This window comes from Castor canadensis, chromosome 8 (genome assembly GCF_047511655.1).
Source record: "Castor canadensis chromosome 8, mCasCan1.hap1v2, whole genome shotgun sequence".
NCBI lineage: Eukaryota > Metazoa > Chordata > Mammalia > Rodentia > Castoridae > Castor > Castor canadensis.
In genome coordinates, this window is record NC_133393.1 from 93,571,141 (window position 1) to 93,643,229 (window position 72,089).

Below are 72,089 nucleotides of genomic sequence, written 5' to 3' on the forward strand. Positions count from 1 at the left end.
TATATAGTGCTGCTCATATAAGACAGTGTGACTGAAAAACACCAATAAAATGTGTAGGACCTTAGCAAAATCAGGCAAAATATAAAAGTAGAGCAAAGATTTCTTTTTTGCTCTTTAAATTAGGCTACTGTATTAGGTCAATGACTTTAGTCAAGTCAGTGAACTTTTCTGAAAATCAAGTTACTCATTTATGAAAAAGACACAAGCATGTTAATTAAGCCATATGAATGATGATAACTCAATTGCATATGTCATTCCACATACCTACTCCAAAAGATGGCATGCAATAAATGCTCTTCACATGAGAGTGTTGTTTAGGAAATCCCTGTCAAATTTCTGGGTTAAATAAGAAAAATAGTGTCTACATATATTTATGTCTTTATTATTTTATTACTACAGAAAAGCAACAGGACATATAAAAACCAGATATAACAGTGATTTCAAAATAATCAGGAAGGAAAAAATATTATAAATTCCAAATTATTCACAAGTAGAAAAACAAATACCCAATGCCATTGGATAAATGGGAAGAATTGGACAATATATGGTAGATAAATCATGTTTGTTTCAAATATTTAATTCACTTTCAATGTCTTATAATTTGTAAAGTAGGACTCATTACAAAAGAGAAATTTAAAATTATATTTATTAAAACTATTTCCTGTTAGAAGCTATTAATACATACAATATGTTTAATATTAAGAATAACCAGTAAAATGATATATGTTTTACAGCCATTGGCTTTCTATACAGAGGTGTAAATCAAGTTGGGACCATGGGTTGTGATTCAGCTACTCTGGAAGTTGATGTGTGAGGATCAGGAGTTTCAAGTCACACTATGCTAAGCAGCTACAGCTTGTCTCAGGAAAAGAAAAAATAAATGAATTTTAAATCAATGGCTAACTGGAACCAACATATAGTTTTAAGGAAGACACAACATAGGTATTTTCAGTTTAAAAAGAAATCTGATCTGAAGTCAATGAGCTCAGCACCAGACAGCTCCGAGATGGATACAGAAGGATAGAGGGTAATTAAAATGTCATCTCTGTCTTTTTGGAACCTCACAGTTACATTCATTCATGTCAATACCTACTTTCATTTGCTTCTAAAAAACACTACTTTATGAGCCAGATCTTTGCAGGCTTGTTTTAGTTGCTGGTTCCTCAAGTTATAAATAAAAGAGCTCATCATGGGAGCAACTGAAGCGTTGAGAACAGCTACTCCTTTGGTCAATGATGATCTTTCTGTTGCCGAAGACTTGACATATATGAACATGCATCATCCATAAGAGATGGAGATAACAATCAAGTGAGAGGAACAGGTGGAGAAACCCTTTTTCCTCTGTGTGGCAGATAGAATTCTCAATATGGTGGTTATGATGCATATATAGGACAGAAACGCTAATGCCAGTGTGAACAACAGAGCAACAAAGGCAAAGTAAAAGCCAATCCTCTCCAACAGCCATGTGTCTGAAAATGAGAGCTGTAAATTGGGAAAGTAGTCACAAGAGAAGTGATCGATGATATTGGAAGCTCAGAAATCTAGCTTGAGGATAAGGATGAGTGGTGGGAAAATGGTCAGAAATCCTGCCAGCCAAGAAGTGAAGACAAGAAGGGTGCAAATTTTCCTATTCATGATGGTGGTGTAAGGCAGAGGCTTGCAGATGGCAACATAATGATCAAAGGACAGAGCAGTCAAAAGAAAGACTTCAGACATACCATGGAGATGAAGAAGAATAGTTCAGCTAAACAGTTGTTATAGGAAATGGTCTGGACTTTAGTAATTATTGACCACAAAAATCTGGGGTTGGAAACACTCGTGAATATAATTTCTAAGAAGGAGAAATTCTGGAGAAAGAAATACATAGGCGTGTTAAGACATGAGTCTAGCCATGTCAGCATGATGATGGTTGGGTTTCCAGTGACAACAGATAAGTCACAAATAAAAAGATAAAAGTTACAACCCAAAGTTCTGGGTTTTCTGATATGCCCGAGTATAAACTCTGTGATCACAGTGTGGTTTCTTCTACTGAATTTTTTCTTTCACCAAAATCTGTTGATTAAAAAATAAAACACACATTGAATTTAATATAAAAGAAGTGAACATTGGCAATGAAATGAAGCAATGAACATTTTCCCAGTTGCAATCCTGCTCAGTCCTTTAAAAAGAAAACATATACAGCCCATAGTAAAAAGTAAACTTGTATTCACAGATTAATACCTATAAGTCAGCATCAGTGATTTTACATAGCACCGGTGCACATAATTAAATTCTCCACATGCAGTACACCTTTGAATAACATATTTATACAGTATTTATTAGCTATATCTGTAGTTTCAGTATTTGTTTTCCAGTTTCAAGATTGTTTGCTTTTACATCTGAAGTCTCAATTTAACTTTGAATTCTGATGTCATTTACAAAAATAAAAACTTTCCTGGTGCAAATCCACAATTGCTGCCTTCTAGAGAAGTGCTGGACAAGAAAGAGGTCTGAGCTCTTCTCGGTTTGGTTATATATATTTTTTAGAAAAGTCTCTTGTTTTTCCTGGGCTGGTCTAGTTTGTGATCTTCCTCAGGCTTCCTATATAGTTAGGGTTACTAATGAGCACCACCACAGCTATTGTTTTCCTTGTTGTTGAGACTGAATCTAATTAAGATCCTTCTGGTTCCATCTTCAAGTAGCTGGGATTATAGGCATGGGGCAGTGCTTCTGACAGAATTACTGATCTTAATGAAAGTTATAATTTTTATTTGTAACATATATTCTTTTCAATGTGGGTGTAGAACTAAATGTGTTTACAATCACACAAATATATTAAATAGAGTAGCCTTGGTTGTAAAAGAAAATCAAGTCCTTACTTTATTGGAATGAAAACAGAGTTCAGAGAAATAAATTATTACTCAAAGAGAGCTGAATAACATCATTCTACAACATACTGTTACATTTATATCATTATCATACATATTACTTTATTTAACAACTAAGTTTTTGTGGTTATTCTCTTAGTGTTACTACTCTTAAATTTGCCCGAGGACAAAAAAATAACTCATATCAGAGTTTTTTGATGCCAAAACATACCATTGTGTCTCTTACCAAAGACTAATTAGAATAAATTAAACTTTTAATAGCATTAATATCATAGTAACCACAAGGCTTCAAACTGTAACTGATATGACTTCTATTTGTCATGTTCTCTCCTTATAAGTAGAAAGCAACATTTTGTTTGCAGTATGTTGTCAGTTCACTTGTTGTATGACTCTATTCACATACCATAAAAGAAAGCAGCTTGACAATACTGACCCTCAGTTGAGTTGGCCAGTAGAACAGTAGAGGATAACTATCAAAGCTAGTAGCAACAGGCATTTTTCTGTCTTTCTGTTTTAGGTTTCTGGTTATGAATATACTTTTCCTTCAGGAATATACATACTTCGTCATTCATCTAGCATTAAGAGTGGCAGATCAAAGGCAGAGACCATTAGTGTAGTTGGAGCAATGGTCAAAAGGTGAAAATCTATAGTTAATAATTATAAATATGTCAAAGTGATAATTTGAGGATACTTGCAATGTGTTCCAATAAAATAAACTTCTCAATGACAGGCAAAAATGCATTTTTTGACAAATATGAAGCATACAGTTTGATATGTCCAATGATATCAATTAGAAATATAACCTAAATTTGCCTTTATTTATTTAAATTGTGAAATATATTAATAGTTTAATTCAAACAACATCTATTACATAAAAGACTCTCACAGGTCGAATTAAGGATAAAATTTCTACCAGCATTTGATCAAAGTAAAAAAAAATCTCTTTTATACTTTTTATTTTTCTGTACAAACAAATATTGCTTGGTTCTAAACTTCAAAATGTACCATTATTCTGAGAATTTTTAAGGAAATTTCCAGGGTACACCAGTAACCTTATGATACTGGAAGACAAAACATATTAAAGTTCTCTGGATAAGATAAAGACTGAATCCCACACAAAGATAACATAATTTATGTTCTCTGGCCACTGTCTACACCACTGAGAAACTGGGTTGAAGAAAGCAAGGATGCCAGCAGGACATTCAATAAATGTGGTAATATCATGACACATCTTTCCAGAAAGCCAACCAATATAGGGTTCTATCAGATTTTTAAAAATATATTTACTTATAAACACTACCACACAAACTCAGAGATATTTTATCTTTGTATATTTTATGTAATTTTACAAACCATATAAAAGCAACAAATTTGTCAACAGTGTGTAAGAGATATCCTTGTGAATTTATCTAGAAAATGTTTATCATTTCATAAAAATTCCTTTGAGTAGGAGGGTAGAGTTTTATATATAAATTTTTAATTTCACTATTGATAAAGATTAGAGAATTATGCTATTACCAATTTCAATCATTAGTTACAAAACTTTATAATATTCATTTGTACAAGTATAATTGGTACAATTATAAAATCTAACTTTGTTACATATTTCAGCTTTCTCTTCCTAGAAAAAAAAATGAACCCTTTTCATTGCATCCTAATCACCATTGAGTATTACAAATTGCTTAAAAGTTTTATATGCAGTGTGACGAAGATGTTATCTAAATTTATTTAATGATAAAGATAGTATCATGAAGACCATTCACAATGCCTGGGTTTTGATGTTAACAAGATACGTTTTTTTGCCAGCACAGTAAATTTATTTGATCTACGTATCATTTTTCTTACCTAAAAAAATGAGAGGACTGATAGTTTTAACTCATAGGATGCTATAAAGTTTAAGTGAGACCTGTACAAAAGTGCTTAGGAATAGTTAGGGTACAGTGATTAATATATACATTTTATATATTTAAAATTTTTCATATTGCTTAAATAATAGATTGAGCATTTTTTGATGGTACTGGGATTTTGAACTCTTCTTTGGACTTGCTAGGCAAGCATTGTAGCACCTGTGCCATGCCTCTGACCCTTTATGCTTTAGTTATTTGTTGTATAGGTCTCAGATTTTTGCCTGGGTCAGCCTGGATCATGGTCCTCCTATTTATCTGCCCACATATTTGGGGTGTCAGACAAATGACACAACACTTAGTTTATTAGTTGAGATTGGAATCTCACAAGATTTTTGCATGGACTGTGGCTTTGAACACCAATCTTCCTGACTTCTGCCTCACATATAATTGGGATTGCAGATGTGAGCCACCAAGCCTGGCCTCGATCAAGCATTTTTTTTCAATATTTATAATACTTTTTGATGAATTGTCTAATAAGTATTCACTTTTCATTAGATTTATTGTTTTATTAAGAGACACTTATGCATATTAATGTGTGTTTTCTGTTGCAATATGTTTTGGAGCCTATTCTTATTTTCTTGGTGTCCTATATTTTTTGAGGACGTCCTTTTCAAATTATATAAATATTCATTTATATTTACTACTTCTATACTTGTGATTTTAGCAAACAGCTTTAAACCATCCAGAATTTTTCTGTTTTATTTTTTTAAGTGTATTTATTTATGGTTCTGGGGATTGAATCCAGAGCATTGAGAATTCTGGGCAAATACCTTACCACTGAGGTACATATCCAGTTCCAGAAATTATGCTCATATGCAATATGGGTTTATTTGTGCTGCTTTTCAATGAACAATCAACTGCCCTAACAAATTAAGTCTAGAAATAATATGAAAGTCTGGGCAGTGAGATACCAAGAGCACCCATATCATGTTATCTTCACAACACCTCTATGCCAGAACTTTCATAATGAAATCCATATGCAATCTGTGATCTAGGGATGAAACAGAATCTAATAAAATATAATCTTGTTCTGAGATCATTGTAGTTCTCACTTTTAAGTACAAAAACCCAACATTCCTTTTTGCAAGGGCCTTGATGTCCTTTTACTGCCTCAGACTCACTTCATACCATCACCATTCATCCCTTACTGCACCAGTGAGCTCAGCATTGCAGGCAGCTGTGAAATGGATACAGGAAGATAGAGGTTAATTAAAATGTCATTTCTGCTTTATTGAATTCTCACAATGGTATTCATTCATGTCAACCATATTTTCATTTGCTTCTAAAAAAACACTACTTTATGAATCAGATCTTTGAAGGCTTGTTTTAGTTGCTGGTTCCTCAAGGTATAAATAAAAAGGTTCAACTGGGAGCAACTGAAATGTTGAGAACAGCTAATCTTTTGGTCAATGATTATCTTTCTGTTGCTGAAGGCTTGACATACATAAATATACAACTTCCATAAGAGATGGAACAGGTGAAGAAAGACTTTTTCCTTGGGTGGCAGATGGAATTCTCAATATGGTGGTTATCATGCATATGTAGGACAGAATCACTATGCCAGTGTAACAACAGAGTAACAAAGGCAAAGTAAAATCCAATCTTCTCCAACAGCCATGTGTCTGAGCATGAGAGCTGTAAAAGGGGGATAGCCACAAAAGGAGTTATCAATGACACTGGAAGCACAGAAATCTAGCTTCAGGATAAGCATGAGTGGTGGGAAAATGGTCAGAAATCCTGCCAGCCAAGAAGTGAAGACAAGAAGGTGCAAATTTTCCTATTCATGATGGTGGCGTAATGCAGAGGCTTGCAGATGGCAACATAATGATCACAGGAGATAGCAGTCAGAAGAAAGAATTCAGACATACCCATGGAGATGAAAAAGAACAGTTGTTATAGGAAAAGACCTTGACTTTAGTAATTATTGACCACAAAAATCTGGGGATGGAAACACTCGTGAATATAATTTCTAAGAAGGAAAATTTCTGGAGAAAGAAATACATAGGTGTCTTTACATGTGAGTCTAGCAATGTCAGCATGATGATGGTTAGATTTCCAGTGACACTTAACAGATAAGTCAGAAATGAAAAGATAAAAGTTACAACCTGAAGTTCTGGGTTCTCTGATATGCCCAAGAATATAAACTCTGTGATCACAGTGTGGTTTCTCATACTGAATTTTTTCTTTCAACAAAATCTGTTGATGAAAAAGAAAGCAGAGTAAATTTTTATGTAAAAGTATTAAAAATTAAATACTGGCATTAAAATCTCCAATGAAATCAAGCGAAGGAACTTTTTACTATAAGAATTGTTGCACTATCCTCTAATCCTGATTAAAACCGAAAACATATACAGAGCCTGTTGAAAAGGTAACACATAAACACAGACTTTCCATAAAGTCCTCTCATGAGTGATTTTACATGAAACTCTACTTATGTCTTCCATATGTACAATACATCCTTGAATTACAGTTTTCTGTAATCTTTTTAACTGTATTTGGATTTTGAGTTTTTAGACATGGTTTTCCAGTTGCTACGATTGAATGCTTTTGGAATTAAAATAGCTGATTTTTAGTTTTGTCTCCAATGTCGTTTACAAAACATACAATTAACTTAATAGCTAAGTTTTAACTTGTTAGTTATGTTCTTTTAAGTTTGACCACAGGATTAAATGTGTTTGCAATAACAGAAAGAAAACTCTAGAATTGCATTGGTTGTAAACAAGTATTGTTCCTGTCTTTTAGGAAAGAAAACATAGGTCAGTGAAATTAATTTATACTGATGGAACTCTAGCTGAATAGTATAGTTTTAGAATCTACTGAAGCATTAATACTATTTTTATGCTTGTTGTTTTAATTAACATGGCTTTTTCCTCCACATTTACTTTGTTAAGAGAGGAACTCACAAAGAAGATGTTTTGATGCCATAATATAGTGTTGTCTCCATTACCTAGGATAAACTAATCAGAAGAAATAAAAATTTTCCTGAATTTATACCATAGAAACCTTGTAGCTTTAAAATGTAACTGATATGACTTCTTTCTGCCTTATTCCTTACATGTAGCAACCAGTATACTCTCTGTGAAATAAGTTCTGAATTATATATATTGTATTACTTTTTTATGTATCATGGAATGCATAACCCAGTAGGCAGTAAGGATTAAAATTAATATTGGATATATTTTCACATTTTCTATTTTATATCAGTAATTTTTTCCTTTACAAATATACATATTTTGTTAATCATCTGTCATTACAACTGGCAGATCAAAAGGAGAAACTATTATGGCTTGAACAATGTTTGAAACATATTAAAATCTGTAGTTAATAGTTATAAATGTGTTGAAGTGATAATCTGTGGATACTTGCAGTTTTTTCCAAAAAAAAAATCTTCTCAGTGACAGACAAAAATACATTTATTGACAAATATGAAACATACAATTTGGAAGTCTGATGATACCTATACTGTATTTGATTTCATTTACTAAAAATATGAAGTGCATTAATAGTATACTTCAGGAGACATTTTTCAAAATATAGTTCACCCTGGCATCTATTACAAAGAAGCATCTCACACAGAAAAAGCACAGGTTGAATTAAATGTGTGATTTATATGAACCTCAGTTTGAAATAAAAATAAATTTCCCTTTTATATCTTTTATTTTTCTATACAAACAGAAATATTGCTATGAACAGAACTCCCAAATTTACTATTGTTAACCTGAGAATTCTTAGGTAAATTCCGGGGTATACCACTTTATGATGCTGGAAGGCGAAATGTGTCAGAGTACTCTGGAAAAGATAAAGATTGAATCCCACACAAAATAACACAATTTACCTTGTCTGGCCATTGAACAAACCCCTGAGAAAGTGGGATGAAGAAAGCAAGGATGCCAGCAGAGTGGAGTTTAAGAGATGTGGCAATGTCATGGCACATCTTTCTGGAAAGCCAAGCAATATAGGGAGGTACAGCAAAGTGTACTGATCTGCTGACACAGTCAGCCTGGTTTCCCTTTGGCCAAACTTCATTTTCCTAATGTGCACATGAACTCAGTCTGCACTCAGGAGATAATGTATTCTCAATTCCTGTGGGATTGGTTTATTCTACAGTGGACCCTCCTTTGAATGTGTGACCCATATTTTATTCATTATGTATCTCTGCAAACACAGAGAATGAATGACAAGAAAAGTATTTTAAACTTATTTTTCACTTTGAAGTTAACATGTTTATTGTTATAATAATCAAGTTTCACAAGTATTCCTGTGGACATACATAACAGTCCTTATTCTTCCTATCGGGCTTCCATTTCCTTTAGATCTTTAATTTAATCAGCATAAAACATTTCAGTATGACTTACCAGACATTTTTCCTGTGTATTTACTCACAAGACAAGTCACAATTACACACCCAAGAGATAGTTTATCTTTGTATACTTTATGCAATTTTACAAACTTTACAAATGCAACAAATTATCCAATTTTACTACAAAAATATTCAGCCACTTTCCTGTTTTTCAGTTAACAAGGTGTAACTAATATCCTTGGCATGTTATCTAGAAAATGTTCATTATCCTGAAACAATTGCACAGAATAGCTGGCTAGATTTATATAAAATTTGTTAATTTCATCTTTGATAAAGATTAAGGAATTAGGGAATGCTAATTTCACATCTTTAGTTACTACACTGCATTCTTACATATTTATTTGCATATGCACAATTTATATATGTGCAAACCAACTTTTGTTATATACTTCAGCATTTCGCTCCTACAGACAAAAATGAACCCTTTTCATTTCATCCTAGCCTATATTCAATATTATAAATGATTTTATAACCAGACACAAAAATAATATCCCAATTCAGTCAATGTGTAAAGACTATATTATAAATACTAGCTCTCTGTGCCTGGGTTTTAAGTTAATAAGACACAATTTCTCTGAAAACTTGAAAAATTATTTGAAAGTTTTTAAAGGAATTTAAGTCTATTTATTGTCTCCATTAACTATTAATTACAATATAGTAAAGAGTTGGATAACATTCAATTAGTACAAAGTTTTCTTGGAGTCTAGAAACAGAAACCTAAATACTGAATATACAGCCTACGTATGAGCAGTGAGTTGGGGTAAAATAACAGCATGTGGATCAATAATGTAATTATGAAATTTTGTTTGCTCATTTAGGCCAGCAGGCACTAAATTTCCAACATCTCTAATGAGTCAATTACTTTGCCATGAGCCAAGTCTTAGATATTCCATGATTCATGACATAGATTTCAACTTTCTTACAGGAATGTCTCACTAGAGGAACCTTTAAATATCCTCTTAGTTTTGTTTAACTAATGAAAACTAAGCAGTATTTGTCGAGTTACTTTATCTGGGTAAGGAAATTGTTGGCAGTGATGAAAATTTTTCCTTTCAGGAATTTTGCAAATAAACTGTAACATTTATGTGTCTATTTAAATCCAAAACAAGTTGGGTGTTGTGGTGCACACCTGTAATGCCAGCACTTGTGTGATGAAGGTAGGATGATTGAAAGTTGGAGGTCAACCTGGGCTAAGGAGCAATTTCAAGGCCACCCTGAGTTCCACAGCAAGACCTTGTCTCAACAAAGCAAAGTCTAGAATGTAGCAAGGTCTAGAATGTATATATATATATATACATATATATATATATATATATATATATATATATGTATATATATATATATACAAACAAATAAAGAAAAATTCCAGAATGGTCCTCGATTCCTTCCAGAATGGTATGTTGATACCACTTAAAAATAAGTTCTGATTAAATAATGACTGCAATATTTCCCTAATATTTAGAAAAACCTGTTCTCAAATGCAGAGGAAATATGTCATGGTGTCAAATATTCTTTGATAAAAGAAGCAACTGCATAATTTTTTTGTTGAAAGTAACCAGTGCTATTGATGCAAAACTAAAAGCAACTCCCCAAAAAATCCCAACTCCCCAAATAGTACTTGAATGTCAATATATTTTCCAAGATTTGGGAAATTTTCTGGTATTATTTTATTGAAAATGTTTTCTATGCTTTCAGCCTATAGCTCTTCTCCTTACTCTATTGTGATTATGTGGATATTTGGTCTCCAGTGGTTTCCCAGATGTCTTGTACAGTTCCATTATTTTCATTTTTTTCTTTATTATATGATCTACTGTGCCTGCCTCATTTTTTTGAATTCTTTGTCTGGAACCTCATCCACTTCAATATCTTTGGAATTTGTTGGTACAAATTTATGAACTTTATGAAGTGATATCTTACCATGATTTCCATGTTTCTTGTGTTTCTTAGTTGAGATTTGCACATCTATGGGGGTAGATAATTGTACTGATTTATATGTGACTCTCAAAGTATTTGGTTTTCTTCTGCATTGGCAGAGAATTTGAAGTATCACTTTGTTATATAGTGTTGAGATTATATTCAAATGGCTTATGTAGTTTCTTTGGTTGTGCTTTGCACAGTTTAGGGTCAAAGTGGCCCGTTGACTCCTCAGTGACTCTATAAGTCTTGTGAGAGTTGGGAAACGCTGACACTTCAGGCTGATGTGATATAGGGAGTGAGGCATGTGGATTGTCCCCTCTGTGGTAACTCCTACTCCGGGAATGGTAGTCTCTATTAAGAATTGGGGATTTCTGTAGGTGATGTTGATAATATTTCTGATATTTGATGCTGGTTCTTTCAGGCATTTTGAAGGACTTGAAGCTCTTATCTTATGATAAGAGCTAGTGTAGGTCTAGGTACTTCATGGGAAGAGGGTGGGCCTGGAATTACACCACCTGCTCTCTGGGACACCCTTTCAGACTTGGTGTAGCAGCACTACTTGATCTGACCAGTTGCTGCTTTGATCAGTGTCAATGATTCACATAGATGATATGTCACCAACTATTGTGTTTCTTCTGTCTGCAGTTACTATGATGGTACCTATCAAAAACCTGGACCTTAGCATACCCCAATCTGTGTTATCCTGGGGCCAGGTCAATAGCTGGGTGGCTTGAGTAGAAGTGTCTTTAGTAGAAGGGAATGAGTGGAATTAGGTTGTATCTGAAACCGGGATTATTTCCTCTCAGTGGAGCTGGGAGGCCCTAATGTGTGTGTGGTCCTTGGATTGATCCTTCACCAGAAGAAATGTCAGAGAAAAGAAGTTTGGATGGAAAAGGGGGAAAGAGAGAGAGAGAGAGATTATTGAGTAAAAATACATAAATATAATCCTAAAAATTAAAAGAATAATGAAGAGCAAGATAATTTCAAAATACTTAAACAAAAATGAAAAAAATGAAGAAAATTAAATAAAAAATAATAAAAGAATTGATGGAAGAAAGAATGTGAATTAAACATTCCTCCTAGTTGAAGTTCTCAAATGCTTCTCTCAGCATCTTCTATGTTTTAAATCTGCCAGGTATGGGAAGGGGTAAGTGGTTGTCACCACAGTCTGTAATTCCTTTCAGATCTTGCCACAGAAGTTGGTTTGGAGTGCAGGGTATGCAGGTTGCTAATCACCAAGCAGGTTAAGGCAGAACATTTGCACACCAGGTGTATATTTTCTGCAGGGGTTTTTTTGTCTGCTCACCCAGGGACACAGCCAATTACAGGGCTGCAGCAAGCCCTTTTTGCAGACTGAGACTGATTGATGTGTGGACTATGTTGGGCATACATTCTTCAGAAAGATTTCAGTAAGTTCATCCAGGGCCATGGCAAATGTCATAGCTGCATTACAAATATCTGACCCTTCAATCCTATTCAAATTTCACCAATTGTCTCAAAATGTTCCTTTGTAGAAAAAAAGATACAGAATTGTATAATTGTATAATATTTCTGTATGATTAGATTGGGTTCATGAACCTTAGCAGAAATATCACAGAAGTGTGGCTGTCTTCTCATTCAACTCTATCAGGCATCACATAATACTAGTTCATTTTTTCATGACTAATGATGTCTCCTTTGATTTATTTATTAAGGTAACAATTTGTAGACTTCTTCACAATACCAGTATCTTTGATCTTTGTAATTAATGAGTATTTTTTGATATCATGAATACTACTTCAATATTTCAATCTTTATAAACTTTTGATTTACAGATTATCTTTCATTATAGACTCATAATTCCCAAATATCGATCACTGTCATTATTGACTTTGATGTTCAGAGAGGGGCAGATATTATTCTCCCATAAAGAATGAAATCTGTAATTTTCAGCAAAATTGATGTAATTAAAGAATATTATGTTAGGTGTAATAACCCTAACACAGAAAGACAAGTACTCATGTTTCCTTTCATGTATGGAAGTGAAGAAATCAACCTGAATATACAATAGTGATTGCTAGTGGGTGGGAAAGATGGAGTATGAAGGGTGGACCAAAGGAGACTGGATTTAATTAGTGCATGCCTGCATGTGTGTTACACTGGACCTTGTTAATTTGTACAATTAATATATGTTAATCAAAAATAAACTATTAAAATTTTCAAAAAGAAAGAAAAATAAATGCATTACATGGTGAAAATGCCCATGGTTTGGTAAGTAACAAAGTCAAATGTATAGCTTATTAACAATTAGTCATTTATATCTAAATAAAACATCCCTGTATATGGATAATTATTCCAGGGTTTGAAGACTACAGGGATGTAAATTAGTTTATTTAGAGTTTTTGCTGAAGTTTTCCAAGGATTTCTATTGAAAACCCTTATTAAGTGTTCAATCAGAAGTAGATGGACATAAGATATTATTTTAAGAGTTGCCAGTAAACCTGTTACTGAGCAGGTGATGTAGTCTGTCAGCACATTGATCATCTGGGAGCTTGTTGGGCATTCAAATCTTGCTGGGAGAAACTGCTGTGTTCAACTCTGGTGGTCTTTGCAGATCTTGTTAAAATTCCTATGTGGTCAAGGAGGCAATTTTTCTTTCCTGCTTCCTACATTTCACAGTACTCATTTCTTCCATGTTTTTTACTTTAATGCCTTCATGTTTTAATTATTCCCATGTATTTTCTTTTTGTTATTTTTTTTTGTTTACTCTTTTTCATTGTTCTGCTGGGTGGGAATATTTGGGACATTTACAAAAGTTCTTACAATGCATCAAATTTATCATACTTGGATGTCTTTTCTTTTTAAAGAAAAACATATTAGTTTTTGGATCTGACTTTAGATGATAGTGGTGTTTGTACATATTTCCTTTTAAAAATATCAATAGTGAAAATGCTATTAGTTAGCCTAAAAATTTATTTATTTATTTTCCTGATAGGATCATGTGAGTTTTACTTTTTTTTAAAATTGTTGTGGCAGATGTGGGTACAGTGTAGCATTTACAAAGGTTCTACAATGTATCAAATATAACACACTTGAATTCCCCCCTTCCACTTCTCTCCCCCATTCCCTCTCCCTTGATTCCAAGCCTAATAATTTAAAAACTGATTTTGTTTTGAATGATTATCATTGAATATCGTGCTCTTTAGTCCTTTTATAGTTCATTTAGTAAGAAATTAAATGAAATATCACATTCTCCAAAACTTGAATTTCACAACTAAAACTTTTATAATTAAAAATGTTCAGTTTTTCTTCTACTTAGCCGTTACTTCAGGATCCATCATTTTAATATGTACATTGAAATTTATGACCTTAATTCTTCACTAACATGCTGCACCTTTAGCTTTTATAGACAGTTGTTAAAAATGAATTAATCTGATCATGTTCAACTTCTTGTTATACTATCTAGAGCATAAATAAAATTTATCCAGAAACATTTCCTCCTGCCAGAAAAAAAATGTAAATTAAAATCTGAAAATAAATTAAGAAAATAATTCCATTTAAAATAGCATTACATTAGAAAGAATAAAATAACTAAGGAGTTGCTAACAAGCAATGAAGGAGTTGATCACCTTAGCACTGAAAACTACAAAATGTAGATAAATGAAATTTAGGAACACATGGAAAAAGGGATAGCCATTCCATGTTCATGAATTAGAAGATTTGATATGGTTAAAATGTCCATTTTTTTCCAAAGTCATTTGTAGATTACATGAAAACCCATCAACTCTCCAATGACATTTTTTACAAAAAGAAAAAAATTTAAAATTCATATGAATCTTTAACAACCCCAAATCACCAGCAAAACATTGAGAAATCAAAGTGCTGGCATCCCAATTTATATCTTAAAATACGTTACAAGGCTGTAGAAATTAAGAGTTTCTTCTGGCATAAACAGCTGTGTGGACCAATGGAAAAGAATAGAGAGGGGAGAATTTTACCCATGCAAACACAGTGAACTGATATTCGATATATGTACCCAGGATATACAAAGTGGAAAGGACAGTCTCTTCAACAAATGGTGTTGGGGAAAATAGATATCCACATGGAAAAGAATTGAACTGAATATTTATGCCATATACAACTCTACTCAACTCAAAATGGATATATAAGAATAAAACCTAAAATTGTAAAAGTCTTGGAAGAAAACTTCTCCTCCATGAAAAATCATGGAGGATAACATGATGACAGTTGTCTTGTAATAATTTCTTGCGAGTGGTACCAAAATGATAAATAACAAAAGCAAAAATAGACAGGTGAGATTACCAAAACTTCTGTACCACAAGGCAAAAAAAATCTCAAGAGACAACCGACAGAGCTGGATAAAATATTTATAAGTTATAAAAATCTGACAGGGGCTTTATCACCAAAAGAGACAACTCAATTAGTCTATAGGTTTAAAGGCCAAAAGCAAATACCTAAAATAAACCAATGAAAAAATGGGCAGAGGTCTTGAATATACATTTCTCCAAAGAAAACATACAAATAGCCAACAGGTTTGTGAAAAGATGCTCATACTAACAAATCATAAGGACATGAAAATCAAAACAACAATGAAATATTTCAAACCTGTTAGGATGACTTTAACAAAAATCAAAGATGTTGGTAAGGATGTGGAGAAATCAGAAATCTTGAACACTGTTGGAATGTCAGTACAACCATGAAGAAAAATATTAAGAGCACCCTTAAAAATTAAAAATAGAACTACCATAGGATTCTGCAATCCAACTTCTAGCTATATATCTAAAACAATAAAAATTAGGATCATGAAGACATAGATTCACTCTTACATTCATTGCAGCATTATTCACAATAGCCATGCATGGAAGGAATTTAAATGTCTATAGTTGGGTGATTCAATACAGAAAATGTGGCATTTACATACAATAGAATATTACTTTGCCTTTTAAAAGATGGAATTTTTGTCATGTGCAAGAATATAAATGAACATAGAGAACATTATGCTCAAAGAAAAAAGTCAACTACAGAGAGACAGTTATTTCATGATTTTAATTATATGAGGCATCCAGAACAATCAAACTCATAGAAGCATCACTGAATGGAACCAGTGACATGATGGATGGGTAATTTATGGTTTTTGATAAAATGTAATGTGCTAGGCACCTGCCTATTGTAGCTCTTTAGCACTTGGGATGTATATAATGACTGAGAAGCTGAATATTTAATTCAAAATCTTTTAAATTTATATATATATATATTCAGTAAGCTTAACTATATTTTAAAAATCTCCTTCCAAATTTGAGTAGTATCTATTTTTTTAGGCAATACAGACTTAAGTCATTCTTTAAATAATTAGTTTAAAAGGTGACTCATGCTTGTAATTCTAGCTACTTGGGAAGCTGAGATCAGGAAGATTGTAGTTAGAAGTCATCTTGGGCAAAAAGTTTGTAAGACTTGAAAATACTCAACACAAAAAAGTGCTGGTGGCTCAAGTGATAAAGTACCTGCTAATGAGTGTGAAATCATGAGTTCAAAACCCAGTACCATAAAAAAGGGGCAAATGGCATAAAAAATAAATCTGTTGGAAAGATGATTTAGATTGAATTGAATGGCAAAGTCCACCTTTGAATATGTTTTGATGAGCTTTGCAACCACCAAAAATATCAAAATTTAAAATATTTATACCACCCTAAAATTTTCTTACGATACTTTTGTGCTTATCCCTTCCCCTCCTCCCCTCAGACTATGAAGACACTGAACAAATTTCTGTCTCTATAGGTCAGTCTTTTCCAGAATTATATAAATAAAACTATGTAGTATTTTTGCATGATTGTGAAACCATTTTCTATCTGTTTATTTCAATTAGTTTATGGTTTTAAGGTCTCTTCTTGTTTTATACATGTCAGTGGTCCATTGCATTGTGTGTATAAACCATGTTGAGACTTCCCAGTGTTGCCCCTGACAGCAAACTGTTGAAGTTCTTATTAAATACTTTATTGATTTTTTTTAAATCACTTATGACAATCCTCTGGGAAGCTTTCTCTTCAGCATTGACTTCAAGTAGACTATAGTGTTGCCTTTTATTGCCAATAATTAGTATTTTTATAACAATGATCCCCAGAGAACATTTGTTTTTCTTTCAGCAGGTTGCCTTGAGTTAGTAGTAAGCAGAAAATGATAGAACTGCAGAATTTGTATGTGTGGAACTGGCTATGTGTGGTGTCTCTTTCTTGGAAGAGTTGTGTATGTTTCAACAGTGATTTTATATTTTACTTCTAACTTTTCATTTTATTTCACTCTAAAGAATATTCATCTAATTTGAGATTTTGAATGACAAAAATCTCAAGTGTAGAAACATTTCACAAAGTTCAGCTTATCTGGAATGGAAGGTGAGTGCATATTAAGATTATCGATATCTGACACCCAAACTTTGATAGTGAATTTGTGGGAATGCAGAAAATCTTTATGGAAGCATTGCCTGAATCTACAAAAGTCATTAGTAATAAATTTACCTATTGGATAATAAGATAAGCAAGTGAACTTGTCACTAATTATATTACTACACATCTACTTCAAGCACGGAGGGGAATAAATAATAGCTGAAAAAAGGTAAGTCCACACAATGTACCCACAGTACAACAATAACAAAAAAAAGAAACTTGAAAAAACATAAGTCCACTGTAGTTTTAAGTTAATTACAGAATCAGAAACTAAGGTGAATACATAGTAAGTACTCCCCAGAAAGGAGTCATATTTGAATGAAGAATGCTCATATTTTACAAATTTTTAAATGTAGATTAATTTTATTGTTAAGAGGTGATGTAATGTATTTCATTCCTATATTATTGGATCTATGTGTCATTTTCTCTGACTCTTTATGAGTTTGGCTTGGGTGAGATGATGTGGAAAAATACTAAGAATTTCTTCCATAGAATTTGAGATAAATAGCTCTAAAACAGTGTGTCAGACCTACGTATTTCAAAAATTGTTTGACTAACTCCCTAGAAAAATTTTCAAATTATAACAAAGCAAAAATCTGAGTATTACTGATAACAAGGATAATAACACACGTTTTGTGTGATAAAAGCTTGTGACCAAGCTTTAATCAAACTAAATAAATAAACCTAAATGAATAAACTAAATAAATAAACTAAGTAAATAAACCCTGCAAGTCTTCAGTGGTCATTAAAAAGTACTAAAATATTCACTAATATCTATTTTGGAGGCACATTATGCATGTAAGTTTATTTCAAAATTAGTTTATGAAAATAATACATGAACTGTAAAGCACTATTAATATCACACATGCAAAATAGTAACAAAAACAGTGTTTTAATAGACTCTTCCAAAAGTCCACAAAATAATGCATATGTGAAGTAGACTAATATGTTAAATATAACAGCAGATACTACTAGATTGGACTAAATAAATTCCTATAGGTAAAAAAGCAAGGAAGTAATATTCTTTCTGGGATATTCAATAGTTCGTTAAAAATGTGGTGGAAAGGGTCTAGGTCATGGTTCACATGGTAGAGTGCTAGACTAGCAAGTGTGAGGTTTAAGTTAAATCACCAGTACGAAAAAAAGAGTATTGTGGAATTTAATGCCTTTAAACCCAAAATATAGATTTTTCAAGTTGCCAGGAAAATTTGTGAGGAAGCTTAAAGGAAACAGAATACACAGAATTTTTAATTAACTTGTGGCATGTAATTATGTATCATTTGAACTTTTAGGCTACAAAAATTATTTGTAAGTGCATACATTTGGTCATATATCCCCCATTTTGCCTCAGTGTGTATGAATATATGTTAGTACAATTAAGATATTTCAGTTTTTCTCCTTTCCCTATGTGTCTCTGGTTAGGCTTGCAAAAGAGAAATGAAGAATCAGTCAAAGGCAATAGAGTTCATTCTCTTAGGATTGACAGATGACCCACCATTGCAAGTTGTGATTTTTCTGTTTCTATTTCTCAACTGTACCTTGAGCCTGATGGGGAATTGAATCATTATCCTCCTCACTCTGCTGGACCCTCACCTCAAGACTCCAATGTACTTCTTTCTTTGTAATTTCTCCTGTTTGGAAATCATATTCACAACTGTGTGCATTCCCAGATTCTTGATAACCATTGTTACTGGAGACAAAATCATTTCTTACAATAGTTGTGCAGCTCAGTTATTTTTTTCCTTTTACTGGGAGTTACCAAGTTTTACCTACTGGCTGCCATGTCCTATGATTGCTATGTGGCTGTCTGTTGACCTCTGCATTAGCCAATCATTATGAACAGCAAAGTGTGCCACCAGCTTGTCCTGAGCTCCTGGGTAACTGGGTCCTTGATCATCTTTTCCCCTGTTGTCATAGGACTCAAGCTGGATTTCTGTGCTTCTAAGGTAATTGACCACTTCATGTGTAAAATATCTCCTATTTTGCAAATCTCTTGTACAGATACACATGTCCTAGAAATGATGTCCTTTATCTCAACTGTGGTGACACTTGTGATCACATTGGTATTAGTGATTCTTTCATACATTTGCATCATTAAGACTACTATGAAATTCCCTTCTGCATAGCAAAGGACCGAAGCTTTCTCCACCTGTTCTGCATAATTGTTGTCTCATTGACATATGGTAGCTGTATCTTTATGTACATTAAACCATCTGCAAAAGAAAGAGTGATTGTATTCAAAGGTGTAGCTTTGCTCTACACCTAAATTTCCCCTTTACTAAGTCCCTTCATTTACACTCTCAGGAACCAGCAGATGAAAGTCGTTTTCCAGGACATACTACAAAAGATTTTGTATTATACAAAAACCAAATTTTGAGTATGTGGCATGAATTAGAAGCTTAAATTTAAAAACTGAAAATCCTGATCACACATTTTTATGATCTTTCTTCTGCCTCACCAATTGAATCATATAGAAGATTTTCTTGAACAGACTTGTAATTCAGATCCACCCTACATTGTACCCTTTCTCATGAACTATTTTACTCTACTATGATAACTTCTTTCAATCTAAATGTTAACTAACAATTCCTTATTATATATCAACTTCTAAAAACTATGGTTTTGAGTAAAATAAACTTTGTATAAATGTAAGCTGCTGAATGCAGCTTGTCAAGTTAACACGCATTGTTCTACATCTATCTTATTTCTGACATTGCAAGGGGCTCAATATTTACCTTTAAGAAGTTTTCATTGTCTAAAGGACACAAACACACTTTGCTATGCTGTATGTGGTAAGACAAGGTATACACTAATATTATGAACCATGTGGGATGATTTTGGTGGAACTTCAAAGAAAATTTTGGAGAATACAATAAAATATGCACAAGAAGAAAAGAGTGAGGCACAACCATGTGCAAATTACTCAGAGGAATGCATTTGAAAGGGTACAGCTAATGGCTAGCAGTTGCTTTGAGATCTTGAACTAGGTTTAGTAAATTCTTTACCATATATTTCTCATGGTATAGATTATTCCAACTTTTCATGCTTTAGTTTCTCCTTATATAACATAGAAATGTAACCTGAACCTCTAGTTCAACCACATATTCATATCTGATTGTGGGTTTTTAGTCCTCAGTAAAGGATAACACTTAAATTTCTGAAGTATTCATGAACATAGTACAATAACTTATGTGATAATATAGATAGAGGCAACTGTCTGTCTTGAGAGCTGGAAGGACCAACACACAAAGGGACTTAATATCAGAATAATGTTTTAGACTTAACCCTACTGTATTAGTTCTTGTAAAATATTCTGTTATATGAATATCTTAGATAAGCTTATATTTTAATTTATTTTTCCTTTTTAAAAATGATACACAGAAATTATATATATGTTTAATGGAAGCAGTGCAGCATGTTATTCAATGCAAATACACATTATGCAATAATCAAATCAAGGTATTTAAATTAGGTGACCATCACTTCATACTTTCATTATTTGTTTGTGGTGTTCCAAGTTATTATTCCTAGAAGTTCTGAGTGAAGGTGTCTGAGATACGGTCAATATACCAATGCTTAATATGCACCTTGGGTTATTCTGAGTGCATAGTTTCTACTTGACACTTTCAATTAAAGAAGTTATTGAAAGTATTTAAAAGAGAGAAACTTCCATATTTCACCTCTTATTTTAGGGGGATTACTCTAAAACTGAGAATAAGCTATTTTAGAGTCCAGAGCATTAAGAATAGGCTGTTGCTTTAAACTATCTGTAAATTTTGAAGCTGAGTAAATAAATCTTACAGCAGGTCCAGTATACAATAAAAGAGTCAGAGATAATTAGTAGTTAGAGATGTAATTACACTTTCAGATTATGAAGATGATAAATTGGTTGTAACTGTTTTAATTCACCATTCCCACCCCAACATATACAGTTAAATTGTTTTAAAGAAAGTATTTGTAATTGTCTCATAAATCTTTTCAGGCACAGACAAATTACCTAAATTAGTAGTTATCTAAAGAACAGATTAACCAGTCCACATAAGGTTTCTATAATGAATAAAGATGGAACAAGATACAGACTTTTTAGGATGATTTACTGTTGTAATCATTTTCTGCTGCTTCTGTGGATTGATATATATATATATATATATATATATATATATATATATATATATATATATATATATATGGAGGTGTAGTTTCTGTTCTAATTATTCAATTTTTTCCTTTTGTTTTCAGTCCCTTAAGTCATCCACTTAACCCTTAGGGAAATGTTGCCATGTCATCTTTTTACCCCAGTTGCCCACTCCACTCTCCCTTACAGGTCATCCCTATTTCCCTCAGCTTCAAGATTTCCTTGGGTCCTGGTTTGGTGTAACAAATACCTAGAGATGCAAAATTTTAGAAATATTTGCCTGATATGCCCTTCATAAAGCCAAAGCAGGAATCTTACATGAGTTGAACATGATGAATTATGGTATACAGTTTTAAATAACTGATCAACAACAGTAGTTTATTGAATTGGAGTATTTTATTAACTAATTAATATAATACAATTATAAGAGCTTCCTGCCCTACCCCACCATTGCCAGATATTTGAAGTTTCTCCGACACAGTATCCTCACTCTGTTTAGAGTGCAACTGTGAATGATAGTTCTCATATCTCAGGCTCAGCAACATAATCTGCTCACTTTCCCAGCAACTCTATCAAGAATTGTTTATTAAATAGTTAAATAAGAGAGTTGCAGTGTCAGGTCCTTGGTAAGTTTATATACAATTGCACATTTTCAACTAGACCTCCCATGAATGCTCTCCAAGTATGAGCACAGAAGTGCATGCAATTCAGATCATTCTTCTCAGCTCAGTCATTTTATTCTACAGTGTGCAGCAATTCTGACAATTAGCATTTTTCTTTTCAATTAGGACAATTCTTTCATATTCTGTAGAGTAACAGTTTGCTTTTAAATTGTAATTTGACTATAATATGCCATTTCTTTATCTGGATAAAATGAGATGACAGTGACACACACAGAGAAGAGGAGAGAAGAGGAGAGGAGGAGAGGGGAGAGGAGGATGGGAGGGATGGGGAGGGGAGGGAAGGGAAGAGGAGGGGAGGGAAGGGAAGGGAAGAGGAGAATAGAGAAGAGAAAAGGAGACGAGAGGAGAGAGAGGAGAGGAGTGGAGAGGAGAGAGATATTGGAGTCTGACTACAAGTTAAAAATTTTTAGTGTCTGAAAAAGCATAATTTTTTAAATTTGCATTAATTCCTCATTTTTTGTGTAAATCCCTTCTCTATTATGAAAATCTAGATTTTCATAATGTAAAATTATAGTATCATTTGATTTTCTGTATGAAAGTGTTCTTTCATATATTCACATTTCTTCTAAGTTAACCCAGGAGACATAATCTCAAACCATGTAAGTGTTTAGTGATACAGGATTTTCTCTATTAAGACTATTTTTTCTTCTTTTGTGGTACTGGAGTTTGAACTCAGGACACACACCTTGAGCTACTCTGCCAACCCTTTCTTATGATGGGTTTTTCCTCAAGAGAGGGTCTCATGACTATTCATTCAAGCTGGCTTTGACCTGTGATCCTCCTGATCTCTGCCTCCTGAGTAGTTAGGATTACAGGCATGATCCACTGGTGCCTGGCAATGCTAAGACTATTAACATATCTTCATTTTTCTCATGATCTTCATTTCCTTATCATTGTCATTACCACATTTTGAAAATTTTTGAGTGCATTAATAAACTAATTTGGATTTTTATTGACATATGAACAGTATCATCATCTCTTCATTGGTCCTCTGATTTCATGCATTATAGACAAAAATTAATATTAAATCATAATTTATGTTCAATTTCATTTTTTTGTGTGTTGCAGTTTTTAAAAATTATTCATTTATTCACATGTGCATACATTGTTTGGGTTATTTCTCCCCCTTGCCCTCTTCCCCTCCTTCCCCCCTCCCTCCTTCCCCTCCTCCCCCCCCCCTTTCACTTCCAGGCAGAACATGTTCTGCACTTATCTCTAATTTTGTGGAAGAAAAGACATAGCATAATATGGAAAACAAAGCATTTTTGCTACTTGAGTTAAGAGTAACTATACAGAGAGATTCCTAGCATTTCTTTCATGTACAAATATGTCACAACCCAAGTTGATTCATGTCTCACTGATGTTTACAGTGGGTCCTGATCCCCATCTCATGTTGACTTGTCACTTTAAGGTTTCTGTATTAGTTCCTCTGGAGTGAGAACATCAAACTCTTTCATGTTTTAGGTTATCTAACTAGTCCCATATCTCCTGCATGTGTTCTTCCCTTGTCATGAGATCCAACTCCAATCACATTGCTGTATTTGCCCTAGTGATAAAGTCTGCATATGAGGGAGAACATACGATTTTTGGTCTTCTGAGCCTGGCTAACCTTGCTCAGAATGATGTTCTCCAGTTCCATACATTTACCTGCAAATGATAAGATTTCTTTCTTCTTCATGACTGAGTCAAATTCCACTGTGTATAAATACCACATTTTTTTCATCCATTCATTAATAGTGGTGCATCTTGGTTGCTTCCTTAACTTGGCTATTGTGAATAGTTCTGCAATAAACATGGGTGTGCAGGTGCCTCTGGAGTAACCTGTATTACATTCCTTTGGGTATGTCCCCAGGAGTGGGATTACTGGATCATATGACAGATCTATGTTTAGGTTTTTAAGAAGCCTCCACATTTTATTCTACAGTGGTTGTACCAGCTTTCATTCCACCAGCAGTGTACCACAGTTCCTAATTCCCCACATGCTCTCCAACACATATTGGTGGTGGTGTTTTTGATGATGGCTATTCTAACAGGAGTGAGGTGGAATCTTAGTGTGATTTTGATTTGCATTTCCTTTCTGGGTAGAGATGATGAGCATTTTTTCATGTGTTTTTTGACCATTTGAATTTCTTTTTTTGAGAAAGTTCTGTTTAGTTCAGTTGCCCATTTCTTTATTGGTTCTTTGATTTTTAGGAGAGTTTAGTTTCTTAAGTTCCCTGTCAATTCTGGTTATAAGTCCTTTGTCTCATGTATAGCTGGCAAATATTTTCTCCCACTCTGTGGGTGGATTCTTCAGTTTGGAGACCATTTCTTTTGTTGTGCAGAAGTTTTTTTAATTTTATGAAGTCCCATTTGTCTATCCTTTTTCTTAGTTGCTGAGCTGCTGGGGTTCTATTCAGAAAGTCCTTGCATATACCTATTACTTCCAAAGTGTTTCCTACTCTTTCCTGTACCAACATTAGAGTCTGGGGTCTGATATTAAGTTCCTTGATCCATTTTGAGTTGATACTAGTACAGGGTGATAAACATAGATCTAGATTCAGTTTTTTGCAGATGACTAACCACTTTTCCCAGCAACTTTTGTTGAAGAGGCTGTCTTTTCTCCATTGTATATTTTTAGTGCCTTTGTCAAAAATAAGTGGGCATAGTTGTGTGGATTAATATCCAGGTCTTCTATTCTGTTCCACTGGTCTTCATGTCTGTTTTTGTGCCAGTACCATGCTGTTTTTATTGTTATTGCTTTGTAATATAGTTTGAAGTCAGGTATTGTGATACCTGCAGCATTGTTTTTTTTTGCAGAGTATTGCCATGGCTCTTTGTGGTCTCTTGTGCTTCCAAATGAATTTTAAGGTAGATTTGTCAATCTCTATGATGAAAGTCATTGGGATTTGATGAGAATTGTGTTAAACATGTAGATTGCTTTTGGAAGTATAGCCATTTTTACTATGTTGATTCTACGAATCCGTGAGCATGGGAGATCTTTCAATCTTCTGTAGTCTTCCTTGGTCTCTTTCTTCAGGAGTTTGTAATGCTCCTTGTAGAGGTCATTCACATCCTTTGTTAAGTTTACTCCTAGGTATTTGATTTTTTTTTTGAGGCTCTTGTAAATGGAATTGTTTCCATATATTCCTTGTCAGTTTGTTTGTTGTTGGTGTATAGAAAAGCTAATGATTTTTGTAAGTTGATTTTGTATCCTGCTACATTGCTATAGCTGTTCATGTTGTCTAAGAGTTTTTGCACAGAGGTTTTTGGGTCTTTGAGGTATAGGATCATATTGTCTGCAAATAAGGATATTTTGACAATTTCTTTACTTATTTGTATTCCTTTTACTTCTTCTTCTTTCCTAATTGTTCTGGCTAGAAATTCTAGTGCTATGTTGAATAGGAATGGGGATAGTGTGCACCCATGTCTCATTCCTGATTTTAGGGGAAATAGTTTAAGTTTTTCACCATTAAGTATGATGTTGGCTATAGGTTTGTCATATATAGCCTTTACAATGTTGAGGTACATTCCTTCTATTCCTAGTTTTATTAGCTCTTTTATCACAAAGTGGTGTTGGATCATGTAGAAGGCTTTTTCTGCATTTACTGAGATGATCAAGTGTTTTTTGTCTTTGTTTCTGCTAATATGCTGTATTACATTTATAGATTTGCATATGTTGAACCACCTCTGCATCCCTGGGATGAAGTCAACTTGGTCATGTTGTAGGATCTTTCTGATGTGTTGTTGGATTCAGTTTGCCATTATTTTACTGAGGATTTTTTCATGGATATTCATTAAGGAAATTGGCCTATAGTTCTTCTGTTTGGAGGTGTCTTTGTCTGGTTTTGGGATGAGTGTAATATTGGCTTCATAAAATGAGTTAGGCAGGGTTCCTTCTCTTTATATTTCATTGAACAATTTAAGGAGGGTTGGTACTAGTTCTTTTTGAAACATCTGATACAATTCAGCAGTGAATCCATCAGGTCCTGGACTTTTCTTTTTTGGGAGACTCTTGATTGCTGCTTCAATTTCATTTTGTGTTATAGATCTATTCAAGTGATTCATATCTTCTTGGTTCAATTTTGGATGGTCGTAAGCATCTAGAAATGTGTCCACTTCTTCAAAATTTTCAAATTTATTAGAGTATAGGCTCTCAAAGTAGTCTGTGTTGATTTCTGTGGTGTATATTGTTATTTCCTTTTTTGCATTTCTGATTTTACTGATTTGGGTTTTTTCTCTCCTCATTTTAGTCAGGTTTGCCAGGGGTTTGTCAATCTTATTTATTTTTTCAATGAACCAGCTTTTTGTTCCATTGATTCTTTGTATGGTTTTTCATTTGTTTGTTTGTTTGTTTCTATTTCATTGATTTCAACCCTTATTTTTTATTATTTCTCTCCTTCTGCTTTTTTGGGATTTGTTTGTTCTTGTTTTTCTAGGAGTTTGAGCTGTAGTATTAGATCATTCATTTGAGATCTTTCTGACCTTTTAATATATGCACTCTTTGCTATAAACTTTCCTCTGAGGACTGCCTTTGCTGTGTCTCATAGGTTCTGGTCAGTAATGTTTTAATTTTCATTAACTTCCAGGAATCTTTTCATTTCCTCTTTTATTTCATCAATGACCCATTGATCATTGAGCAATGTGGTGTTCAGCTTCTAATTGTTTGCATGTTTTTTGCTGCTGTTTTTGTTGTTGATTTCTAGTTTGAATGCATTATGGTCAGATATAGAATGGTGGGATTATTTCTATTTTCTTATATTTGCTGAGGCTTTGTTTTGTGCCCTAAGATATGATCAATTTTGGGGAATTTCCGTGCACTGCTGAGAAGAATGTATATTGTGCAGAAGTTGGATAAAATATTCTGTAGACATCAGCTAAGTCCATTTAATCTATTGTGTGATTTAGTTCTAGGATTTCTTTATTTATTTTTTGTTTGGCTGACCTATCTATTGGTGATAAAGGGGTATTAAGGTCTCCCACTACCACTGTTGAAGTCTATATATTTTTTTAGGTCCTTCCGAGTGTTTGATGAAATTGAGTGCATTGGTGTTGGGTGCATATAGATTGATAATTGTTATTTCTTTTTGTTGTATTTCCCCTTTTATTAGTATGGAGTGTCCTTCTTTATCTCATTTGATCAATGTAATTTTGAAGTCTACATTGTCTAAGATAAGTATTGCTACCCCTGCCTGTTTTGGGGGCCATTGGCTTGGTACATCTTTCAGGTTTCACCCTCAGCCAGTGCTTGTTTCTGTAATGAGATGGTCTCCTTTAGGCAGCTTATTATTGAATCTTCCTTTTTAATCCAGTTTGGCAAATGGTGTCTGTTGATGTGGGAATTATCTCCATTAACATTCAGTGTTAGTATTGATGGGTATGTGGTGATTCCTGTCATTTAGTTGTCTTTGTTGTGTAAGGGTTTGATTGTGTGAAGCTGAATCCATGTTACTCTACTTTCTTGCCTTTCCTTCTCTTGTGGTTTGGTACTGCCTTTCCTTTCATGGTTTTGTTTGCTTTCACTTTCTCTGTGCAGAATTCCTTGGAGAATATTTTGTAGTGGTGGTGTGGTGGTCATATATTGTTTTAGTTTCTGCTTATCATGGAAGACTTTTATTGCTCCATCTGTTTTGAATGATAGTTTTGATGGGTAAGCTATCCTAGGGTTGATGTTATTTTCATTGAGTGCCAGAACACCTTGCTCCATGCTCTTCTTACTTTTAAGGTTTCTATTGAGAAATCTGCTGTGATTTTGTGGGTTTACCTTTGTATGTTATTTGTTTTTTCTTTCTTCCAGCTTTCAACATTCTTTCTCTAGTCTCTGTATTTGTTGTTTTAATGATAATATGCTGTGGTGTTAGTTCTATTTTGTTAGGTCTGTTTGGTGTTCTGGAGACTTCCTGTACCTGAATGGGCATAGTTTTCTCTAGATTTGGGAAATGTTCTGTTATTATTTTGTTGAATATATTACACATTCCTTTTGCTTGCACCTCGTCTCCTTCTTCAATGCCATGATTCTCATGTTTGATCTTTTGATGGAGTCAGTGAGTTCTTGCATATCCCTTTCACAGGAATCCTGTGTTAATTTATTTTGGTAGGAGAATGGTTTCCATCCGTTTTTTGTCTTCCCATATTTCCACTATGTACCATTTCTGTCCCTGGACTATGTGTAATTTAGTATTAGCTTAATTACAATAGTAATACTATTGTATTGAATGCAAAATCAAGAAAGAAGGAGAAAAAAGACAATGAGAAAAGAGAGAAAAAAATGGAGAGCCAAAGAAAACAAGAGGGAGAGTTGGTGGATGATGAAAGAGCAACCCAGACAGCCAAACCCTCAAAGAAAGGAAAAAAAAAATAAATAAATAAATAAATAAAATATCACCAGTTCTGGAGCAGTAGAATTGCAGTATTTCTTGTTCTGGTGTTACTCCCTTAGCATCCAGTCCTGTCTGTGTTTCTTAGGCAGGTTTTGAGCCCTCCTGTGGTGGGTAGCATTCATATTTATTGGGAATTGTCCCAACTTATTCCCAATGCTGGCATCATTTTTTTATTCATTTATTCACATGTGCATACGTTGTTTGGGTCATTTCTCCCCTCATCCCCTCCCTCTCATCCCCACCCCCTCTCACTTACAGCAGAATATGTTCTGCCCATATCTCTAATTTTGTTGAAGAGAAAACATATGCAATAATAAGCAAGACAAAGAATTTTTGCTAGTTAAGATAAGGATCATTGGACAGAGAGACTCCTAGTGTTGCTTCCATGTGTTACGTCCCAAGTTGATTCATCCCTAACTCTCCTTTTGACTATTTCCTGATCCCCTTCTCACATTGACCTCTGTCACTTTAAGGTTTCTGTATTAGTTCCTCTGTAGTGGGGACATCAAATACTTTCGTGTTTTGGGTTCCATAGGTATGCCCTTACCTCCCGTGTGTGCTCTCGCCTTATCATGTGACCCAAGTCCAACCATAATGTTGTATTTGCCCTATATCTAAAGTCTGAATATGAGGGAGAACATATGATTTTTGGTCTTCTGACCCTGGCTAACCTTGCTCAGAATGATATTCTCCAGTTCCATCCATTTACTTGCAAATGAAGATATCATTTATTCATTGCTGAGTAAAATTCCATTGTATATAATTACCACATTTCTTAATCCATTCGTCAGTAGTGGGGCATCTTGGCTGTTTCCATACCTTGGCTGTTGTGACTAATGCTGCAATAAACATGGGTGTGCAGATGCATCTGGAGTAGCCTGTATTGCATCTAGCATCACTCTTGAGTAGAAGAAGTAATAGAAGCATTGATTTGCAATTTCTGAGATAATGGTTGGGTTTTTTTTTAATCTGCATTAAATTGTATGTTGCCAGGTTAACTAACAGAGGACTAGTCTATTTGTCTTTCTAACAGAGGAGCAGAAGGTCGGAGGCCTTTTCTCAGAAGTCTCCTCTTTATAGCCTTAATTTATAATTTGTCAATGAGAGGATTTTGTATAAACTTGTAAGTAGTAGTAGGAGGAGAGACTATTGTTCTACAGATGTCTTTGTAGTCAAGTTGGTGAACTAATGTGACAACCATAGTAGCTTTTGATTAAATGTATGAAAACTTACCTTACTGCTAAGACTATTGGTAAGACACTCTCAGAAATTACCAAAATTAAAGGCCACTCCCACTAATATTTCCTGCACCTACTCAGTAGGGCTCCAACCTAAGATCTTTAGTATTAGCTTCCTCAACTTTCTTTCAGCAACATTCAGACCTTGGCTACCTCAGCTATTCAAATGTAATTTGAGCATTAGAGCCTGTTGCATACAAAATCAAGTAGATCAATTGAATTCAGCTGAGGTGAGACCTAAAGGGAGCAACAGAATGTGGAATGTGCTCTTTCACAGGTATCCTTCTTCTTATCAATAGGGATAATTTATTTAGCCTATCTCTCTGGAGAATGTGAACTGAGGAATAAAATTCCCAAGACATCTAAGGATATCATCTCCCTACTAATTCCAGTTTGGCACACAGTTTATTTCAAAAAACATTGTGGAAGGATAGAGACTGCCAGGGATGGCATTTAAATGTACTCATTTCTCACACTGATCAAAGGAAATGATCCAGTCTTATGGAGAGATTCCTCTGAGAATGAAATACCAAAGTATGAGAATAACGGGAGGAAAGCTGACAAAAGCAAAGTAGGCATGTTAATAAACACAGCCTACACAAGAAAGCAAGTATAGATACAGAAAATAACATGGGAGAACATACATTATTATACTGAAGCCAGACAAAGTTCAAACTTTGTGTGATTTCTCTTTTATGAAATTCCAGAAAATGTAAGAGTAATATACAGTCAATGAAAGATCATCAATGGATACTTTGATTGAAGGGTAGATGGAGGTGGAGTGGTATAGGGAATCACTGAAGAGAAGCAAAGGAAACAATTCATAATGATATTCTCTATGGTTAGAAGTGTACATATTTGTCCAATAATCATATGTTCTTGAAGGTAGGGTATATGTAATTAATTTGGTGAAGATTAACATAAGCAAGTTTAGGAAATTATAATTTGAAAATTATATTTAATATATAAAATTTCACCAAACTAATATATACATGAATTACATGTTAAATTTTTTCATGATAGGTTTATTTCTAGTCTTCAAATACCAGAATATACATAATTTGGAATGATCTTGGAGTTCAATTATTTTTACCTAACACAACAGTTAGTTATATTAACAAATAAAATGTTCTCATTTATCATAACTCTGTAGGAAAAAATTTCCAGTAGAATCTCAATTCCTTTGCACATATCATACCTCAATGCACCCTTCAATCTTTCTTTTTGTTACTCATTCTTCAAAGTTTTTCATAACCAATGCTCTTTCTTGAAAAACTACCTTGATCTTTAAAATTACTCAGATTTTCTACTTCTTTTCTATCACAACCTCAATGATGTTATATAATATTTGTCATGTTCTGTGTTTGTCTCTGAGAATTTTAGCAATACAGAATAAAGAGAAAATGCCAAATGCAGGTATCAAAATAATAAACTAAATATATCTGGCAAGGTTCACTCTATAAATCATTCATGACATAAAACCATTATTTATGAGAGGAGAGATTTTTAGGTAAAGATAGATTTTAATACTCTTGACTGAAGAATGCTGATTGTACCTAGAGGTTAGGAAGATCTGCTCAAGAAGAAGAGTAAAGATCATATTATAAAGATAATATGATATAAATACTAAAGGGGAAAATGGCATAGACCAGAACAAATGTAATGGGCAATTCATTTTTTTCATTCATATTCCAATGGAATGTTATATATGTCTAAAATTTACCTCTTGATTTTGAAAAGAACAAAATATTTGAAGCATATGCTTGAAAGCTTCTTTTACCTGCTGGTTTCTTAGAGTATAAATGAAAGGGTTTAGTAAAGGGGCCACAGAGATATACAGCAAAGCTACAGCTTTAGCAAATATCACCCTTTCCTTTGCAGATGGTTTCATGTACATAAAGACACAACTCCCATAAGTAATGGAGATGACAACCATGTGTGAGGAACAGGTGGAAAAGGCCTTTGTTCTTTGCTGAACAGATGGAAATTTTAGAATGGTTTTGATGATGAAAGTGTAGGAGAGGACCACTAGAAACAACTTGATGACAAGTGTCATCAAAGCTAAGACAAAAGCCAACAATTCTATGAAACGTGTATCTGTGCAAGAGATCTGTAAGACAGGAGAAGTGTCACATAAGAAATGATCAATTGTTTTGGATGCACAGAAATCCAGCTTGAGTGCCAAGAGTAAAGGGGGCAAAATTGTTAAAAATCCAGTTGCCCAGGAGCTGAGCAAAAGTTGGTAGCACACTTTACTGTTCATAATGATTGGATAATGCACAGGTTTGCATATAGCGACATAGCGATCATAAGACATAGCAGCCAAGAGATAAAACTCAGTAACTCCTAATAGAAAAGTAAAGAATATTTGAGTCACACAACCATTATAGGAAATTATTTTGTCTCCGGTGAGAATGCTCATCAAGAACTGTAGGATGCTCACTATTGTGAATGAAATTTCTAAGAAGGAGAAATTTCCAAGGAAGAAATACATTGGAGTCTTGAGGCAGGGATCTAGCAGTGTGAGCAGGATGATGACTGAGTTCCCTGTCAGGCTCAAGATGTAATTGAAAAACAGAAACAGGAAAACCACAATTTGTAGTCGAGGGTCATCTGTCAGTCCAACCAAAATAAACTTTATCTCCACTGATTGGTTCTTCATTTCTCTTTTGTCCTATCACATCTACAGAAAATAAAAACTAGTATCACATTTTAGAGCAGGCATTTCTTTCTTTACAGTCATACAAACTTCCATATTCAGAAACTTATGAATTCACAAATATTTTCACAAATCATCCTAGAGTTCCTCACAATGAACATATCCTCCACTCTCTGTGTGTTTATAAGAATGCAGAGATTCTTACTTGTACAGAGTTGAGCAAGTCCTGTTTACCAGTTTACAAGAGGGAGATTACATTTGTGAAATATAGATCCTTAGTCTGATTAGTGTTAATCTATTAACCATCTTTCAAATGCCTATCCCAATAGGCTGTTCAAGTGTTTGATATTTCTTAACTTTTAACTTACCTAATATTTCAATTAAGTTCCCACTTGAGAGACACCATGTTTATAGGAAATCCTGTTTGTTATTCCTAGTAGCCACAGTAACTAACAATTTAGGGATATATGTAATAGTATAGGAAGTTTCTAAGAAGGAAAACTCCAAAGGAAAAAGTAAATGAGTGCTTAAAGTGAGAATCCACCTGGGTTAGTGTAGTAATGAACAGACTGAAGTAGTGGTAATTAAGTAATTGAAAAGCAGAAAGATAATGCAACTTGGAGGGTGGCTCATAAGTCATACCTGCTATGATAAACACTGTGTCTCTTGTATGGTTTCCCTTTACCATCCTCTATTTCATATCCTGTCTGAACGGGAAAAATATCTCCATGGAAAAATAACAGTTATAACTAATGTTTAAGCTGTATTCAGAAAAATGATGTTTTTGGTGAGGTTATTCAATGTTCATTAATGTTTTATAGATAATTATGCTAGTAACACAAAATCATTGTATGTTAGAATACTTTGACACAATACTAATTCTTTAGTTTGGAATTATAACAAGATTATAAACCTATAAATGTAATGACTATTCATTTTTATGTGAACAACTAGAAGACCAAAATTATTCTCTTTGAAAGGTGCTGTTGGGAAAACAAAAAGTCAAACCACTATCTAGAAGAAAGCAATTATAAATCATATTATAACAAATTTATATCCAGAATATATAAAGGACTCTCAAAATTCAGTAATTAAAAAATCAATTTTTAAAAATTGGCCCAACAGTTGAATAGACACTTCACCAGAGAAGAAATATGAATGGCAAATAAGCACATGGAAAGCTGGTCAACATCATTAATCATCAGGAAAATGAAAATGCAAATCACAATGAAGTGGTACTTACTACAATGTCAAAAATTAAATAGGCTGAACATGCAGAGTGCTGACAATGATATGGGTTGTGTGATAGTCATGAGAATCAAATAGAAGTCTCCAACACTGCTGGAGGAAACATGAAATGCTATGACCACCTCAGAAGCACTTTGATAGTTTCTTAAAAGGTTAAACATACATCTATTATGTGACAAAACCATTCTACTGCTAGACATTTATGCAAGAAAAATGAAAGCACATGCTGTACAGAGACTTGTGTGTGAGTATTCACAGAAGCCTCCTTTGTAACAGCAAGCAAATGGAAATGGTCCAAGTGTATCAACAGGTGAATGGATATGTCCCTATAATGGATATTTCTCAGCCATGACCAGCTGACAGTTGATACAATACATGAATTAATGTAAAACAGCTTTGCAGAGTGGAAAGAAACCTAGATATCCCCCAAAAGAGTATATTTTGTGTAATTCCTTTATGGAAAAGTTCTAGAGAATGCAAAATTATCCACAGTGGTAAAAGCAAACAAACTAAAAGAACACATTGATGGCTAGCTGGGGATGGATGGAAAAGGTTGGGAAGAATTAAAAATGGGTATGAAAAAAACTCTTGGGGTGAAGTATATGCTCATTTTCTTGATTGTGGCCATCATTTAACAGGTGTATATGTTTGGTAAACATCAAAGTGTATACTTTAAAATATGTGCAGTTTATTTCAGATCAATTATATATAAGTAAATATGGTTTAAGATGTTTTAAATAGGTAAGATAAGAAAAAGAAAGTAGGAATGAAAGTAACATAACATAGGCAGAGTGCTTTTTTTGGAAAGGTGAAATTTGAACAAAGACTTGAATGTAGTAAGGGAGCAAGCCATTCTCCCTTACTTTTAATTCCTAAATCTGTCTTTTAAAACTGAGCATTTTGAGTGGCTATAGTTAATATACTGATTATGGTGTTTAAAATAGTAAATAAACCAGTGTTGAAGTCATGACTCAGTTACGTGTCTGTCTAAACCAAAAAGTAACAAATTAACTCATTAACAACAACTGTAGGTTAGGTATTTATATTAATTTATATATTTATGGCTAGTGACACTGGAATTGTCAAATACATTTTTTTGGTTTATTTATTCATTTATTCATACGTGCATACATTGTTTGGGCCATCTCTCCCCCTTTCCCTCCATCCCTGCTCACTCCTCCCTACCCTTTTGCTTCCAGACAAAACCTGTTCTACCTTCTTCTACAACTTTGTTGAAGAAAAGAAATAAGCAACAATAAGAAATAGCCTTTTGGGTAGTTTGAGATAAGGATAGCTATACAGAGTGATTCCTAGCATTGCTTCCAGGCATATGTGTATTACAACCCAAATTGATACATCTCTACCAGACCTCTTCACTACTTACCAGTTACCCTCCCATAGTGACCTCTGTCATTTTAAGGTTGATATATTAGCTTCTCTGCAGTGGGGACATCAAACACTTTCAAGTTTTTGGTTCCCTACCTTTCCCTATTCTTCCTGTATGTGTTCTCCCCTCAGCATGTGACCCATGTCCAATAATATTACTGTATTTATTTTAGGTCTAAAGTCTGCGTATGAGGGAGAACATATGATTTTTTGGCCTTCTGAGCCTGGCTAACTTTGCTTAAGGTGATGTTCTCCAGTTCCAACCATTTGTTTGTGAATGACAAGACTTCATTCTTCTTCATGGCTGTGTAAAATTCCATTGTGTATAAATACCACATCTTCTTAATCCATTTGTCGGTAGTGGGGCATCTTTGTTGTTTCCATAACTTGGCGATTGTAAATAGAGCTGCAATAAATATGGATGTGCAGGTGCCTCTGGAGTAAACTGAGTCACATTCTTTTGGGTTTACTGGGTCATATGGCAGATCTATGTTTAGATTTTTAAAGAAGCCTCTATATTGCTTTCCAGTGTGGTTGTACTAACTTACATTCCCACCAGCAGTGTACAAGGGCTCCTTTTCCCCACATCCTTGCCAACATTTGTAGTTGGTGGTGTTTTAATGAAGCTATTCTAGCAGGGGTGAGGTGGACTCTTAGTGTGGTTTTGATTTGCATGTCCTTTATGGCCAGAGATGGGGAGCATGTTTTTTGGCCATTTGAATTTCTTCTTTTGAGAAATTTCTGTTTAGTTCAGTTGCCCTCTTCTTTATTAGTTCATTGATTTGGGGGGAGTTTAGTTTTTTGAGCTCCCTCTTTATTCCGGTTATCAGTCCTTTGTCTGATGTATAGGTGGCAAATATTTTCTCCCACTCTGTGGGTGGTCTCTTCAGTTTAGACATCATTTTTTTGTTGTGCAGAGGCTTTTTAATTTCATGTAGTCCCATTTGTCCATCCTTTCTTTCTCTTAGCTGCTGAGCTGTTGGAGTTCTATTGAAGAAGTCATTAACTATACCTATTGCTTACAGAGTATTCCCTGCTCTTTTCTGTAGTAACTTCAGAGGTTTTGGTCTGATATTAAATGAATAAAGTGATCCATTTTGAGTTGATATTAGTACAGGGTGAAAAACATGGATGTAGTTTCAGTTTTCTGCTGTCAGATAACCACTTTTCCTGGCAACATTTCTTGAAGAGGCTGTCTATTTTCCATCACGTGTTTTTGGCACCTTTGTCAAAAATAAGATGGGCATAGATGTGTGGATTCATATCCGAGTAATATATTCTGTTCCACTGGTCTTCATGTCTGTTTTTGTGTCAATTCCATGCTGTTTTTATTGCTATTGTCTGGAATATAATGTGAAGTTGGGCACTGTGATACCTCCAGCATTGCTCTTTTTTCTCAGAATTGCCTTGGCTATTCATGGTCTCCTGTGTTTCCAAATGAACTTTTGGGTAATTTCTCAGTCTCTGTGATGAATGTCATTGGGGGATTTTGATGGGAATTGCATTAAACTTGTAAATTGCTTTTGGTAGTATAGCCATTTTTACTATGTTGGTTCTACCAATCCATGGGCATGGAAGATCTTTCCACCTTCTGTAGTCTTCCTCAATCTCTTTCTTCACAGGTTTGTAGTTCTCCTTGTAGAGGTCATTCACATCCTTTGTTAAGTTTACTCCTAGGTATTTGATTTTTTTTGAAGCTATTGTAAATGGAATTATTTCCATATATTCCTTCTCAGTTTGTTTATTGTTGGTGAATAGAAAAGCTAATGATTGTTGTAAGTTGATTTTGTATCCTGACACCTTGCTGAAGCCGTTGATGGTGTCTAGGAGTTTTGGCACAGAGCATTTTGGTTTTTGAGGTATAGGACCATGTCATCTGCAAATAGGGATATTTTGACTGTTTCTTTACCTATTTGTATTCATTTTATTTCTCCTTCTTGCCTAATTGCTCTGGCTAGGAATTCCAGGCCTATGTTGAATAAGAGTGGGGATAGTGGGCACGCTCTTCTTTTTCCTGATTTTAGGGGAAATGGTTTCAGTTTTTCTTGATTACGTATGATGTTGGCTATAGGTTTGTCATACACAGCATTTACAACGTTGAGGTACATTTTTCTAGTCCTAATTTTCTTAGAGGTTTTAATCTTGAAGTGGTGTTTAATCTTATCAAAGTCTTTTTCTAAATCTATTGAGATGATCAATTGGTTTTGTCTTTGCTTTTGCTAATGTGCTGCATTACATTAATAGATTTTCATATGCTGAACCACCCCTGCATCTCTGGGATGAAGCTGACTTAGTCTAGGTGAATGATGTTTCTGATATGTTGTTGAATTCACTTTGCCATTATTTTATTGAGGATTTTTGCATTGGCATTCATTAAGGAAATTTGTTTATACTTCTCCTTTTTGGAGGTGTCTTTGGTTTTGGGATGAGTGTAATATTGGCTTCATAGAATGAGTTAGGCAGTTTTCCTTCCCTTTCTATCTCATGGAAAAGTTGAAGAAAAGTTGGTATCTGTTCTTTTTTTAAAGGTCTGATAGAATTCAGCAGAGAATCCATCAGGTCCTGGACTTTCCTTTTTTGGAAGACTCTTTATTGCTTCATTTTCATTTTGTGTTAAAGATCTATTGAGGTGGTTAATATCCCCTTGGCTCAATTTTGGATGGTAATAAGTATCAAGGAATTTGTCCATTTCTTCAAGATTGTCAAATTTATTGGACTATGACTTCTCAAAGTAGTCTCTGATGATTCCCTGCATTTCCATGTGTTTATTGCTATCTCCATTTTTGTATTTCTGATTTTCTTGACTTGGGTTTTTTCCCCTCCTCTTTTTAGTTGGATTTGCCAGAGGTCTGTCAATCTTTTTTATTTTCTCAAAGAACCAGCCTTTTGTTTCATTGATTCTTTGAATGTCTTTGTTCTTTCTTTCTTTCTTTTTGGTATCTACTTCATTAATTTCAGCCCTTATTTTTATTATTTCTCTCCTTTTGCTTGTTTTGTATTTTGCTTGTTCTTGTTTTTCTAGGAGTTTGAGCTGTACATTGATTTGAGACCTTTCTGACCATTAATATATGCACTCATGGCTATAAACTTTCCTCTTAGGACTGCCTTTGTTGTGTCCCATAGATTCTGGTAGGTCCTGTTTTCACTTTCATTAACATCCAGGAACCTTTTAATTTCCTCTTTTATTTCATCAATGACCCATTGATCATTGAGCACTATGTTGTTCAGCTTCCAATTGTTTGCACATTTTCTGCTATTGTTTTTGTTGTTGAGTTCTAGCTTTAATGCATTGTGATCAGATAGAATATAGGAGATTATTTCTATTTTCTTATATAGGCTGAGGCTTGCTTTGTGCCCTAAGATATGATTGATTTTGGAGAAAGTTCCATGGGCTGCTGAGAAGAAAGTATATTGTGCAGCAGTTGGATGAAATATTCTGTAGACATCAGCTAGGTCCATTTGATTTATGTTGTGATTTAATTCTAGAATTTCTTTATTTATTGTTGATAGGGGGGTATTAAAGTCTCCCTCTACCACTGTGTTGGAGTCTATACGTAATTTTAAATCCTTTAGAGTATGTTTGATGAAATTGGTTACACTGACATTGGGTGCATATATATTGATAATGATTTCCTTTTGGTGTGTTTTCCCTTTTATTAGTATGAAGTATCTTCTTTATCTCATTTGATCAATGTAAGTTGTCTACTTTGTCTGAGATAAGTATTGCTACTCCTGATTGTTTTCATGGGCCATTGATTTGGCAAATCTTCCAGCCTTCACCCTAAGCCAGTGTTTGTTTCTGTCAGGAGATGGGATGGATCTCCTGTAAACAACAGATTTGTTGATCTTCCTTTTTTATCCAGTTTGCCAATGGTGTCTTTTGATGGGGGAATTGAATTCATTGACATTCAGTGTTAATATTGATAGGTATGTGGTGATTCCTGATGTTTCATTGTTTTTGTTGTTTAAAGGTTTCAGTGTACAGCTGAATCAATGTTTCTCTCTGATTCCTTGTCTTTTCTTCTCCTGTGGTTTGATTTGGCCTGTCCTCTCGTGGTTTTGTTTGCTTTATTTTTCTGTGTGCAGAAATCCTTGAAGAATCTTTTGTAATGGTGGCTTGGTGGCCATATATTGTTTTAGTTTGTGCTTATCATGGAAGACTTTTACTGCTCCATCTATTTTGAATGATAGTTTTTCTGGGTAGAGTGTCCTAGGGCTGAATTTATTTTCATTCAGTGCCCAGAATAGCTCACTCCATGCCCTACTTGCTTTTATGGTTTCCATTGAGAAATCTGCTGTGATTTTGATGGGTTTACCTTTGCATGTTATTTGTTTTTCCTCTCTTCCAACCTTCAATATACTTTCTCTATTCTCTGTACTTGTTGTTTTAATGATAATATGTCATAGGGAAGATCTATTTTGGTCATGTCTGTTTGGATTCCTAGAGGCTTCCTATACCTGAATTGGCATAACTTTCTCTAGATTTGGGAAATTTTCTGTTATTATTTTATTGAATATGTAATGAATCCCTTTTGTTTGGACATTTTCTGCTTCTTCAATGCCCATGGTTCTCAAATTTGGTCTTTTGATGGAGTCAGTGAGTTCTTGCATATTACTTTAGCAGGACTTGAGTTGTTTGACTAACAACTGTTCAGTTTTTCCTTCAATTTCCATTTTACCTTCAAGTTCTGAGATTCTGTCTTCTGCTTGTTCTAGTTTGCTTGAGAGGGCTTCCACTGTGTTTTGTGTTTCTGTTTGATACCTTTTTCTGTGGTTTTCTATATCATGGATCACTTCCTCCTTAATATTGTCTATTTTTATCTTTAATTCATTTATCTCCTGCTTATAGTGTTCTCTATTTCACTTTGGTGTTTATTTAGGGCTCCTATGAGATCATTTATTTGTTTCTGTGTCTTCTCATATTCTTTATTTTTGGTGTCTTGAAATTTCTTTAGTGTCTCCTGAACTTTTTGGTTTACCATGTCTAGTATCATCACCATGAAATTCTCAGTGATTACTTGCAGGATTGCTTCATTGAGAGTGTTCTTGTGGATATCGTTGGGGTCCTTGGTGTCATTTACCTTTATTTTGTTGGAGTCTGGAGCTGGCTATCCATTTTCTTCATTTCCTTCTGAATCATGTATTGAATTATTTTGGGGAGCTGACAATGTTTTCCATCCTTTTTACTTCTTCCCATTGCTCCATTTGGTACTGTGCATCTATGATCTTCATAGGGTAGTTGGTGATTTCAGTCACCTGTTTTCTTTCCCTTGATTTAATTTTCATTTTGTGGCTATCTTGGTTTTTAGCTAAGAGTGTGTGTTTTATTTCTGTCCCTGGTCTGAGTGTAATTTAATATTGACTAATTCACAGGTTTAATACTCTACCAGTAGTTTATGTGTTATATAGAAGATCCCCTGGTAGTAATAGCTATAAGCAGCAGGAGTTGGGGGGTTAATGTTTGTAATGCTAGCTATAGAAATTTGGGGAGTTGGATATGATGGCATTATAGGTGGAGATGGGAAATGCAGAGGGTGAGTGGGGAAAGCAGTGTGGAGGCTGCTGTTTTTGTGGTCTTTATGTGTGTTTGGGTATATTTCTGTTATTGTAGTAGAGGGTATAGTGTTAGGGATTGCAGGGATTCAGGGTTGTGTAGAGTTTGTATAGTAGGTTGCTCAGTGGGTGATGAGTGTGAAGAAGGGAGTAGAAGTCTGGTAACACGTTTGGGAACAATGGGAGGAGAAGGTGAAGTATGGGGGAAGAGAGGGGATGAAAGCAGGCAGAATGAATTGTTTGATAGGGGAGCAATGGGTTTTAGCACAGGAGAAGGATGGAGAGTGAAGAGGGTAAGAGTAGGAATGAGAGGATGATGACAGTTAAGCTGACAGTATAGAAAGAAAAGAAAAAAAGAGAAAAAAGATACTAGGAGTAGAAGTAAAAATAGAAAACCCACAATAATAAAACTAACAACAACAACAACAAAAATCTCAAAGAAATCATTGTGATAGATGAACAAACAGGTTCAGGAACAATAGTATTTCAGCCTTAGTTTAAGTTCTGGTGTTACTCCTCCAGGGGTAGCTGGTGGAATACTGCATGGCAGTTGGCACTCACCTGTTTGGTCTGATGAATGTCTCCCATGCAGGTTTGGAGCCAACAGCCACAGTGGTGGTAGCTGCAGTCCACCTGTTTTCTCAGTGTAATGTGGTGTGGAGAAGCTTTCTACAGGCTAGGGATTCAGGGTGTCTAAATTTTGATTCTCCTTGGTGTTTTATTTTCACCAAGTGAGGCTCCAGGGTCTCAGCAAGATTTTGGAGACACAGAGCACACGCTTTCTGGTTCTGCACCCTCGTTGGTTTTAACTCTTCTTCTAAATAGATAAAAATAACAATAAAGGGTTAGAGGACACAAGCACATCTGGATATATATATATTTTTTTTAAATTTGGCAAGGATTTGTTTGAGAAAAACAGGATAAGAAATAGGGGAAAAGGGAGAAACATTCTCCTCCATCCCACACAGTAAATGGAATACATCTGGATGTTTTTAAAAGGAGCAAAATGAAAAAGTACTTTTACTGTATCAGGATATAAATAGGAATAATGATTACAAAATGCAGAAAATGTATTTGAACTGCATGACATTATAACTATGGTCTTCTAAACATTTCTTATATTAATAATTATAATTAATAATTCCAGTAGGGTCAGATTCCCCACGATATAAGAAATAAATTAGAAGCAGAAAAAGGAAAAGCACAGCTTGAAGCATGACATCATCTGTCAGTCCAAGAAGAATGAATTCTGTCACTGATGTTAGGTTTCCCATCATGAACTTCAGGAAAGTCAAGGTAGAGAATAGAAACAATGATAAATTGTAATAAAACTGAAGGCTCAAATTGAAATATAAAAACAGGACCAGCAAACAACTAAAAACAAATTTTAATCTCTTAATCTGTCTATACAGATTGAAAAAGAATTATACTTAAACAAAAATTCCAATGCATTGACTTATTGTATTTTATGAATAACAAAAGCTCTGCTTCTTAGGGCAAGGTTAAATCATTTCTTCTAAACTGTACCAGTACTTTTTTTAAATCATTTTCCCACTCATTTTTTCTTTTTTTATTCTATCTATTCTGATTTTTCTCTCTTAAATTATTGTGTATTTTCACATTTGCACAGAAAAAATTTGAAATAAATTTAAGGAATTTTTTGAAACTTACTCTTAAATCAGTCTCTTAACATTTATTAGTTAACAAAGTAATCATAATCCAAATTATATAAATGTTACAACATACCCATACCCACCACAATAATAAAAAAGAGCTTTTTTAAAAAATAAAAGAATAAATTGAACTCAATTGTTTTCTACTTTTTTGCTGATTTGTATTTTTTGTTTCTACTTTGGGAGTGAGTATTGATAAATCTGTGTACCTACTGATGCTGAAAGCCTGCATAGAGTACGTCTTAGCTCTTGATAGTGCGAGTATTTGTGTCAATTGCTGTTCCTGGCTAATGATAAGGATTTAATCAATGTCAGGACCATTTTATGTAGGCATATGGGTTAGTTAGCTCTTGGTGAAATGTTGACTTATAATAATCTCACTGATTATATTGTCTTGCTGTATAAATAATCTTCCTATCAACATACTACAATTTATTGAAACATCAATGCAAGTTCAGCTCTGCACATAATTTATTTTCCAACAAACTCAATCTATAATAACTATTTTTCCATCTTTTTTTTACAAACATTTATTACAACATAACACTGGGTCTTAAAGCCAAATTATTTTCTAGTTGTTTCAAGTAGAAATAACTTTACCTGCTTATCTGTTTAACTTCAAAATAAATTAATTACCCACATGAATAGGCTCCTGTTTATTTATACTTAGTTACAATTAGGAGAAGAATAATGAGACAGTATCCATGGGAAGCAAGAATGAGAATAGTAGAAAATGTAATTTGATTATTTACTCTGCCACTGAGCTCTAAATTGTGTGAGAATGTTGTAACAATATCTAACTAAAGCTGCATATGTATGATAAAATCTTATGGCTTGGATTTTATCTATATTTGTACAAAAAATCATATTTGTAAAGGGATAAATCAATATTTTTGCAATTATGCAAATTAGGTGAAAATAGATGAAACAGGAGATTATCCACAGTTTTTTATATATACCTATATATAAACACATACATATCACTATCTATGCATCAGTAGCTGTTACTATAAAGGCTTTTTATTCTTTTATATGCTGAAAAATGTTTGATATAAAATTTTTAATGTGAAATATAAGATTTCTACAAAATATCTGGTAAGTATTCTTCAAAAATGTCAAAGTCACAAAATGCAAGTAAAGACCTGAGTACACAGTAGGGAAGAGTAAGGAGAAAAAAGAACTGAATGTAAGTGCAGCAGTCACCAAACATCTCCTACTCCAAGGAAGTGAATCAGTTCTGTCTTAGTTCCTTTTGTGACTGAGTTGGAGAATATAAAGGCTTAGGATCCTTTAGGAAATGATCTCAGGGCCATCAGAAGGTAAAAATCTACACAAGAAAGTTATATGAAAATGAACTTTAAGCATGAAAACTATACAAACCTATTCATTCCACTTCCTTTATTTCTATAAACCACTGCACACCATGTTACATATTTTCCCTGTCTATCCTGAGCTTTGAATGTTTGTTAACTCCCACATCAATCAAAAAATTTACATGAACAAAAATACATGTTTTCCTGATAGTTGGCATGGTGGTGATAATGTAGGGAAATGTCCAATGGTTTGGTGAGATATTTCAAAATTTCAAAATTTTACTCATAAAATGAGTTGTTTTCTTAAACCCAGTAGTTACATTATTAAAAACTTAATCTTTCCATCAATGTTCCAAATTAAATTAGTAAGCTTTACTTCCATTTATGTTATTTTGTTACATGAAGATATGATTGTTTGTAGGGCTGGGGAGGGAAAATATAAACAGATCTTGGAACTTCTTATAGTTCCACAAAGAAGGGAAGTGACTTTAAAAGTTTTGTCAATACAGCAGTAACAACATACAAAAGTCTAGTGTCTTCTTGGTCTCCCTTCAGTGATTTACAGTTTTTACTGTAAAGGTCTTTCACTCTTTCATTAAATTTGTTCCTAGGTATTTTAATTTTCTGATGCTATTGTGAATTATACTGTTTTCTTGATTTCCTTCTCAGGCTGTTCATTTGTAGTACATAGAAATGCTACTGATTTTTGCCTATTGATTTTGTATCCTGCTAGTTTGCTGAATGTGTTTCTGAGATCTAAGAGTGTTTTTTTAATTCAATTTTTAACACCATTCATGTACAAGACTGTATCAGATAGGGATAGTTTGTCTTCTTTTCCTATTTGAATCCCTTTTCTTTTTTTCTCCTGTTTTATTTATCTGGATAGGAATTCCAGAACTATATTGAATAAGAGTGGAAAGAATGGACAAATTTGTCTCATTCTTGATTTTACAGTTAATGGTTATAGTTTTTTCCACATTTAGTATGATATTGGCTATAGGTTTGTCAAATGTACCCTGTATAATGTTGGGGTATATTCATTCTATTCCTAGTTTCATCAGAATTTTTATCATGGAAGGATGTTGATTTTAGTCAAAGGTTTTTTCTGCATCTATTGAGATGATGATGGGGCATTTGTCCTCCATTCTGATTATGTGGTGTATTGATTTGTGTCTCGTACCACCTTCATTCCTGCAATGAAACCACCTGATCATGGTATATGAACTTTTAAATGTGTTACTGAATTCAGTTAAGCATTTAATTTTTTTTTCATTTATTGACAGGTACATACATTGTTTGGGCCATTTCTCCCCTTGCCCACTCCCCCAAACCCCATTCCCCCATGCTTCCAGGCAGAACCTGTTCTGCCCTTATTTCTAATTTTATTGAGGAGAAGATATAAGCAATAATAAGAAGGACAAAGCATTTTTGCTAGTTGAGATAAGGATAGCTATACAGAGAGATTCCTAGCATTGCTTCCATGTACAAATGTGTTACATCCCAAGTTGATTCATGTCTACCTGATCTTTTCACTAGTTCCTGATCCCCTCCCCATATTGATCTCTGTCACTTTAAGATTTCTGTATTAGTTCCTCTGTAGTGGGGACATCAAACACTTTTATGTTTTGGGTTTCCTACCTATCCCCATATCTCCCATATGTGCTCTCCCCTTAGCAAGTGACTCAAGTTCAACAACACTTTTTTGAGAATTTTTCCATTTAGGTTCATCAGGGATATTGACCTATAATTTTTTGGTGTAACTTTATCTGATTTTGGTATTGGAGGAATATTGGCTTTGTAAAATGAGTTGGTAGTATTCCTTCCCCTTGTGTTTTATGGAATAACTTGAGCAGCATAGGTTTTTGTTCTTTAAAGTTCTGGTAGAATTCAACAGTTAATAAATTCAGGTCTAGCCTCTTCTTTGTTGGGAGGTGCTTTAACAGCCATCTCATTGCTTTGTTTATGTCCTCTTGGTTCAATTTTAATAAGTCATATGTCTCAAGAAATTTATCTATTTCTTCTTGATTGTCTAGTTTGCTAGTATACAGGTTTTCGTATCCTTTACTTGGTCTCTAATTTTAGAGTATCTCTTATGATGTATGCATAGTTGTTCTTCTCTGGTCATGTCTATTTGGATTTTTAAATGCCTCCTATACATAGGTGGCTATATCATTACATAGAGGTGTGAAATTTTCTTCTATGATTTCATTGAATAGGTTTCCTATGCTTTTAGTTTGTATTTCAGCTCCTTCCACCCCAAGAATTATTAAGTTTAATCTTTTGAATTATTTTAGATAGTCATTTCTTCTCTTAGTGATGGTCTGCATACAATTTCTCCTCAGTCTTGTCTTCCATCTATGATATTCTTTCTTCTGCTTGATCTCGTATACTGATTATATTGTCCACTGGGGGTTTTATTTGACTTATGGTACTTTTCATTTGTAACATTTCTACTTTTTTCTTTACATAATTTCTGTTTCTTTGCTGAATTTCTATTCTAGGTTGCTTTCTTGTCTAGTAAATGTCCTGACCACTTAATGAAGGCATATAGATTAATTAGCTCTCAGTGAAAAGTTGAGTCAAAGGAATATCACTGATTGTGCTGTCATACTGCATACATGATCTGCCCATCAACATACTACATTTTATTAAAACATTAATTCAAGTTCAGCTCTTGAACTTGTTTCTTCCTAACAAATCCAATCAATATTAGCTGTTTCTCCATCTTCTTGAGAAAAATTTATGAAAACATAACACTGGATCATCAAGTCAAATTAGTTTCTACTTATTTCAACTAGAAATACTATTTAACTTTACCTATTCCTCTCTTTAACTTCAAATAAATGAGTTACCCACAAGAATAGGCTCCTATTGTTTTCTAGAAATTTGTACAGATTTGGTCAAAATATACTGCACTTCTCTTTATACATGGAATCCCATTTTGTTGAATGTTAAAAAGGTTTTTTTTCAAATAATGCACTCTAATTAAGTTATGAATATAATTCTTCAGGATTTTCATTTTAATATATCCCTTCAGCAGATATGAAGAGATATTAATCAGGTAATGCTTTTTTGACTCAAAAATTATGATTCTTTTCATTTATCTACATATATTGTTATTTTTCTCATCTTGTAATACACAACTAGTTAATCATAGTCACAAATGATTTGTCCTTATCAAGGTAAGATTTGCATAATTGTTTAACATGGACAAAGGAGAATTTTTGACAAGTTAAGAAAAGTGGTTGTGTAGTAGAATATATTAGAGAGGTTTCAAGTCTTCCTAATATGAACAATTTATACTTTTGGAGTAAATAGTCCTTTGTTTAAAACTTCATAAGTTAATTGTAAGATTTAAGTGCATTGCTATTTTAATAGTTGTAATATGCTCCACAGTTATAGAGTTTTAAGTTAGCACTCCAGAGGAATTAATACAGAAACCTTAAAGTGACAGAGGTCAACACTAGAAGGGGATCAAGAACCAGTGTAAAGATCAGTTAGAAATGAATCAACCTTGGTTTTCACATATTTGTACATGAAAGCAGTGTTAGGAATCTCTCTGTATAGCTGTCTTATCTCAACTAGCAAAAATGCTATGTCTTTCTTACTATTGCTTATTTCTACTCTTCAACGGAAGAGAAAAGTGCAGAACAGGTTCTGCCTGGAAGGGAGGGCAGTGGGGAGAGGGTGACAATTGGGGCAGGAGGGAGAAATGACCCAAACAATGTATGCACATGTGAATAAATGAATAATTTAAAAATTGTTATAGAATAATCTGAGTCACTGTATAAATAATATAAATTTAACTGTTAATTGAATTTGTGGATGTCCATGTCTGAATAGATTATCTAACACAAATGATAATAAGTATACAAGCTGAATGCAAATGTGAAAAATTAAAAATTATGTAGAGATAACAATTTTTGTTAACAGGTTTTATATTCAGAGAAATAATACTAAAGTACTTACAATATCACAGAGCTCATTAAGTTGTAATATTCTCAAAAATTAATTAAATTACCCTTCCAGATTTAATAAGTTCTTGATAATTTTTGTTTCTGCTTGAAAATGACTTGACTGACTCAGATAATTTGAAGATAATTTTTATCTTCGGGCTCAAAGGCATAAATATCAGTTAAGAATTACTATGGAAGGTGACCGGGAAGTACTGAAGAGATCTGGTAGTGATGAGCCAATGTGGGTTGTAATACACATGTGCATGGAAGCAATCCTAAGAATCTCTCTGCATAGCTATTTTTATCTCAATCTAGCAAAAATGCTGTCTTTTTTATTATCTCTTATGTTTTCTCTTTTACAAAACTGGAGAACAAGAGCACAGACAGGGATGTGGGAAGGAGGGGGGGTTAGGGGGAAGAAATGTCCCAAACAATGTATACACATATGAATAAATGAATGAATAATTTTAAAAGAATTAAAGTACTAACTTAAAAAGTAATTAATCAAGAAATTCCATTCATGACAGAAAATTTATATTTTGAAATTTACACTACATAATTCTTTGACAAAACAAGAATGTATAAATGATTGAGTTTACTGAATGAATAAATGAAAGAGGGATCAAAAATAAGAGCAAAGTTGTATTTTTTATTAGTAATGATTTTATCTGTTAAATAAAAGATAAGCAAAATGATAATTTTATATAAAAATTATATTAAACATATTTCTGTCAAGATATTAAAAGATAATAAGCCTTTCCAATAATGATTAGTGAAATATGATACAGTTGTACATAATTATAAGTTGTGACATTATACATGTAATATAACAATAAAAACTTGACCCATTCAAGTTCATTTGACAAAAACAAATAATTGCCATCCAAAAGGTGAGAAAAAGGTAAGTTTTATTTGTGGTTAAAGAATATGGAAGAAATTTCCCAAACTTTTCCAAATAAATTTTATTATAAATCATTTCCCCATAGTAAAATCATTCTCCAAATGAATTATGGCTCTCATATTTAGCCTCCATGTCCTTCTGGTGAAGGATCACAGAGCTGTAAGAGTTGCTTATTAGTTTATTAAAATTGTTCTAGGTTACACTTAGAAAGAGAATAAGAAAAGACCACCAATGAGAAGTAAGAATGCGCATAGTGGAAAAATGTAATTTGATTATTTACTTTACCACTTTAAGGTCTAATTGTGTGAGTATGGTCTAACATTTTCTACCTAAAACTACAAATATATGATAAAATATTATCCACTGGATCTTATCTTTATTTGTATAAATCAATCAAAAATCTATAAAGAGAATGTGTGTGTAGTTATATATACAAAGATGAAAGTAGATGAAACAGTAGACTGCACATACCTATGAAATATGTAGAGAGAACTTTATACCACTGCATAAGAACATCACTAATCACTATTGTAAAGGCTTATTATCCTTTAATATGCTGAAAGAAATGTTTCATATAAATTTTTCTTATATAAAATATGTATTGTATATTTATATAGAGCTATATATCACTGTATACATACATCACTAAATGCTATTATAAAGCTTTTAATCCCTTAACACGCTGAAAAATATGTTTGATATACAGTTTTCATGTAAAATTAAGATTTCTACAAAATATCTGGTAAGTATTCTTCAAAAATATTCTTTACTTGCACAAAATGCAAGTAAAGACTGAAGAACAGACTAGGAAAATGTAAGGAAAAACAACAACTGAATGTAAGTGCAGAAGTCACCAAACCTTTCCTACCTCAAGAAGGTGAATCAGTTCTGTCTTTGATCCTTTTTTGGCTGAGTTAGAGATTATAAAGGCTTAGGATCCATTGGGAAATTATCCATGGGCCATCAGAAAGTAAATATCTAAACAGAGATTTAGATGAGAATGAAGTTTAGATATGAAAATTACACAAATTTGCTCATTCCATTTACTTTATAAACCATATCATACACCAAATTACACATTTTCCCTTTGTATTCTGAGCTTTTTCTGTTTATTAACTTCCACATTAATCAAAATATATAAGAACACCACAAAAATACATTTTTCTCTGATAATTGGTATGGTGGTGATAATGTAAGGAATCGTCCAACAGTGTGGTAAGACATTTCAAAAGCACCTGAGGAAAATAACCAACTCACTATGAGTTGTTTGCTCAGACTCAGTAGCTACACTATTAGACACTTATTCTTTCTATAGTTGTTCCAAATTAGTAAACTTCACTTCTGTGATTTCTTATTTTTTCATGGAGATATAGTTGTTTCCATGGCTGGAGGAAAATACAAAAGAATCCTAGAACTTCTTGTACTGCGAGAAAGAAAGGAAGTGATTTTAAAACAGTTTGTCATTGCAGCAGTAACAGCAAAAACACAGAGAAGCTAATTTTAAGGAGCTCAGTGTCCGAAGTGGGACCCATTTGAGTAACAAAATACACAATGACATCAAATCAAACAAATAAACCTGAATTGTTTACTAGTGACTGAATAAAGAAATGAGGAGAAACATAACCTTTTACAGTAAAATTACGAATTAATTAGAGGGAAATAAAAAACAACCATGAGGCGAATAACACACAAAATTCTTTGTAGGTAAAATCTAAAATTTGTAAACAGAAATTTGAGAGGAGCAGAATTTACATTGCTGCAAACTCTCTATTAAGTATTTAGCAACTGCAAAAGGAGATATAATGTCACAGTGTAGTAAAATGACTGACATCACCCTACCCAAGAGAGCAAAATTTAAATCACTAGTACAAAGACATCATGAACACTTCAGTGCAATGCACTTAGAAAAGAACACATTTCTGTGGAAATTGTGACAATGTATAACATCATTCCAATCATGTAAAAAGATGAAGTGAACCGAACTGAAATATTTCTACAAAATAACTAATATTCTTCAAAAAGGAAAAGGGGACCAGGAACTAGAGAAAAGGTTAGATCAAAAAGAATTAACCTAGAAGGTAACACACATGCACAGGAAATCAATGTGAGTCAACTCCCCGTATAGCTATCCTTATCTCAACTAGCAAAAACCCTTGTTTCTTCCTATTATTGCTTATACTCTCTCTTCAACAAAATTAGAGATAAGGGCAAAATAGTTTCTGCTGGGTATTGAGGGGGTGGGGGGAGAGGGAGGGGGCAGAGTGGGTGGTAAGGGAGGAGGTGGGGGTAGTGGGGAGAAATGACCCAAATGTTGTATGCACATATGAATAATAAAACAATAAAAAAATTCTCAGTCATAAAATGCAACTAACGGAAAGAATTGAGAAGACACTAGAGAAGAGTAAGGAGAAAAAACAATTGATTATAAAATGCAATCCTGGAATACAAAATGGATTCTGGTTGTAAAACAAGTGAAATCTGAGTAAGATCTTTAATCTAGTTAATATCAGTTTTCTAATGTCAGTTTCTTGATTTTGAATACATTATTATCATATTGATCATATTCTACCATTAGAGAAATAGAGTGAAATGTTTAGGAACTACCTGAACTAATTAAAAATTAGTTAAAAAATCTCCTTTTAATTCTCATAAAATACAAATAAGAAAAGGCAAAAATCATAAACTGTCTGATCACCCAAGTTCATCCCCAAATCAAAGCTTCAGCAGTGTTCCTGTTGTTAAACTGAGTTTGGCCTAAAGTTGCCTCTGTACATAATAAAGTATAGTCTAATTTAATATGAAAAGAAACTGCAACCTAACATAACAGTTCTTATACGCTTATAACAACCAGTCAGTCTTAAGCATCATGGCAACCAAAGCATTAGCTAATCAGGAGCAGGAAGCTGTCAAAGGAAGCAAGCTCTGGACTGCAGCCCATCAGGTGTTCTGAAGGTCATTTCTACTTCTTTGGCTACAAGTAGAGTTTGTTAAAATGTTGAATGAAACATTATGAACCACTTTGCCACTGAGTGCCGTGCAATTCAGTAACTTGTCTCCTATTAAATTTAACTTGTTTTGGTGCTTTTCTGGCTTTCTGGGGTGTCTTTTCTTCAGTCATCACATGACTAGTTTCCTCATGCTACTCAGATCTCAAACTGTGCAAGCCTCAATGAGGTTTTCCCAACTGTACCATGAAAATAGCTGCAGCTAACCTTAGCTTGCTAAACCTGTTATACTTACCAGCTTTTTTGTCCACATTTTCCTAAATTATATTATCCTAAATGATGTTACCTGTTTGTATGTTTTCTGTCATCTTTACTAAATGTAATCTTCACTAAATGAAGGATTGCATTTAACATTTTATCTCTAGGACTTAAGGGTGAATAGCACATAAGCTACTTCAGCAAGTCATTTTGCCTTAAGTTTTTTGAAAGAATCAAAAGTCTTTGAATGATTGAATTTCTGAAAATGACCCAACATACTTGTGTAGCTTAAACTTTGAATAAATGTTTGGCTTATGTCAAATTTTTCAAATTAAATCAGAAAAGACCTCGTCAATGTTCAGTTAAGGAAATAGATTTCACTTTAACATTCTCCATTCAATAGTAAACATTAAAGGAGATTTGCAATCTCTGCTTCAAAAATGATTCTAATTACTATTTTTCATTAATCCATGTGGATATCCATGCAAAAAACCCAAATAGTTATTTTTTAGAAAGAAAGTATTTCTACTTTAGGACTATTATAAATAAAGTTACTATGAATATTTTTTATGTCTTATGGTACAGAAATGCTTTCATTTCTCTTGGGCAAATACCTCAAACTGGAGTTGCTGTGCTGTACAGTAGAGTCTTTGAAATGTCACACAAAGACTTTTGTGTTAAAGGTTTCGTTGCCAGCTTTTGGGAAGTGGTTGAACCATGAGGGCTCTAACCTCAGCGGTGGACTAATCTGTTGATATATTCATAAATTGATGGCACTATTTCCAAGTGGTAGAAATTATGAGGTGAAACACTTTGCTCCACCGCAGTTCCCTGCCATGATGTTCATCTTTGCCACACAGGAACCCAGAAACAATGGAGACAAGTGATGGTGGATTGTAATCTCTGACACCATGAGCCAATATAAATCTTTCCCCCCTTAAGTTGTTTATCTCAGGAATTTTGTCACAGTGATGAAAACCTAATACAAAGTGTATGCTTAACTTTGTAAAGAAGCTACCAAACTGTTTTCCAATGTGTTCACAACATTTTACATCTCTTATAAGTATGTAAGCAAGTTTCATTTTCCCTACAACCTCACTAACACTGGGTATAGACAGAAAATCTCTCTTTAGTTTCTCTCAGCATGCTTTCTTTTAGCTTTTGTTGAAAAAGTATTGCAAACATTTTGTCAAATATATCTTTAAGCAATTTACTTTTTTATTATTGGATATGGTATTTTTATAATTTTATTGTACATAAAGAGGAAAGCAATTTACAGTAATGGTTGTCTCATGTTCACTTTTTATCCTACAACTTTTCTAAGTTCACCTATTAGTTTTAGAAGCTGTTTGTAAATTCCTGGGGACCTTTGTGTACAAATGATCATAGCTTTTGTGGACAAAGACTTTTCCTTCTTTCATCATAAAGTGAATACATACTTACAAATTTTTATTACTTTTTCAAGCTAACTCCTACCTTAAGCATAATGCCAACCTGAAGAAATGAAGAAACTCTTTCACCATTAAGTGTAATATTTGTAGGATTTGTTTGTTTTAGTTTTGGGCTTTTGTGTTGTTCTATTTACCAGCTTGCAGAAATTTTATTCTACTTCTATTCATCTGAGAATTTTGAATCAGTAATACTGGTTGATTTATTTAAATGCTTTGCTTCATCTTCTATGATGAGCAAAGTTTTCTTTGTTATTCTGTGCATATGATGACTTCCATTATTAAATTTCCAATAGAAAAGCAAAATATCTATTTTTAAGAGGAGACTGCTTTGGTCATAATACATTTTCCCTTTTATATATTGTTAGGTTTAATGTGGCAACAATTTCAAAATGCATCTATGCTCATGAAGAATGTTTTACTCTAGTTTTCTTTTCTACTCAAGTTTTCTGGTTTTAGTCTAAGAATTGCAGGCCTCAAGAATGACTTGGCAATTGTTAATTTGGTATTACTTCTTATTTAGATGGAAGTATTCATCAATGAAGCTGTGTAGGATGGGAGTTGGGAAGGTTTGAAAGGGGAGTAATACAATCTCATCTAAGTATGACGTTTAGGTTGCATATTTCATCTTTGGTGAGTCCTACTAATTTATGGGTTTTAAGAAACATAGCCATCTCAATGAAGTTCTCAATTTTTTTGGAACTGCTGTTCACAAATACTTCCTTACCATTCTTTAAATCTCTGTAAAGCTATATAATCTGTAGTCCTCTCTTATTTCTCAAGCTCATGGTGTGCCTTTTTCCTACTATTTTTCCTTATTACTTTGGGTAGCAGTTGATCAAATATTGATTTTGACTGAAACTGGTTTTGGTTAAATTGACATTCTCTTTCTGTGCTGTTTTATTTTCTATGTCATATACTTCTGCTCTTGTCATTTTTCCCATTGCATACTTCAGATTTTTTTCATTCTGATTTACAGGTTTCTAAAAGTTTAAGTTTAGGTTATTGATTGATATGTTTTGTTGTTTTTGTTTGTTTGTGGCACTGGGGTTTGAACTCAAGGCTTAACACTTGCAAACTTGCAAGGCAGGAGCTCTACCATTTGAGTCATGCTTCCAGCCATTTTATGTTCTGGTTATTTTGAAGATAGGGTCTTGATTTTTTTCCCAGACTGGCCTGGAATAGTGATCCTCCTATGTTACACTTCCTGCCATTCCTGTGAGGACAGGCACACACCACTCCACATAGCTTTTTTCCTTTGAAATAGGGTCTCCCCAACTTTTTTTGTCAGGGCTCGGCTTGAATTGTGCTCCTTCCAATCTTTGACTCTCAAGTGGCTTGGAATGACAGGTGTGTACTACTGACCCCCAGATATTGGTTGAGATGGCATCTTGCAAACTTTTGCCTGGGCTAACCTCAAACTGTCATCTTCTGATCTCAGCCTCCCAAGTAGCCAGGATTACAGGCATGAGTCACCAGTGCTTCCAGCCTTATTTATTTTTCAATGCAGGTGGTTAGTGCACTAAATTTCCTAAGCCCTGGCTTAGTAGTTGTTTTTGCTATTCTTACTCTGTTAGTTTATAAAGTCAATGAATTGGCTGAAGTTATAGTTAAGGATCAGCTCAATATAAGACTCAGATCCAGAAAATAAGTGGAAATCTAAAGTGATGAGCCAGAAAAAAGATTTCATTCAAGTATAACCTAGAAAAATATTGGAAGCTTGAATGTGGAATTTAGATTTACAGAGACAAACAAGTGAAGATAGGAAGATTTCAGTAAGACAAGTACTCTAAATTTCACTTAGAGAGGAAGGCATAAGTTCAATATTGACATTGTTCAGTGTGATATAGTTAATAGCAATGTATTATCTACTTAAAAATCGCCAAAAAAGTATATTTTGAGTATTCTCACAAAAAAATCACAAGTAAGTGAGCTAATGCATATATTAATTAGCTCAGTTTGTCATTCTTCTTTGTAAACATATTGGCATAGCTGTAATTCCAGTGCTCAGGAGGCTGAGGCAGGAGGATTGAGTCCAAGATCAGCCTGAGTTAAGTAGAGCCTGTCTCAGAACAAACAAACAAATATTGAATACATATTTTAAGACATGTACCCTATAAATATATATATAAGTTTTAGTTGCTTGTCAAAATAAAAATGATATTAATAATGATAATCTTTCTATACTCTAAAAAGTTGATGAAAAAAACTGTAGGCCTATACACAAAATAGTACAGATTTCAGCACCACCATTCTCCAAGTTCTCCAGAGAGAACCATTTTTCAGAACTTAATGACTATGGAATAATTCTTTAAAAGCTCAACAAAATTATGCTCAAAATAGTTATGGAAATGTTCTGTTGCATTGATTGAGAATTGTGGCACCAGATACCTTATTTAGTTCTCATGTAAAAGAAAATAAAAATATTTAACTTCAAGTGGAAATTATTTGAACTGGTAATAAATTAATAAACCAATGCCTTATTTATTTCACAGAATAAAAAGGAAATACATATACCAGACCTGTGTAGCTTTTCTGCATCATGCAGAGAAGTGGGAACAATTTCTGTTAAAGATTCAGGATGAATCCAATAAATGCAATTCTTAACATCATTACTAAAGTAGACTAAGCATCACTTATCCTTAACCATTCTGTGTAACAGATCTCATTTCACCTCACTGCCTTAAAACAACAATTCTGATTGTCTCCATATCTTTAAGAGTCAGCTGGCTATAAGATGGCCTAAAATGGACTCTGTGGTATTAATCAGGTCAGCTTCTAAAGAGAGAAGAGATGGGAGAGAAGAAGAAGGAGGGCAAGAAGATGAAGAAGAAGAAGGAGGAGGAGGAAGCTTGGGGAGGGGATGGGAAAGGCAGGGGAAGAAGGTGAGGAGGGAAGGGAAGGGAAGAGAAAGAGGAGAAAGAGGGGGAGAAAAACAGGGAGGATGCATGACCACAGCAGGTGGTCCAGCACTCCTCTTTTTATCTTCACTTTGCAAAACCAAGTCACTTTTCTAGACTAGATTCAAGGGATGGGAAAAAATACAACCTCCTGATGTGAAAACCTGGCAAGCCTTATTACAAAGGGCATGCCATGTTTCTATCCATCTACCTCATGGCTCATGAAGAATCACCTAATCACTACAGGGAGACTTAAAACAATAGAAATGTATTCTTTCATAGTTCAGAAATCCAGAGATCTGGTATTAGATGTCAACAGAGTTTTTTCACAAGACTCCACAAGAAAATATTCCATCCCTCTCTTCGATCTTCTTGTTGTGGTCAATAATCCTTGGTGTTCTCAGAGTACAGCTGCAACACTCTAGCTTCTGCCACCATCTCCACATGGTATTCTTCCCTGTGTTTGTGTCACTTTCACACTAAATCTCTTTAATTACATAAGGATATCAGTTACTGGATTTATCACCTTCCCTAGTCTAATTCAAACTCATCTTAAATTGACTTGTTTTCTTCCAGTAGTGTGTTCCCATGTCAAACAGAAAGCATGCTTCTTTTTCAGCTAAACTCGTTTTGCAAATTTGTCATGAATTTTTGTGATGCATCTCCTAACTATTTTGGTGTTATTAATCCAAGTTATTTGTTGTCAAAATTTAGATTTTTATATTTTTAGAGTCTTCTCCTTTATAGATGGTCAAAGTGATTCCCAAGTAGTTTCTATCCAGACCACTGTTAGAAATACAGTGAAAAATTGGGGAAAACATCTGAGTTTTTCCACAACAAAAAATAAATATTTTTCCTCTAACAAACAGTCACTTTTACAAAATATGCTCATGGTTTCATATAAAGGAAAGAAATCTAATTTATCTAAGTAGAAAATACCATTATAATACTTACTGTATGTTCTTTATTATATTGTTATAATTTTCAAATACCTCCTGAAAAATGTTTCTGTCCTCTTTCCAGATGTCCCTAAAACAAACACAGAGAAGAGTATTCAAGTCTAGTTTATGATGAAGATAGATGTGGTCTTATCTTTACATTTCATAATAATGTGTGTTTGTGTGTGTGTGTGAACTCATTTATTTAAATTATATTTGTCTTTATGCTCAGAATTAACCTTCTATAAGACTTCTGAATGAGACTTTTTTTATTAAACTTACAAATTACTTGTACATCTTGATTTTTGGTTTTGAGTCCATCAAGATTCTTCACTGTCAAAAAACTGAAATTGACTCTTGCTGACTTACACAGGAAAAAAATGGTTAATAGGATAAGGAGGAGTTCACAGAGCAGAAAATGGGAAGGGAAATATGGCAGAACTAGCAGCATACAGGCCCACAGTGAAACATCCAAAACCATATTCCAGAATCTGTGGTGAGAAAAAGGGCTGTGGCACCACTTATGCTCGCCCTCCCAGTCCTGGACTTTGAGAACCACCACCGCTGTCTCTGCTGCTCTAGGATTCTGGGAAACACTGGCATTATGTGAGTCTTCACTGACTCACTTCCTTGCATTCTTACATCACAATTCAAATATTAACAGTTGAGCTTAGGTTATGTGCTCACAAATTACCTGTAAGGATCTGGTAAAATGTACATGCATTCTTCACATCTTCTCCATGGGAAATGCCTCAGTCTTGAACTAGTAAGACATTCAGAGGCTAAACAGGTCCCAGATGATCACTAAACTCTCTTTTCTGAATATATTCAACTATCACAGTACAATGAAAACGTATGTGACTTTATAAAATGTTACTGCAAAAACAGTTACTCATGGATGATAAAGAATCTACTATTGTCACATTGTTACCTTGTGTTTTATTCTGAATTCAAACACAAACTCTGTGGGTTACATTTCACTGTGAAAGGTTATTATAATTTAGTTTCTATAACTTGTATTCTTTCTACTATCTGAAAATATACAACACTCCCTGTCAGTATTAATTTATAATACAGGTTTATAAGTTTACATGACTTTGTAGCATTGATTATAGCAAGTGAAAAATTTGCCTCATTACTTCATCCATAATTATATTTTTTCTAATTGTACTTAAGTTTTCTTTCCTAACCAAATTTTAAACTCCTTTAGGAAAGTTTTATTTAGTGCATCTTAAAGTATAAGTATAAACCAAGGTTATGCTTATATGTATATCAGATCATATTCACTAATTTTACCCTAGTAACATTAAAGTAAATTGAAGACAGAAATTTTAAGCTACATTGAAATAGCAACAGTATTGATTGCCTTTTTTTCTGGCATTTCTATCAATTTTAATGAAACTATTTGAAGCATAATTATCAATTCCCTTTTAAAAGCATTGGAATGCAAAGCACATAGGAGATGTACTAGGTACAAAACCTGTAAACCTTTTTGGCTTGTACCTGGTAGGAAGAAATTAGTTTTACACTTCAATCAATACATGATATATACAGAACTCAAATCATACCATTTTAATTAGGAGTATCTATTCTATATTTTCTAAATTATATTGAGAATAATAACAAATACCCAGACAGTGTTTGCTGTGTGCTAAGAGCACACAGAGTATTCACATATTGCTCATTATTCTATTCTATGTTTTACTGTGCTAGGTATTAAACTTGCACATGCATAATCAAATTGAGATTGAGTTTACAATCCCACAATCTACTCATGAGTTATATACAACTATTAGTAAACCATTGTGATAGCATCTTTCCAGATGTTCACTGACTTAGTAACATTCCTTCAAGAATATTTGAATTAGTCTTTAAAAAATAAAAGTCAGTTAAAGGATAGAGATGTAAAGGAAGAGATATTCCATAAATGCTCATTACACTTCATAAATATGAGCCTCAGCAAACCACAACTAAACTAAAAACAATGATCACAAGTTTAAAATTTGTAGTGGCTTTTACAGGTTCTGAAAAACTGGCAAAGAATGATAGATTGTGGTTACTGGATGAAGGAAAAGATGTGCAATTTACAGAAGCAATGCCTAACAAAACTGTAGAGGAAGACACATTTATGTGCAAATTGCAAATCAAAGCCAATATATGCTTGTACTGATTACCCAAAATTAAATTTTGCTCATATCATGTTATTATCTCTGTTTTTTCATAGCCAAATTCTCATGTAGATAGTAGCTTTATCAAGATAAAAATATGACTAGAGATTTTTAAGAGATTAATATATTGGATTTCAGATTTAGACAAACTGGATTCAAATTATTGTGGCCACCTCTCAATAACTCTAGTTTGTCAAATTACATACATTCTCTGATTCTCATGTGTCTTTTATGTAAATTACATATTTAATAGGATCTTTCCCTTGAGTTGTTACAGGAGTATGTGTTAGAACCAGTGTCTCAGTATATCATGTTTGCCATTATTATCACTCTTTTGATTTACTATGCTGTTAGGCAAGTGTTTGTTGTTTGAATTATAAGAATAGGTGCTTATACCACTCTTGGGGATATACCCAAAAGATGGTGACACAGGTTACTCCAGAGGCACCTGCACACCCATGTTTATTGTGGCACTATTCACAATAGCCAAGTTATGGAAACAGCCAAGATGCCCCACCACTGATGAATGGATTAAGAAAATGTGGTATCTATACACAATGGAATTTTATGCAGCCATGAAGAAGAATGAAATGTTATCATTCACTAGTAAATGGATGGAATTGGAGAACATCATTCTGAGTGAGGTTAGCCTTGCCCAAAAGACCAAAAATCGTATGTTCTCCTTCATATGTGGACATTAGATCAAGGGCAAACACAGCAATGGGATTGGACTTTGAGCACATGATAAAAGCGAGAGCACACAAGGGAGGGGTGAGGATAGGTATGACACCTAAAAAATTAGCTAGCATTTGTTGCCCTTAACGCAGAGAAACTAAAACAGATACCTTGAGAGCAACTGAGGCCAATAGGAGAAGGGGACCAGGAACTACAGAAACGGTTAGATCAAAAAGAATTAACCTAGAAAGTAACACACATGCACAGGAAATTAATGAGCATCAACTCCCTGTATAGCTATCCTTATCTCAACCAGCAAAAACCCTTGTTCCTTCCTATTATTGCTTGTACTCTCTCTATAACAAAATTAGAAATAAGGGCAAAATAGTTTCTGCTGGGTATTGAGGGTGTGGAGGGAGAGGGAGGGGGCAGAGTGGGTGGTAAGAGAGGGGGTAGGGTCAGGGGGGAGAAATGACCCAAGCCTTGTATGCACATATGAATAATAAAATAATATTAAAAAAAGAAATAACAGTAATAAACAGTCATATTTCATAAAAAAAAGAACAGCTGCTTGTTAAAGAATTAATGACTGATATAGCCAGTGACCAAACATCCTCACACTCATATAACCAAAAATAAACAGTATAATAATTTTATTAAATAACTGTTTTAAATATGTAAAAAATGTAAAAAATTTCCATCATGACTTCTTGACATCTGTAAAATTCATCATTTTATACATTAAAAAATTACTTTAAAACATTACAAGATTCACTGTTACATCACATTAGCTGCAGAAATGTATAGTGGTCTGTGGTGGACATTTATATTTTCCCTTCATATTTTTCTTGCCCCTCTCCATCTTGTACTCTTCCCCTGAAGGGTAGTGTTAATGCACTGAATTAAGGGATATTATTACCCTCTGGCTCATATTTGGTTTGTCCAAGGACAGAAGTCAACTCTTTATTGAGAGGCAGAACAGAATAAGGCTGGAATGATTACCTTTCTCTAGTAAAGAACAGAGCTATTACATGCCTTTTTCTTATATAGACAGCTCCAAATTTATGATGGTTTGACTTACTATTATTCAACTTTGTAACAGTGCAAAAGTGATAGGTAATTGTCAGTCAGGTCACACAATACAAATTCCATAACTTTTTCTGATTCCAAGTAAGTTTCAATAGAAACATACTTCAAATATTTAAGGTTTTTATCCAAACCAAGTTTAAAACTCCTTTAGGGTAGTGTACTGTGTATCTGGGCAGTGCAGTGAGCTGCTGCTCCCAGCTAGCCATGGGATTATGAAGGTGAACACAGTATTCTGTAGTGTAATTATGGCTTATCTATGATGTTCACAAGGTTGGGTGCATTTTCATCATATGGTATTTTCAACTTACTATATTACAATTTATTTACATCATAAATTGAGGTGCATCTTTTAGTCGTACATTTGCAAAGTTAATAAACACACCTACTTGGAATCAGAAAAAGTTACGCAATTTGCATTGTGTGACTTGTCTGGCAATTACCTATTCTTGCCTACAAATATTAAACAGTCTTTTCATAAAGCTTTCCTCAATTACTCCCAATATAGGATTTTCTTTCTAAGATCGAATGATGCTCTGGGAGGCACCCACCACAGTAAGTGACACGAAGAGAAGAAGAACAGCTCTTCTGCACTTTCCTTTTATGCCACTTGCGTGGGTTCTGCCACTCATACTTTATTTGGAAACACTCTACATGAGGGACTTAAACTTGTCCAACTTCTGCAAGATGTTTCTAACGACTGTTCTCTTGACAGCTCCTTTTACTTCATTATTCCTTAGGCTATATATGATGGGGTTTAACAAAGGTGTAATGACAGTGTAGGACAAAGACAATAGCTTCTTGCTCTCCGGAGACTGGATTTGGGCTGTAAATAGATCAGACTGCTTGTTCCATAGAAGAGGGATACCACAATAAGATGTGATGAACAATTAGAAAATGCCTTCTGGCGACCAGTAGCAGATGGCATCCTCAGAATGCTCACAATAATGTGGGTGTAGGAGACCAAAATAAGGGAAAAAGGAAACATGATAAACAACAGTGTGGATGCAAGTGCTTGCATTTCATACATAGTTGTATCCTCAGTGACTAATTTCAAAACTGGAGGACCATCCCAAAAACAATAGTCTATAGCATTTGGTCCACAGAAAGGAAGGGCCATCATCCAAGCAGTCTGTAGCATAGACACATGGACACCTGACATCCAAGAGCCTAGAACCATCCACAAGCAGAGGGACCTGTTCATTATGACTGAATAATGGAGAGGGTTACAGATGGCCACAAAGTGGTCATAAGCCATAATAGAGAGAAGAAAGCATTCAGAGCAACCAAAGAAGAAGTACATCTGGGTACCACAGCCCACAAAAGTGATGATTTTCCTTGGTGACACTAGATCTATCAACATCTTTGGCACCATGACCAGGGTGAAACAAACTTCAAGAAGTGACAGGTTTTGGAGAAAGAACTACATGGATGTTTGAAGAACAGGATCCACACTGGTAACTGTGACAATAAGAAAGTTCCCCATCAAAGTAACCGTGTAGATGGCCAGGAACAAAATGAAGAGGAAAATTTGCATTCCAGGATTGTTTGTAAATCCAAGAAGAATAAATTCAGTAACTCTTGTGTGGTTTTCACAAATCATATCTTAGACAAGTTGCTCTCTAGGAATCACAGTATGTGCATCAACGGGCAAGCAATCAGTATAGATACAATCTCAAAACTAACAATAAAACCCACAAAGCCTCTCTATTCTCAGTCATCTTACCCTTCTTTTTCTGTAAACCTCAGGTTCTTTACAATAAGAAACAACCAAAGAGAAAAGAATATTTTGAATGTCTCTTATTTAACTGTCACGCAGGTGTAGTTTTCTTCTCATCAACAGTTAATGTTGGCAGCTATTTGTGTCAGCAGAGACATGCTTTTTTGCACTTTGTAGAAGACTTTAGGAGAATAAGAATTAAAGTAGAATTATTTACTTATTTTTAAATGATTTCGGGGTTCAATGAGGATAACTATGAGTTATACTTTCCAATCTTTGGCAATTTAAGTCATGTTTCTACAGAATAATGTGCATTTTACACACACACATATACATATATATAAATATTCATTTTTCTACAAATACACATGCATATGTATATGAGAGAAGTTTGGCAAATAAACGTGTGTAAATTTTTGGTTCTTTTCCATAGTCTCCATGGGACTTCTAATTAATTATATTTTTGACATTTTATCTTGTAACATTTGATTTTATGGTCCCACATTTTTATTATACCCATAATTATAGTCATATTGCTCTTTTTGGGCCTAAATACCTTTCGAGAAAATATGACTTCCATCAGAGAAGTCACATTCCCAACAGTTACCAGAACTCCTACTCATCAACATAGGTCTGATCAAGATTATGCATCTTCTCCAAAAATATATAATGAGAAGTGAGACTTTGACACTTCTGTTAATATATACACTTACTATTGTATGTCTGCTCATAAAAGTACTAATTTACTTATTATGAACTGAAACACTGTATCTCACAGTGAAATATTTTGACTAACAGAAGTGCACAAATTTTTTTAATGTGTACATAATTCTTAACAACAACATATCAAGTATTACAACATTCATTGGATAAATAATTATTCATAATGATACATAGAGTTGAATGAGGTAAATTTTTAATATTCAGTTTGATAAATATTCAGTTAATTATTTTATATTACACTTTTAAATTTTAATTCAGAACATCCTTATAGACAAAATAATGTTGAAAATCAATTTCCCTTCCAAAAGTAAGAAGCTGAAAGTCAACAGCCTATAGATTCATACTGAAACATGTAGCTCGTTTAAATAATACTGTGTTTTAATTCTACCCTAATGACATGCAATTTGAGAACATCATACCTGTTTGTGTATTGTAAGAGCATTATAAGTTCCCAAACCAGCATCCTCAGCATAAGGAAAGGAAGAACTTTGACAACCCCAGGCTTCTCACCCCTGGAGTTTCCAGAACATAGATGTGACGATATTGTGTACAGTGTACCACTCTATGTGAAATAGGAAGTGTCAGGCCTTTGATAGTATACTTTTCTACCTTGCCTGGTCACATTTAAATTTAATGAGAATTTAATGAGAACTAGAGCTTTATAGTGACACTGAATGCACCTCCATATGTCCTGCTCAGTCTTTCCATGAGCTAAGATACTTGCTAATTATGTTGCATCGATCCCCTAAGCAAGGGGGTTCCTTAGCAACAATGATGTAATCACTGCAAGAAATTATGCTGATGTCTCTTTTTAACTTAAAAATTGTTAAGTTGCCATGATTACTACATATCTCTAAAGAATGTGCTATTTTATTTGTTGCATGGCATTTTTAACAATTTAATAGTCATTAACTGCACTAACTTTGTCGATTAGGTCCTAATGAGGCCAAAAAATATATTCAGTCCCATCAAGCAACTCAACTTTGGCCTTTTCCTAGCAAATAGACTTTTACTTCTCATTCTATTTAGATCACTTACAAATATGTATATTGTCAGTGGAATAATTATGTTTTAATTACATTTCATAATCAGTATTTAGGATACATGTGAAGCTAAGATCAATATTAAATTTGTCTGATTTAATTTATTGAATGGAATAGTGCTTTCAATACTCTCAATGTAAATAGGTAAGTAACCCAGTATCTGAATTAAGATGACCTATGTGGTAATAATCCACAGCATTTCTTAATTGAGTAACTATAATTTTCTTAATACACTATTCTTTACCATTCTATAGCTTTCCAGATAATACAAAAGCCCCATTATTTTTTTGTCTTTTATTTTCATAAATCATAAAGCTATTCCATTTTCATAATTAACCAAGTTTCTTTACTTATTTTTCTTACAATGATTTTATAATAAATGGAAACAAAAAATTATGTGTTAAAAAATGGAATATCCATGTTTGTATTATCTCCAGCATTGAACATTTTGCTCAAAAAAATAGGCATGAATATAAAAGAGGGACTGTTTGGAGGGGGAACCAGCAGAAATGGAGAGGTTGAAAGGAGAGGGTGATGGGTTGGGTGAATATGATCAAAGTACTTTGTATGCATGTATGAAAACAGAACAATAAAATGTAAAAAGGGGAGGAAGGGAATTATAAACTGTATAGAGGGGATGAATTTGATCAAAGCAATTATATGCATGTATGGGAATATAACAATGAAACTCCTTTGTACCATTAATATACACTAATAAAAATAAAAAATTAAAAATAAAGAAGAAAAATGTATATCTTAAAGAAATCTCTGGACATATCTTACCAAATAAAATCCCAAATTTCTTCTTTAACTAGAAGTTTGATAATTTTTTGAAAAGGTCTGTGATACTTTCTGAGAAATATAAATGATCTTGAAACTTATCAATACTTCAAATCTTTAGAATGAAGCACGTTGCTTTGCTTTGCAGTACATGGTTAATATATTTTAGTAATAGTATTTAAAATTGTTCCTCTGGGAAATGATCCCTGGAACACTAAAAAGGACTAGAGTTAATTAAATAATTTTTATCTCATAGGGAGAATGTAGAATGCCAATAGAATTACCTGTTTTTCTTGATGTCATCTCAGCAATTCAATCTGTATTAAATAATGCTAGCTCTTTGTGCTGGGCTACTAAACACACTGAGTCCTTTGGTGATTACAAGTATGAAAGTGACAAGACTGTGTAAAGAGTATAGATTGTCATTTTTCCTATAAGATTTTCACACTTTTGTAGGAAAAATTCTGGCTCAGTTGTTAGAAATTTATAGCATGCACTTAAATCTCACACAACTTAAAATTTTTAGTTTAATTTATTTTAAAAATATTATTTTAAATATATTTGTAATATAATCTTCATAAAGTGATAAGCTATATCTAGCAAAGTTCATAATGGGCATGATTTTACCCTTTTTTTATTTTAAAGAATATGGCTATTAGTTTATTTTACTATGAGAACATTGCCAGGATAATATTAAATGAAAACAGTACCTTATAAAATCATAAAGTAGCAAGAAATTTTTCTTTGATTTTTTAACCATTAGAATTATTATCATTGGCATGTCTGAAGTCATTTATGCTTGAGAAATATTAAACTTTGAACTATAATAACACAAATCTGGAAATAACTCCTTTTATTTCATTATAAATATATTTGTTGCAAACTCAAATATTTTAATTAAATATAAACTTAAAATGGTCACAAATAAGTGCAATATGATGGTCACAAATTAGAACAAATTCTAATGATATTTTTAGGGGGTGGGAAGCTTTGCAATGGTCCCAGGAGTTTAAGGTCAACTATGCATGAACAGGGGTATTAACAAACAGCTAGATAGGCAGGCTGACCATAAGGGACCATCCCCACCTCCACTCCCAGAAGCAACAGCATCCCCCTACCCTCGCCCCCACCAGTGGTATTGACCTTTCCATCTTCTCTGAAGGAATTAACTCTGCATTGTCTGAGAAAGCAATAATGGCCTCTCCTGAGATGGGTACCAAGCAAGGCAATGCAGATTCTCCTCAAAACCTATGCCTACAATTTCTCTTTGCTTCTAGACACATAACAAGACTCAATTCCCAGCATTTCCTAAAGAGGAGATGACCCAGAAGAAGGTACACCTACCTCAAAATAATTTCTTAGGTTATATTATGTATGTATATATATATATATATATACACACACACATAGGTTATATGTATATATTATGCATATATATATATACAGAGAACATTCATGGGAATAGATATTAAGGTTTTATTATAGTGAAATAATGAACTTGAGTTTGGATTGGTCAAGTTAATTTATATGGGCCTACTAAGCAGAGTTCTGCATTTAATGTAGCAGCATGAGGAGTTAGGAAAGTTTGGAATTATTTGGTTGATTGTCTGAGACATGGGTCAAATGATGTGCCAACTGGCTAAACCAGAGATGCCCCATCTCCCATGGTTTACAGTTGATGACAGGATTAGAAAACTTAGGGAGGTTGAAAAGCAGGAGTGTATTTCTCATGTATTCAACCACACTAAAAGGGTTCTCATCAATACTTGGAGAAACAGATTTGTGATGTGAACCCAGGGTGATTACTCTTCTCTGTGGAGCATACCTTACAGCAGAAAACATGGTCACTCAATTGAGAAAGTTAAATGCATCGGGAATAATTGGATCCACTGTGGCAGGGGCCAAGTGGTGGTGCTCAGTCATGAAAGGCAAGGTGACTGTAGTTATAATGGAGAGCAAAGGCAAAGCAACAATAAGAGTAGTCTGATTTATATAGACCTAAGGCATTGACTAGTTAACCATTGTGTTCCTAGAAGTGAAATGGAAAGCCTACTAAATTCTTGATCTATGTAAGCAAAAACCTTTAGGTCAAGTGAACAAAGAGTAACTTGAATCATATAAACAGAAGCACAGTCCCTCTTTCAATTCCCATGCTTGAACAACAACAGAGACACTTAAGAATTAAGATCCTTACAGGAAATACCATGTTGGGAATGAGAATGTCATAGCCCAAAGAACCTGGGACCAGGAGAAAGACTCAACTCCCAGAAGAAAGACTGTCTGTCAGTTCCCCTAACTGGGAACCACATCTCAATCTACACATCCATGTTTCCTGGCTTTTGTTTAATCTTTTCTAGATTGCTATGGGGGAGATGATCAAAAATTTTTCTTTTTCCTTTCTTGGCCAATACTGTAAATTCATTTTCCTTTCTTATGTATAGTATATATTTTCTCTTAACATGGGCAAGTGTTCAGACTGAGGCCAAACTTCATGTCAGGGACTTCTGGTACCAAGGTAGTTCACACAATCAGAACCCTTTGAATGAAGGAGAGTCAAGGTCCCTTCCAGGAAGGATCCTGTTACCTACCAAAATTTAATACTGTTTCTCTTTCTTCCATCCTTCTGCAAAGGGATCTAGAGCCTTTTACCAAGGTAATTGTTCATTGGGAAAATGGAAATAATCAGAATCTGGGGAGTCTACTAGATGCTGGCTCTGACCTGATGTTGAATCCAGTAGACCAAATACATCACTTGGCCTTCTAGTTGTAGTAGGGCATTATGGAACCCAGGTGATCAATGAGGTTTTATCTCAGGTCCAACTTACAGTGGGTCTTCAAACCCATCCTATAGTCATTCCCCAGGTCTACAAAGCAAAATTAGAAAAGAAATTATTTGAAGCTGACAGAATTCCCATATTCATTCTTTAAGCTATGGAGAGATGGCTATTACTGTGGGAAAGGCCAAATGGAAGCCATTAGAGCTGCCTCTACCTCAGAAAATAATAATTAAAAAACCATATCACACCAACAGCCAACATGCCTAAGGGGCTTATTTGAAGATTGGAAGCAACACATTCCTCATTTTGATCTGTTTTCTAGTCTACCAAATAACTTGAAAAGCTGTTAACTTGAATGGGCCCAGAATAAAGATAGCTCTGTAACAGGGCCAGGCCACTGTGAAAGTTGTTCTGTTACTTGGGCCATAAAAACTTGAGGTTTTAAATGGCAGGCAGAGATTCTATTTAGAACCTTTGACAGGTCTCAAAGGTGAATAGTAGTGAGGGCCCAGAGCATTTTGACCAAAGCCATACAATGTTCACAGGTAAATACTGTCCATTTGAGATACACTTTTTGTCTAGATAATGGGCTTAGTAGAAATTAAATGCTTCACTATAGGCTACCAAGTTGTGATGTGACCTGAGACGTCTATCATGAACTGAGTGGTATCTGACCCATCAAGTCATAAAGCTGGCATGTATGGCAGGATTCCATCGTCAAGTGGAAGTGGTATGTACATGATTGGGCTGAGCAGGTCCCAGAGTCACAGGTAATTTATATGAAGAAGTGGCTCAAATGTCCATGGTTCCTACTTCTGCTACACTGCTTCTCCCAGTCTGTACCTAAGGCTTCATGATCAATTGATAGAGGAAGAGAAGACTAGGATCTGGTTTACAGATGCTTCTGCAGATACCATCCAAAAGTGGACAACTGCATCACTACGGCCTTTATCTAAGACAGCAATGAAAGGAAATCCTCTCAACAGGCAGAACTTTGGGCAGCTCATGTCGTTGTACAATTTTCCTTTAAGGAGAAATGGCCAGATTTCAAATTGCATACTGATTCAGGGGCTATAGTCAATAATTTGTCTGGATGATCAAGGACCTAGATAAAAACTGTTTAGAAAACTAGTGACAAGGAAATTTGGGAGAATGGTATATGAATGTCTTCTGAATGGGCAAAAAATGTGAAGATATTTGTATTCCATGTGAGTTATCATCAAATAGTGATATTAGCAAAAGACTTTAACAATCAGGTGGATAGAATGGCTCAATTTTTTGGATAGTAGTCAGCTTCTTTGTCCTATATCCCCTGTTATTTCCCAATGAGTTCTTTATCAAAGTTTCTATAGTGGCAGGGATGGAAGTTATGCTTGGGCTCAGCAACATGGACTTCCAGTCATCAAGGCTGAGCTTGCCAAACCCACTGCTGAGTTTCTAATCTGCCAGAAACAGAGACTCACAATTAACTCATATCATGGCATGATTCCCAATGGTGATCAGCCAGCTACCTAATGGCAGGTTGGTTACATTATGCAAATTCCATCATGGACAGGACAGTGTTTTATCTTTACTGGAATAGTGCTTACTTTAAATATGAATTTTCCTTCCCTGTACACAATGCTTTTGTCAAACCTGGTATCTGCAGGCTCCAAGAATGATTTATCTATCATCATGATTCCATACAGAATTGCTTGGGACCAAGGAACTCATTTCACAACCAAAGAAATGCAGCAACAGGGTCTTTTTCACATAATTAACTGGTCTTATCATGCGGAAACAGATGTCTTTATAGAACACTGAAATCACCCTTTGATATTGCTGTGAGAACTCTAAGTATGTTATAATACTTTTCAGGACTGAAGAAAGGTTTTCAAGAAGTCTTTATATATTTTGAAACAATATTTAATAAATAACTCTATTTTATCCACAGTCAGGATTTCCCACTTCAGTAATGAGGAGGTAGAAATAATGTACCATTACCCGTAGTAGCCTAATAGAAAAGAATTGCATTTCCTATTTACACAACTTTATTCTTTTCTGGAATGCAGGAGCTTCTTTTATGCATCACTCAGTATTACCATGCTTAATAATTAAGATCAAGAAAAAATTACAAGCAACCCAATCCAGACAAGATTATGACTGGCCCAGCTTCTTCACAAATGAAGGTTTGTATAACCCTGACAGGTAAGAACCACCACTAAATGATGTCACTGATGAAGGCAAAGAGAATACAGAATGAATAATAGATGACCATAGACATAAATGCCAACTATGACCACATGATTATTCACAGAAAGGAAAACTGTAGTTGTCACAAGTGTTTCTTCCCTATCTTGTTAAGAATACACACCCACATCTGTAAGTACACAGACATATTTTTTTAAAAATTGTTTTCTTTCCATTCTCATTCATGTAACATGCAAAGTCAGGTTATTGACTTTATATCAGTATTTAAGCATTGCTAATTTTATATGAGAGTATCAAAGTCATTGGATATCAAGAGAAAAGTAAATATCACCCAGGAAATTTGTCTCCACTCCATGGAAGGATTCAGAGTGCTTTTGGTTGTTTAAAGGATACCTGCATTATTTTAGGTAGCACTATTGCTTATTATTGTCTTTAAGATTACAGTTTAATGAGATGTAGGTGTCAAGTTGACACCAGGTAGACCTCTGATAGTTAATCCTAGATATTAACTTCATTAAGTTAAGAAACACCTAGAAACCTGGTACATCATTTTTTTCAGGTGTATCAGTGATGGTGTTTCCACAGATTAGTGTGTGAATCTGGGGGACTTAAGCCAGCAGCCCCTCAGATATTCAGGTTTTCAGTTTCAGACAGAGCTATAAAGTCATATCCAAGGACTTCAGATTGGAACTGATATACACCACCACCATCCCAGTATCTCCATCTTGTAGATGGCCTGTTGTGGAACTTCTCAGCTTCCATAAGTAAGTGAGGCAATGCACTACCAAATCTCATAAATTCATCTCAGATCTCATCTTATCTCATTTCTCTCTCTCTCTCTCTCTCTCTCTCTCTCTCTCTCTCTCTCTCTCTCTCTCTCTCCTTTCTCCCTTTCTCCCTCTCTCTTTCTCTCCCTTTCCCTCTCTACCTTTTTCCCTCCCCTCTCTCTTTCTCCTCATGTTTCAGTTGCTCTGGAGAACTCTGACTACTATGAACTCTCATATTTGGTTGCACATGGTAATTGTAGAATTTCAAAAAAAAGCTCTGTAAGCTCTCTATAAAACAATAGCTTAAAATATGGTCTCTCAACCTTCGTGTTTGTCCATTCACTACATATGCCACAAATTTAGAATATTGACCCTAGCAAGAAAAAGAAAATGAGTTTTGATTGAAGAATACATTTTTTATTTCTTAGGGATAGTACAAGAAAAATTTTTCAGTTTTAATAAACTTTATCTAGTTCTATCAGAAATTTTTTATTTCCTCACCATGAAGATTCTTTTATGCTGTTAATAATCAAGTAACAAGTAATGAATGAAGTGAATGTATCTGTGTGATTTGTGGAGCCTGCATGTGTCCTGTACTGTGCCCACCTGTATTACATAGACTACAGTGCTGACATCCATTGGAGCTTATAAAAGATTAATATGTGAACATTTGCAAAGTTCAATAATTATTTCAGTTGTATAATGAGCACCAATTAGAAACTTTTAATGTATTGAAACTTTAGTGAAACTTTTAGAATAGTGAACTTTAGTGATGTAACTGACAGCAAAACCTCATTTCTTGCAATATGTTAAAAAAAACAAAACATAATAGCACATGGAGAATTTGTTGTTATTTGGGAACATATGCCTCATGAGATTAACATAATTATGTCATGGAGAGGATGTAATCCCTGTGGTCTCTAGTAAGAGTGAAAATACTGCCTACTCCGTATTCATGCTATAATTTGGAATCATGTGAAGTCTGGAAGCCCAACAAGAAAAACAAAGTTTACCTTTAATTCTAGGTATGTCCTACAAACAATTTCCTGAAAAATTATATTATACTTGTGGAGAGAAGA

At 34.0% G+C, this 72,089-nt stretch overlaps 2 protein-coding genes and 3 pseudogenes across 2 annotated transcripts in view; 2 read left to right on the top strand and 3 right to left on the bottom strand.

The window, feature by feature from the left end:
• Window positions 1-1,095: 1,095 nt before the first annotated feature.
• Window positions 1,096-3,439, bottom strand: LOC109680677 (olfactory receptor 6C3-like; annotated as a pseudogene).
• Window positions 3,440-18,925: 15,486 nt separating this feature from the next.
• Window positions 18,926-19,865, top strand: LOC109680679 (olfactory receptor 6C6-like; annotated as a pseudogene).
• Window positions 19,866-31,605: 11,740 nt separating this feature from the next.
• LOC109680681 (olfactory receptor 6C6-like) lies at window positions 31,606-32,568 on the bottom strand. Its single transcript, XM_020155412.2, has one exon. It carries the CDS (start codon window positions 32,563-32,565, stop codon window positions 31,606-31,608), a length of 960 nt encoding a protein of 319 aa, XP_020011001.2. The 5' UTR covers window positions 32,566-32,568.
• A 29,092-nt stretch (window positions 32,569-61,660) lies between these two features.
• LOC109680682 (olfactory receptor 10A7-like) lies at window positions 61,661-62,613 on the bottom strand (annotated as a pseudogene).
• A 6,219-nt stretch (window positions 62,614-68,832) lies between these two features.
• LOC109680683 (olfactory receptor 10A4-like) overlaps window positions 68,833-72,089 on the top strand; it is a 5,435-nt gene continuing 2,178 nt past the window's right edge. The window contains exon 1 of the mRNA XM_020155413.2: window positions 68,833-68,840. Coding sequence (XP_020011002.2) covers window positions 68,833-68,840 — 8 coding nt within the window. The remainder of the gene's footprint in view (window positions 68,841-72,089) is intronic.

Bases quoted from the DNA above. Each gene is read 5' to 3' on its own strand.
- LOC109680681 (XM_020155412.2), bottom strand. From the start codon at position 32,565: ATGAAGAACCAATCAGTGGAGATAAAGTTTATTTTGGTTGGACTGACA.